Raw genomic sequence first — 72,089 nt, forward strand, 5'->3', positions numbered from 1 at the left:
GGAGGACGTTACAGGCCAGAAAGACCAGTCTCTTATGAAAAGAGAGTGAATTTGTGTTTTAAGTGGATATTTTAGTATTGTTTTCTAGAGACAGGATCCTGCTGTGCTGTGTACAGTTATGATTATATAATAATCTGTTGCTTCTGAACATATGGCAGTATCCTTAGCAGCATCAGGCTGCGGAGTGAAATATGTTGGAGTCATCTGAGAAGAGTTATGAAACTGAATAAGAATCAGGCAGGGGAAGAACTGTTGCTGGTGGTGAGGAGATATAATGAAGTAAGGGTGAGAGGAATCACATTAAAGCTATTGTTTTGGGGTTTGAAGAAAATAAAATATCTGTCTAACCTTAGTCTTCTGCTGTAAATATGTTCTTCTCTTTAGAGAAGCATAATCTCCTTGAAGTCCAGTCCCACACTAAGGTAATTTCTATAGTTAGCTTCTTCCCGCCACAATGTTTAAAGCTTAGAATGCTTCCTATTTTAAAATCACAAAAAACAAAGGGCTTGTTTTCCACCTAGGCTGTTTTCCTAACCAAATTTCTCCGAGTTTAATGAATGCTGATTCAATTTATAGATGCTGCTATTACTTCAATAGCCCCCAAGCCTATAAAACCATGAGAGAAAAATACTCTTCTAGGTGGTAAAATATAAATGTACCTCTCCATCCCACCTGTTTTCATTTAATCTCGAATTGTTTGCCTCATTTTGTTCTTCCCACGTGAAATGGAAATGCTTGGTGCTACTGAGAGAAGCCAACCGAATTATAACATTTCAACTTTTAAATCTCTCCTGAGTTGGTTAGGAAATAAACTCAAACTTATTTATTTTTTTTCCTATTTGGAATTAGATCCGTCTCTCCACTCCCACTCCCATCAGGGTATATGCCAAATATATTTTGAATCTCAAATTTTGAAGTTTCCGACCTCATCTTTGGCTAGGAAAAGGCAATGTAGAATATTATTTATATGATAATTTTTCTTTCCCTAAGCTTTTCGAATTCTAGCCTAAAGGTTGCATGTTTCCCCCAAGGTGCCAAGAGTTTCAAAACTCTAAACGAAACAGTGAGAGGAAAAAAAAATGGTGGTGATCATTTAGAAACAGAACTCAGAATATCCTGAAGCTGCTGGGTTTTCCTGGCCCTGTCAATCTAGTCCATTTTTTATTGAGCAGACAAGCCTTTTCAAAGAAATGAGCAAGAATTCCATATCCGGAAGACACTGACATAATCTCAGAATTGATGAGGAGCAGATCAAATAGGAGGAGGAAAGGAAAAGAACAGTAAGTAAAAGCAAAATGAGAAAGGAAAGTAGAAGGCAGCTACTCGACAACCTTTCTTTCCCCAGGTGTTTTTGTTTGTTTGTTTTGTTTGTTTGTTTGTTTGTTTTTTAACGACAGGCATACTGGGAAGTTCTTTTTACACCATCTCTTGTAAGAGTTTTAATTTAACATTCTTTCCATTATGTAGTGAAGTTCAGAAATTAAAGTTCAGAAAAGTTGAGTAACTTGCCCCAAATCATGCTCATTAGGAAGTAGATAGACTTCAACCCAGATTGCCGTTTCTACGGTGATCTCCTCATTCTTAGGTAGCATTAAAAATAGCTAAAAAGATAAAGGAGAAAAAAGACTCAAAAAATTAAATTCTATCAGATAATTACTAAATTTGAGATATTATTTAATACTTTAAAAAATGTGTGTGTATGTACAGGATTAAGAAATTGGAAAATTCAGTAAGGTATAAAAGAAGAAATAAAAATGATCTGTAACTATAGTACCCCAAAATAATCGCCATTAATTTTTGGTACATTTCCAAGGTTTTATATATTGGAAGGAGGGAGGGTAATTCAGCTATGTATTTACATACACAGATACTTACAAAATTGAGGCCATTCATTTATAATCTGCTTTTTTCACTTCATATATCATGAATATTTCTCTTTGTCTGCACACATTCTTCTACAGTATTATTTTTAAATAATTTATTAATTTAATCAAAAAAGCTTTATTGAATATATTCTATACCCTAGGCACCATGCTAAAAGTAAGGATTTCCAATGGGAAAAAAAAAAGTTAATGATGCCCTAGCCCTCAGGAAGTTTATATTCAATGGGAGGAGGCAGATAATAAATAATGAACAAGTAAAATAAATACAGAATTTGGTCTATAAAACATTATAAAGAAAAATACATATGGGGACATAATAGAAAATTATTTTAGTTAGGAAGTCAGAGAGAATTTTTCTGAGAATGTGACATTGGAGTTGAGAATTAATGAATACAAAGGAAGTTAAAAAAATAATAAGTTGCATTCCAAGCAGAAGAGCTGCCGTTCAGACAAAGAGCCCTGGAAGTAAGAAGACTTCAGACAAGAGAACTTGCTCTGTTCAAGGAGAAGAAAGGTCTGTGCTGCTGGAATATCATGGATAGAAGGGAGAGAGAGAAGAGATGAGTTAAGGGATGTAAACTGGAAGAAGACTATATGGGGTCTTGCGGGCCATGAGTTTGGATTTCATTTGAAATACAACAGGGAAGCTATCAATGGTTGCCAAGCAAGAACACAACTGATTCGTTTAAAGTATAATAGGCACGGGTTTCTCAGTCACAGACTCAGGAATGTAAAAGTAGAATTTATTCCTTAACCCAGGTTTTAATTTCTGACTTTTAACCTCAAGCTTGCCTAGCAGCAGACAATCAAATCTATCCACGTGCAAGTTTCTCTCTGTTCAAACCAGTGGTTTTTCAGTAAATCCAGAAGTATAATTCAGTCATATTCTATCCTTATCTCTTCTATATCCAGAAAAAATGGGCTTACGAATATCATGTTCAGATGTATGTGTGTACATGTGTCGTGTGTGTACCATGTTGTATGCGGTAGCCCTGGTATTGCCGGATTATTGCTTCTTTGCTGGCTTTTCACTACTGATGTAACTTGTACAGTTCTCAAGCACGTACCCCATCCATGTAGATGCCTGTGAATTGTCCAGGTGTCTTATGCTAGATGCCAGACTCCAGTCACTCGGTCCATGCAGGTTGCTCCTCTCAGCAGTCAGACATGGTCCACTCAGCTGGGCCTTCTGTGTGCTATAGAAAAGGGTCCATGGTTCTCCCGTGCCTTTGTGAGGCCAGGGATGTGAAGCTGCTCTCAGACCCTCACGAGGCCCCTAATTCTTCTCAGTCTCTTTGCCAGGCTTCTAGTGACATGAGGTTCCAACAAGCAAAGGTACAAGTTCACTAAATGTAAAGAAAGATTTCGCCGGACACAGGACACAGGACTAGAGATGACTAGAAGTCAGTGGAATCTTCCCACCCCGCATCACACAGACCCCCATGTCTATTTCTCTGGAGCACTTTTGTCCAATCTAGAAGATGGCAATGTGGCAATGTGATGGCAGGAGCTGAATTCAGAAGCCATGACTGTGGTGGCACTTGATTTCACTGTGGACCTTCATATTGCATTGAGAACTCCATGCAGCTACCAAGGGAACAGGGCTGGCAGGTACACGCCATGGACATTTTTGCAAGTTTTTCAAGGCTGCCCCATAGTTCTTACTCCAAGCTTAGAGAAGTACTTGGATTTCTTAGCTATATCCTCCAATTACTCCTTAGGTGACTTCGCTTACTAGGAAATAAGAATTTTGTTGCCCTTCCGATAATCTATTATCATGTAGCTTAAAAGTTTTTGATGTATGGTTGTACATTTTTCTTGTTTCTAGCAGTGATATGTTGCTTTTATTTTTAACTATTTTATTTTTATATATTTTTGACCATTTCTGTTAGAATTTACAAGAGAAATGTTTAAATATCTACTCTTTGAACACCATCTCATGTTTAGGCTTTGTTTTAAAATATTTTATCTGTTTAATACATCTGGAATCCAGATATATTTTGGTATTTTGTATGAGGAAGGCATCAAATTTTTATTTTTCTCCCCAAATAGTTAACAAGTGGTCCAATTACTATTTATTGGTGTAAAATGTTGCCTTTGAAAGTCTTCTGTTATATAAAAAGTTTTATTTTCTGGCATTTAAATTATTTTCTTTTGATATGCTTATTTCCACTTTAATACCACAGCTTTAATTATAATCTCTTTATGTGTATTTTCATATTTGGTTAAGAAATTGCTTTTTAATATTCCTTATTTATTCAAAATATTCTTGGCAAGTGTCATCCTTACATTTTTTAAAATGAAATTTTATCATCAATTTGCCCAAAGCAAACACCTTGAGATTTTTTTTTTTATGGACATTGTATTCATTTTTAAATTTGCCTGGCGAGAATTTATTTTCATTCCAGAATGTTGTACATATTGACAAATTTTATGTCTCTTATAAAATATTTTCGCCCACGTTTTTCTGCTGAGCATATTTCTAGGTATTAAATACTTTGTTTTCATTGTGAAAGTAATCATTTTCCACTGCAGCTATTGGTTTTTACATATTTACTTTGTCTCTGGGCATTTTTATTAGTTGTATAAGATTTTTTAGCTGATTCTTTTCACTTTTTTAGTCAAATGATAGCAACTATGAATAATAATTGTATCTCCTTCTTTGCAATTGTTAAACATTATACTTACACTTTTTGTTTTATGCTATTGATTGAATCTTTCAAAACAGGTTTTAAGAAAAGGTAGTAGCAATAGTTCAAATTTTTGTCTCTTTCCTTATTTTAATGATAATGTTTCTGGTATTTATTCTTATGCTAAGTTAGGCTTAGATAAATGTTCCTTCTATTGCTAGTTCAAGATTTTGTGTGTAATGTATTGATATTCACCAACTGACTTTTTAACTTATTAGATGGTTTTTCATTTGATGTGATAAATTATATTTTTTACTAAGAAATCATAATGCAAGGATATTATTTTAAATAATGTCCTACTTGCTCATGGTGTATCATTTTTTAATAAACTACTGGATTCAATTATTATTTAAAAGCTTAGATTTTATATCAATAAGTGAGATTTATATTTTATATGTTATATTTTTATTGAGGTATTGCATTTATACTGAAAAAGTTCACATTATAAATATATTATGAAACAATCACATGAAATTTGTTTTTATTTTATACTTTATTTTAGAATTTTATATTTTGATCTTCTCTGTTGTGGTCTTAGGATTTGGCTTATTGCATAAAATGAGCTTGAAGCTTTTCATCGTTTTCAATGATGGAAAAAGTTTATATAATATGAGAATTTTCTGTTTCTTAATACTTTGAAATAACTAATCTGTAAAACCATACCTGAGCCTACATCTTTTTTTATGAAACTTATTCTTTGGTAATCTTTTACATTTCTTCAATAGTTATTTGTTTCATATTTTATCTGTGTACAATTTTGTGTAAGAATTAGAAACATGTGTTATTTTCTTGTACTTTGAAAATGATACCCATTTCTCTGGTTAAATTATATTTTCAAATTTAATTTTGTGAAATTTTGTTTTCCAATTTCTTTTTGAGATTATATTTGTCAGAAAAATTTATTATTTTCCTTCAAGAACTTGCTCTTTGATTTATGCAGTCTATTTCTTTTAATTATTTATCTTCTGCTTTTAACTTTATTAATTCCCTGTACTTCATTAGATTTGTTTTATTATTCTTCACGTAACTTCTTAAATCGATTTATTTTCTTATTTGTGTTATTTTTCTTGTTTAATAATAAAAGCATTTATAGCAATGAAATAACTCTGAGAACATGCCACATGTTCTTATGAGTTTCTAGTTTCTTATCTTTCTAAACACCCTGCAATTGCTCTTAATATTCTCTCTGAATTGAGGGTTCAGAAAGCTTTAAAGTATCCAAGTTAAGTTTTAGTTGTTTCTAAACTTAAAAAAAATTACATATAATGAAAGTTCTAAGATGGTCTATAGCCAGTAAGGTGGTTCCTCATATGGAGATGGTCTATAGCCAGTAAGGTGGTTCCTCATATGGTTGTTTAAGGTCCTAAGATTCTTCTACAGCTTTGTACCAATATCCCTTGGTTATTACCTTTGTCCATGTAAGTCCTCATACGTCATGTGCCTGTCTCAGGGTATCACACCTGGAGGCACATGATGTCCATTTGACATTAGCTGTGATCACCTGGTCAAGGTATTATCCAATTTATCCACTGTATATTTAGGATTTCTTTTTTTCCTCTTGCAACTAATAAGTCATCTATGGGGAGACACATTAAGACCAGGCAAATATCTTGCTTTCCATCAGAAATTTCCTTCTAGATTTAGTATTCATTGATGATTCTCTCCTGAGAGCCAATCTTTACTACAATCATAGCAGGTTAGTTGATTTTTAAACCTGTACATTACAAATAGCATATGGGCCATTTGTTTAGGCTTCAATGTCTTTGCTTCTGAAAGAGTCTTATAATCTGACTTTTCCAATCCCTTTGCCCCAACCCAACATGACATAAATTCCTTTTTCTTTATACTCTTTCCTTTTAATTATTAGTTTAAAATTTCATTAGGATCAGTCTCAAAATTAGAGAAGGTAACATAATGAATTCCCATTTGCTTGTCACTTCATCTCAACGGTTACTGATATTTTGCCACTTTTGCCTCATTTATACTTCTATTTGTTTGTTTGTTTTTACATAGCTGAAGTATTTTAATACAGATTTTAGACTTTCTTTCACTTTCTACATACTTTAATATATATTATTTGAAAATATGGATATTTTCTTAAATGAGAAAAATAAAAAATTACCCGATAGAAAGAACCAGCAAAGCCCCTTAGTTTCCTGATAAAAATCTTCCTTCAGTCTTTTACAGAGTCCTTGCCAGACTCATCAAAATGAGTGGTATATATTGCCTTGTCCTCAAGGAAGATGCTTGACCAAATAGCAATTCCCCTCACCTTGTCTTTGGCTCAGATTCTTTTGGCAGAGAAAAACCAACTGTATTTTAAATACGTTTTGCTTAATAGAGAGATAGAGATGCAGAAATATGGCTCACAGATTCATATAAATTTCAGAAATATAGCTCACAGATTCATATAAATTTCAGAAATATAGCTCACAGATTCATATAAATTTCTGTAATTTTTTATAGTAAAACACTTATCTCAGTGAAATTTTAAAAATTCATTCTATGCACACATGTGCAGACACCTATCAACAGATAATTTAAGAATTACATGCATTGGCATTAGAATATGAATTCTTATAAATCTATCAGTGGAGTCCATAGCCAAACTACTTAGCTACTTTAAAAATTCATGCAGTTCAGATATGAACTAGAAGCTTCAGTGCTGAACTATCTGCCATCTGAAGCTCGTCAAAAACACTGCCAAGGAGATAAGAGCTTTTCAAGAGGGATCGTTGAAGTGATATTTCCCTAACATCAGGCCTCAGAATAGAGTGGGGGACCAGCATGGAGTTTTCAACAGTCCAGGGATGTCAACCTGGAGGAAAATAAGGACCATATTGATCAGTTCTTATAAACTAATATATCGTCATTTAGAAGGGGATATTCAAATGTTCTGCTCTTTTAAATAGTGGCACTAATAAGTGGCATTTGTTTGCTGGTTGGTTTTTCTTAATGTCTTCACTTGGTAAAATTAAAAAGTTGCAAGTCTTATGCCATATCACTAATTTTTTAATTGTTAATTTTACCTCTCTTAGATTCCTAAATTCTGGTAGCCTTAGTGTAAGGGATATGGTAGTTTTTAATGTCCAGATTCTGTAAGCTCTAGCTCTGTGTCATCAATCTGCAAATGTCTCTGGCATATCACTCTATTATTTTTTCCTCTCTGAGGACATCTCTTCAAAGAAATAATAACTGATCCCTGACCTCATCAAGGGTCATATGCAAATGAAAGTGCAGGTTCCTCCCACCACCCCTGAGCTTGTCTGAACTTGGGGCGGGGGAGCATGAATCCTTGTACTGTTCCCCTTCCATGTGCAGGGACTAGGGCCTGGAAAATTAACATTACATCAGCAGCTACGTCAAGGACAACAGGACAGACAGAAGGGAAGACACATAGGATACAGAGAGGTGAAAATATAAGACGGTTGAAATATTACATGAAAAATCTGAGAAAATTTTTTCTTTGAAGGCAAAAGTATGTGTCTTTTTATTAGAAAATAAGATTAATGCTCTCCAATTTTATTATAGCTACATTTTGGGCTTATATTCAGTGATCAGAGTTAAATTAATGGATTTCAAAACATTTTATAACGAACTCCTGGTTTCTGGACAGCATTTAATAGGAATTTTTCACTCTTGCTCTTGTTTTCTTTTAAAAAAAATTTTTATATTTATTTTTCTCTGAAGAGAAGAAAATATTTTATACTGTAAGAGGTAAATTTAGCTGTATTTTACACTGTCCTATAAAATATATGATACTAAATCATAGGCTATCACACTTACTAACTTCAAAGTATTTCAAGTAGTAAAATGACTGGTATCAAACTGGCTCCTTGGAGGGTAGTTTATTATTGTGTGTGTGTGTGTGTTGTGTGTGTGTGTGTGTGTGTGTGTATTGAGAGAAAAGTGGGGTAGAGAGAGAAAGAAGGAGAGGGAGATAGAATTTAGAGAGGTAATTTTTTAGGCTTTTTATTTTGTTTGTCAAAAAAAAGAAAACTGAATTATTATGTCTCTGCTTTAGTATGTATGTGTGCATATGTGTATAGATGTGAGGCTTGTTTCATGCAGGATAGCACTGACAAGATTTTGTAGACAAGATATGCTTTGTGTTACGAGAGGCGAGGGAGAGTCGCAGAAAAGGATTTGGGTGCACCTGCTCTCAGCCTCCCCACGTGGTACAGACAGCTCAGTACTGTGGGCAGGGAGCATATGTGCCTATAAAGGGAATTCTTGTGTAAACATCCTGAGGTCCTATGAAGGGCAGGGTGGTAAAGTCTGTTTAGAGTAAATGACCGCTCTTGCTTCCTGTGGTCCAGAAGTGGAAGAAAATAATCTATTGCAGAGTCCTTATCCCTTCTGGGAAACAATGTTTCTGGTCTGACCCAGAGATGAACAGATTTGAGGACAGAAGCATGGAAAAGGTGGGTGGATCCATTCTTATGATGGAATTTCTGGCAGAGACTGCTAATTACTACCCAAAGCCATTCTTCTCTTTGTGGCAGATTGTATCATTGCTCTAAATATTTTCTGTCTTTTCATTTTAGTTCAGGTTCCCAGAAGGAGACCCTGAAGCAAGGATGCAAGTGCAAGTAGTTTGCTTGGGAAGTGATCACAGAAAATACTAAGATGGGAATGAAAAGCAAGTCCAGTCCTACCCTAGCATAGACCTTCATCTTCAGAGTTACCCTATCTGAGGGATGAGGGAGCTGGAGTGTTGACAGGTTGAGAACAGTGGGAGAAGGCATTAATCCCCTGGCATTAGGGGCCTGTTCTAAACATGGACAGGGAAGGCTGCATGCTGGCATCTGGATGTGAGGCTGATGTATGCTGAAATAGCAAACGCCAAGAGAATAGTCACAGCAAGCTTACTGTATCTGCTTTACCTTCCATGTGAAAGGATCATGCATTCTGCCCCGTTGACTTTAAGCTTAGATATGTAATGCATGGTCTTCTTCCTTATGGGAAGATTGTATTTCTCTACTCCATTGACATGAGGATTTGGCCAATGAAATGTGAGCAGAAATGATGTGTTCAACTATTTAGCAAAAGCTTTAAGAGCCATCACGTTTGTTATTTTTTCTTCCGCCTTGTACCCAGTAATATCCTGGATAGGAACTGCTCTTTTAGTCTGCGGCCTGAGATGAAGAACAAGTGTAGCTGAGCCTCAGCATGGTTAGGCTGAGAAAAAAGTAAAGTTTGTGATTATAAGACTCAGCATCTTTGAGGTCATTTATAACGGCGGCATAGCTAGCCCATTTGTATCTGAAAGCAAGTTGTTGAGAGGAAAAAAGAAACAATATATGTGATATTGACTTTGTGACTGGGTAGAGAATGGCAAGGAAAGTGTTATTGAGGCCAAAAAGATAGCATCCAATTTATGCATCAATGAGACATTTGATAAAACTGTCAGCAATAATTTGGAAGGCAGATAATAAGCTAAACGAGCATGTGGCCTTAGGGGAAGAAGCTGGCAAACAGAATATTTGTACCTTGATATGGTGCCTATTGGCTAAATTTCATAATAATGAGGTGAGCTCAGAAAAATCATTGTCTGGTTTGCAAGTCAGAGTTAAAGGGAAAAGAGAAACTCCAGAAATTCTAGGACTTGCAGTGCTGAAAAACCTTGGTTTATAATGACAAAGATAGAAGAACCCTGTTCTTCTAGTGGTACTCTGAAGTTGCCATAGCTGTCCTTCCTAATTCAGAGTTATTTTACTTGGAAAAGAAAAGCACACTTTTATTTTTGTAAAGCCAGTGGAATTTCTGCTCTCTATTACTAGAAACTGAATGCAAATTTGAGCTGATATGATATAATCAGAAGATTCAGAAGAATGTTTGCTCTAGGAGACGTTAACCGACGACTCTGGTGAGTGAGAATAGTCTGGGTTTGATCAATGTGCTTTCGCCTGGGATGGCGCTGGGCGAGAGGAGGAGCATGTGACACCTTGCCAGTAGATGCCACACCATGGTTTGTGGATGTGCTGGTGAAGGAGCAGGAACAATGAGCTGCCAGTTTAGCTGACGATGGCCTGAAACATCTGCCATTAGTTGTTTTTGGGTTTACCTGAGAATGTCACACAGTGGGGCTATTTGCCAAACTGGGAGAGAAAGTTTATATTGTCTGCCAATCAGCATGAGAGATCCTTCCGGACTAAGGATTCATTTTCCTCATTACTTGCATAGCAATCCTCTCTAAAATTATTTGTGGCAAAGTGTGAGATAAGAGCTATTTAGCTCACTTTTGTCACGATCCACTTCATCCTCCTGGTCTTCTCCTGTATCAATGGAGGCATCTTGAGTACATTCGACAAAATCTGAAGAAAAATGTGGAATCCTATGACATGGAGAACTTGGTGACAATTAGCTTCAGGGTCTTGACAAACAGAGGAATGCTTGTGCAGCACACAGATGGTGCTGATTTAGGGCAGGTACGGGCTCCTTTATTGATGCTGAAGTTCACCTTTTCCTTTGCTCACACATCCTACAGATGTTGGGCTGATAGAAGTATAAAAGCATTAATGTGGTTGTCCAAATATTAAAAAACAAAACAAAACAAAAAACCTTTCCCCAGGTCCATTAATCATCTACAAAAAAATGACCATGTTTGGTTAGTAAAGAAAACCTCAATAACTTCTGAAATGAAAAAATTACAAAATCAATCTTGTCTGACTATTCATTAGTCAGGCTTTAAAATGTTTGTATTCAATTTTTACAACAAGTTAATGTCATGAAAAACAGTAAAAATGCAAGGGGGGCTACTTCTCTAAACAAAAAAGACAAGTGACTTAATAATCAATTATAAAGTATTGATTTTGTTTAGATTCTGATTCAAACAAACAGACTGTAAAAAATGTTTTTGAGACAGTTGGGTCAAATTAATTATGGACTACGAATTAGATGACACCGAGGAATTATTGTTGATTTTGCCAGGATGATAATGTCACTAATTCTTCCTTCCTTAACTTAAATACTCCTGATAAAAAAAAAGCTAATTGAATGGTGTCAGAGGATTGGGCCACCATTAGCAAGCCATCACAGCCTGGCTCTACCACGTCTCCAGTGCCATGTGTAACCATCATAACAGTATATGCTCAGCCAGCCTGTTTGCTGTACTTGAAACTCCTCACTTTTATAACTTACTGCCTTTGCAAAAGTTGTTCCCAGGGGACTGTATTTATTTCTTGGAACATCTGTCTTTCTCACTGTGACCTGCATGTCTCTCCAGCTGTCACCTCACTCTGTCCATTTCCTTCAAAAGAGAGTGGTCACCACTTAACGCCTACATTTTGTTACCTTCTTTTACTTCATAATCTCTTTTCCTATTGCTTTCCCACCCACCTCTCCAGGAGACTGAGTAGCAGTAGTCTCTAAACTTCCTAATCTCTCCTGACCTCTACGTCATATTTGAGAGTGTTGTTCACCAACCCTTTCTTGATTATTTGTGGGTTTATTTTTTATTGATTGTCTCATTTTGACATGTCTTAACATAGCCTCCTCCTATTTAAAAAATTATAAAACAAGGGCTCTTGTGCCAAGAGTTCATTTCAGGAAGTGATTCCAGGGAACGTGAGTGGGTGAGTAAGAAGAGTAGAACGGAGAAGAAGAAAAAGCTGATCCATGGGTGCAGTCTTAACGAAGATAATCACAATTGTAGGCCGTGGGACACCAGCATGCTGAGAACTAAGAATCTACGAAAATGCACTTGAGAATATTCCTCTTGAGTTTCGTGGGAGGGGAGCTTTTATCCACTGTATCCCATCCCCCACGGATCAAGGATTGCTCCTGGATTGTTAAAAATCGTGCACTTCTGCATTTCCGTGGGTGGGAGAATAGCTGACTGGATTCCGGCAGGTGCCCTTCTTGCTGATGGCAGCAAATCCCCACAGTAAAAATCCCCAGTTATGTGGTACAGCTGTGACAAGATGCTTCCAAATTACATTTGAGTTCAGCCGATTACTCCAAAAATGACAAGATTAAGAAAGTGGACCAGTAGGAGGTAAAGTAGAGCCCAAGAGCTATTCAACACTCCATTTAAATTTTTCCAGGTTCCTTTTTCTCTTCCAGGCACTTAAATATGGGTATTCTACAAAGCTAGTTCTCAGCCAAATTCTATGTATTCACTCGTTTATTTAAGAAATATTATTTGAGCACCTATTATTTTCCAGGCTCATGGAATTCATCAATAAACAACAGATAAAATCTCTGTCCCTATGAGACCAACATTATAGGGTTACATAATAAAGTAATTAACTAGTATGTTAGAAATTATATAGAAAAAAATTAAAGGAAGATAAATCAGGAGCTCTGGGGACAGGTGTAGGTTTTTTGGTATTTTTGTCGTAAGCATGTTTGCTGTAAAAATTTCGGCCACAAGCATTTTCACTGCAAATATTTTGACTGTACAACTAATTGACCCTAAGGCAATTTCGCCATAAAAGATAAAATAACAAAAAATAAAAGAAGTACATTAAAAAGGGCACAATTAAATATGAAAAATTAATAACAAAACTAAAAAGATTTGCAGAAATGAAAACACACTGTCTTCATAGTCTTTTATTTATACTATTTTCTTTCCTTATTAATTTGTCTACTCATTCAGTATTACACTTTTTAATTTTCCACTACAGTTCCTTCATTAAGAGATTTCTCAGATTCCAACTAAAGAATCAATGATTAATGCTTTTGAAAACTGTTGTGAATTAATAGCTGCCTCTTTTATATTTGCTATAGTGTCATAAGTTTTTTTGGTTTTGATGGGTGGGAAGGATGACGGTACTCACTGATGATTTGCAAACATATGTTATTATTTTCTTGGATATTATGCAATTTGGCTTTATATGTAGTTTTACAATCCAGCTTTATAGGTAGTTATTCTTATTCACTATTTTTAGATGACTACATCTACTTGTCACTGTATAGACCATTATGAAGGCTGAGATTTGTATGATAGAAAAATGGGAGCACTGTGAAAACTTCATTAATGGAGAAATGAAACCAAATTAAAAACTAGCTTAAATAAATTAAGGTTGCTAAAAGTAAACCAAACACTCAACCAATGATTTTATTTTTTATGGTGAAATGCCTTATGAGAAATTAGTTGTGTTGCAAACATGCTCTTGGCAGAAATGCTGGTGATAAAGATGATAAGGCAAAAGATGCTTACAGTGAAAATACCTAGAATCAGGTTTTCCAGGTTTTTCTGCATTAATGAGGTGATATTTGAACAAAGTCTTAGAGGAGGCTAGTGCATCAGAACTACAGAAGTTTGGAGGAACAACTTCCTGACAGAGGAGATAGCCAGTTCAAAGGCCCTGAGGCAGCAGCATGTCAACACCAACATGTCTGAAGAATAGCCAGGAGGCTAGCGTGGGTGGGACAGGTTGAGCAATGGAGAAAGTGGCAGGAGACAAAATGAGAGACGTAACAGGGGCTGGATTTTATAGAACATGGAAAGTCATTGTAAAGACTTTTGCTGTTACTCAGAGTAAAATGGGAGCCATCGCAGGATTTTAAAGAAAGAAGCGACCTGCTCTGACTTGCAAAGAATCACTCTGGCTGCTGTGTTGAAAATGTGGCTATAGATTAATTAGAGAGGAGGCCAGGTTAGATTATAAAAGATGGTGGCTCTGCTTTGCTCACACATTCTCTCTGGTTCTTCTCACTTCCTTGATCTGATAAAGCAGCTGGCATATTGCGAGCTTCCCTATATGGAGGTTCATGTGACAAGGAACTGAGAGAGGCCTCTGCTCAATAGCCAGCGAGGAGCTGAGGTAGAGTCCTGTAACCTACAGGAACTAACTCCTGGCAACTTCACGAATGAGCTTGGAAGTAGATCTTTCCACAGCTGAACCATGATATGCAGCCCCAGCTGACACCTTAAAACCTGTGAAAGACTCAAAAGTAGAGGAGCCAGCTAAGCCACACCTTAATTCCTGACCTACAGAAACTGTGAGATAATAAATGTTGCTATTTCAAGATACTAAGGTTTGGGAGAAATCTGTTATATAGCAATAAATAACCAATACAGGCATTATTACTATATTCCAAGTAAGAGGTGATTGTGGCTGGGACCAAGGTAGCAGTGGAGGTGATGAGAAGTGGTCAGCTATGGCTGTGAAGGAAGAGTCAGAAGAATATGAGATAAGAGAAGGAAAAAGAGTCAAGGGTGGTATGCAAAGAGCTCGAGTGACATTAGTGACTGAAGGCCATTAAGTGTACAGGGTCCCTGTTCCTAGGTTGTCTGTGAAGGGATATGCTTGGGCTGGGGAGCAGTTTCTGTTGCTATCCCTTGTCAATGAGGATAAACAGATCCCTTGGGCACCAATAGTCTGAGCCTGGGTCGTAGGTGTTTACAAAACTTGCTAGGAAGGCCAGTTGCTAACTCCTGATAATGTTAAGGGAAGCTGAGTTTGGAGCAATCTCTCTCACTCTAAGAAAGTGGATCAAATCAAGTTATTTTTAGGATGAAAGAAATAACAACAGATTTCTATGCCAGTGGCCATGGTCCAATAGAGGGGGAAAGTCTGGCGAGAAAGGGAGAGTTGCTTGGAACAAGGTCCATGAGTAGGGAATGGGCACGGGATTTGCACATGAGTCTGGTTTAGATAGGTACACACAATGTCTCATCATTCTTAGTCTATATGTTCTCTCCTAGTAATAAAATCAAACTAAATGCCTCCTTTAGACTCTGGCTTTCAGGAAAGCTCTCACTTTGTCCAAAAAATAAAAAATGAAATCACTTTTTTGACAGCCCAAGCTCTCATCAATTGTCAACAGCTCAGGAATGTGGTCCCAGCATTGCCAAGTCTTCTTATTTTCAAAAGAAGCCTACAACTCTGATATAATGGGAGAGTTTCCAATTTGTAAATGCTTACAAAGAATTCAGAATTAAATAATAATCTAAAAAAGCATTCTGCAGGCCAGAGCACATTAGCAGGTTGAATCGAACTGTGGTCTTTGCCCTGAGTAACCACATCCAGATTCACTGTTGTAATTAACATCTTATTCTCCACACAGTAGCTGGAGTGAGATTTTAAAATACAAATCTGATTGTATCACTACCCTACTAAAAATCAAAAGTCATTAAGTGGCTTTCTCTTGCGTACTGGAGAAAGTTTAAACTCTATAAAACAGACTTTCCACGATCATGCCTGAGCTAACTTTCCCAGCTTCAGCTCTTGCCATTGTCCTCTCAGACTTGACATTCCATCCAATGGAACGTCTCATAATTCCTCAGGAGTGCCATGTTGTCTTGCTTCCTGGTCACTACACATGCTGCTTCCACTGTTTGGAAAATTATCCTCTTCATCTTTTCTACTAACTCTTTAATTTTTAATAACACTTCAAGTCTCATCTTCATTTCATTATTTTTGTAGGCTGTCTGTCCCCCTCTCCTCCCCTCATGCCTCCTCAAGACCAAGTCTTTGTTACAAACCCTCTCTATGTTCTTATCACACCTTGCATTTCTTCAAAGGGCACTGAGTATCCTTTACTTCATTTGCCTTCTTTGAAAATTCCCTAGACTCAAATACCTGTGGGGCTAGGGACATTTCTCATCTTGTCCATTGAGTCTAGTTTGCTGACTATTATATGGCAGGTATCGAGTAAATATAAAATTTGGTGCTGTCCACAGCTTGACACCAATTGCCTCTCTTAAGCTCTTTAGAGCTATTCTCTCAATTATCTCCAGATATCTGGATGTCTACTGGCCTCTCGAATTCAACATTCTCTGCTTATTATTTTTTTTCTCAAGTGATGACACCAAATCCACTAACTTAATGGGTCAGAGAATGGAAGTCATGCTTACCCCTCACACCAGGCATCACCAGATTCTACTGTTTCTTGACTATGTCTTAAATTAGGCTGCTGTTTTCTTTTTCATTACTACTCTCTTAGATAAGACTCTATTTCTCACCTTTGCCATTTCTATATACTCAAAAACATCTCCTTGTATCTTTCATTCACTCATGTCTGCCTTCTAATCTACTCACAACTCTGCTGGCAAAAACCCAGTCATGTTTTTCTACCTCAAATGCTTCATGACCCCTCATGGGCATTTAGGTCTAGTTCAAATACTGTAAGAGATTCCTACCAGTCAATTTCTACCCACTTATGATATACTCTAGCTTAGGTTTCTTCTGGCTTCCTACTATGCCATTCCCACCTTACACATCATGCTCTAAAAATATCAAGCCTCTTACAGTATTCTAAACATAGCTTCTTTACCATATTAGAAATGTATTCACAACTGCAATTTCTGTCAAAATACTGTTGAATATCTCCAGAGGAACTGTTATTCATCTTTTGATTTTAGCTCCATATTCCTTTATCCAGGAATTGGTTCTTTACTATTTCCCTCCAAGTGTTACTCATTTCTTATGAGCTACCTTTGATTCTTGTTTATATTTCTATTGCGCTTACTTACACTTTGATTTCTTCCTCTAGATTCCAAGGTCTTTAAGAACAGAGACTGAACTTTACTTATCTCTGTTGGCCACTGATGAGCACAGCACCTGATGCACAGTAGTTGCTTATAGACACTCTTCAAATGAATGAATGAGTAGTGGCCATTCTTTGCCACACGTAGCTCAAATATATCACTGATTCTGAGAGCATGAAATACCCCCATTTGTTTTTAAAGCATTTACCAAAGCATTTAGTTTTTAACTTACAAGGAAATAACTAAACATAAAGGATCCCATAGCCCTAATCTTGAAGTCAACATGCATTTATCTCCTCATGTCTACTGCAAAGCAGCCAAAGGAAGTCTAAGTAAATAGTGAGGAAATCGAAGTTGCCTTTGGGACATTTCCAATTTCTTTTTCAGAGGTCATTTCTTTCCTTCTGAAATGTTTTGTCTTCTAACCTCCCTTATACCCAAATACTTCTCTGTTTCTTATTCCCAAGGTACTTCATTTGCTGGTCTCTAACAGAATCATAAAAATTTTGGTCAGCCATAACCTTTAAAGTAAATTGAGATTCTTTTTTGAACTCTTGGTCTACAATGAATCTGCTTATGAGAACAAAGGAATAGAATGTTAAAATTGAGTCTATTCCAGAATGTGTATCATATATGTTCCATGTAACTGGAGGTGACTTTGCTTTACACTTTTTTTTTTTAATAGATAAGAAAGGCAAAACCACTGCCCAAGGCTCCACTGCTAAGCAATTCTAGCCCAATCTTTTATGCTACCACTCACAAATTCCCATAAGGTGTTAGGCAGGTAAAAGCAAATAGTTTTTCCACCACATTTCCAGAGGGAATTCTTGACATTGGAATACCATATATGACTTAAAACTCTAATGGCAAAATGCTGAATACAGTTGAGGGAAAATTTAAATGGTATTTAATTACAAGCACATTACTGAATCAAGAATGCCATATGACATGTAGGAAAAAATGAAGTCAGGCCAACTTTCCATAATTTTTCTGTTCAGAATCTCAGAAGTACTAAAAGAGTGAGAGCACACAGAACCAATTCTCATTTTCATGTGACTTAATTTGTAATGGCACGTTAAAGGAAATAATTATTGTCACCGGGATAGATCTGAAAGGTTTCCTTGTCCATTTAGGTGAACAATACCTATTGTGGTTACCCTTTGGAAGAGATAGCAAGGTCTAACACAGCTGATGCCTAATATACTGCAGATGAAGACATTTGCAAGAACCTGGAGACATGGCTAATCAATGGACCTGGACTTGCTGATTGTAGTAAGCGTCAAACTGTAAATTTTCCCCATCTGAGAACTGTACACCCAGTCTCACAATCAGCCTAACAGTGTTAATAACCTTCTGACAAACACCTTCCTCCAGTTCTTTGTTTTCTTTTCAATTTCTGTAGCTATTTTTTCCCATGTTTTCTTTTAAGGAAACTAAGTGATAACCACTGAGTACTAATTAGATGCTAGATACTGTGAAACATACATTACTTCATATCGTTATTAAATAAGCTAAAATAAAGCTCACACTTCCATCTACAGGTATGGAGACTGAGGCAAAGAGAGTTTAAATAATTTGCCAGAGGTCATAACAGCTAGTAAGTATGTTCCAATGGACCAAACTGCCACATCGTTGACAAGTTTTTTTGTTTTTTTTTTTGTTTTGTTTTGTTTGTTTTTTTAATTGGGAGATATATGTGTGTAGTGGGTAGAAACTTCATTTCACAAACTCAGGTGTGCAGGAAACCTAATTTCAGTTTTCCATACAGAATATTCACTATAAACTCTCCATCTGGCCAGTTGGTGAAAACTTTAGTTCAGTCATTTATGGATTTCTTTCTCATGCCCTTTCCTCAGAATGGTAGAAATTTATTTTGGTCACTTCCTCTCTCTTGTCCTTTTCTTGGAGCGGTGTCTAAGCGCTGCTGGTCTTCTATAATAACATCAAAGCCCCAAGGGATGCATGCATCCTGGACCATCAGCTATCTTTGCAGGCACACATTGATATGTCCTCATCTCTGCCTGTCTTTAAGTGCTGATCCAGGTGGGTCCTCTCTGAGTTGGCCCAATAACCAGACTCCAATTCAACCGCCAGGGTCCTTTGGGTCCAGCTCTCTCCCACTTAACTCTCCAGCCTCTCTTGAGATTTAGAATTGTTCTCCAAATCTGAGCCACACTATCAGTGGGAAACTTGGTTTGACCACCTGTGGCCCTCTATTTATCATTCTCATGCTCGTTTGGATGCAGGCACAGTTCTACTGCTCTTACGGGACAATGTGACACTGGGGCAGTGGAGCAATGTACCAGTGAGGCTGTTTAAATACTGTCCCCCTAAACATACCTCACAGTCATTTCTATTTGGACATCTTGCCATTCTCCTGGGGTTTACCTGAGAAAGGGAATGTAGGTTCCTCTGTACTGAAATCTCCAAACTTATCTAAGGTTCTTGTTATATCTTTGTACCCCAAACGAATCCCAGAAGAGAGGCAGGTCTGTTTGGGGTATGAAGTCATATAACACAAAGTAAACCTAGAGAAGTAGGAGTGGGGAAACAAGGTCCACAAATGCAATGAAGCTCAAGTAGGTGCCCATCTACTGTCACTTAAACACCTACTTTAGGTCAGGCTCAGTGCCGTGAGCTTTTTAAAATCCACTTCTTGTTCTCTCCATGAATCTACCAGAGAGATCCTATTATCTTCATTTTGCAGATGAGGAAATTCGAAGCTATAAAATAAAATGATTTTTTCCAACTCACTCCCATAATATGTTCCATAGCTAGGAAAGTTTAGAGGAGCAGATAGCTGTCACATACAGATTTTTCCAAAAGATAAAAATGACAGGGAAATTATCCTTTTACGTTAAGAATGTAGAATTCCAAAACTGGATGAGGACTGTAAAAGAAAAAAATTATCAGCTGACTTAACTTATGATAATAGATGCAAACTTTTTAAAGAAAATATTAAATAACTAAATCAAGTGAAGTATTAAAAATACATTATGATCATTTATAGCTTATTTAAGGCATCGAAAGAAAGTTTAACATCAGAAGATCTATGTTAATCACCTCCAGGGTTGGGGAGTAGGATGAGGAGAGGGAGGTGCCTAGGGTAGAGTATTTCAGGAGATGTTCCCTCTCAGGGCTGAGTGCCTCCTTACATTTTGTGCCCTAAGCACCTCACTTGCCTTGCCTTAGTCCTGGCTCTGATGAGCACATTAGGAATTGAAGAAAAACAATCACATGACTGTCTCATCTGCTATATAAACAACATCATACTTCAATATCTATTTACATGAAACTTTCAGAAAATGATGATCAAAGAAAGAAGTATCATTCATTTCTAAAAGCTAGCCACCTAAAACTTAAACATCAAACATAATTGAGAAACTTTAGAAGTATTTTCTTTCAGAATCCAGAAAAAGACACTTTTATCTTCATTACTATACAACATGATTGTGGAGACTCTGATTGAAGTACTAAATGTTACAAAAGTATAAGAAGGAAAAGACAAAAATATATTATTTGCATATGACTTCATCATCTACACAGGACACTACACAATCAAGAAATTATTATTATTAATAATAGAGCTAGCAAGGTTGCAGAAGACATAGAAAAAGTCAAAAACTAATAGTGTTTCTTTCATAGTAATCATCAATAAGAAATTATAAACAAAAGATAAGATCCTATTCTCAATACTAACAAAAGAGCTACAATATTTATGAACTAACTTAACAAAGATAACAAAAGAACCATGGGAAGAAATGTGTTAGGTCAATTGTAAGACATTAATGAAGAATTTGAATAAATGGAGAGCTACTCATTGTTTATATCTGCAATGACCTAACACTATAAAGACGTCAATTTTCCCACAATTGGTCTAGAAATTCAATAAAATTCCAGCAAGATTTTTTGAAGGAAATGATAAGCTTATTTTAAAATTCATATAGAAGAATTGCTCTAGCTAGTTTGATAAATATGTACGAAGGACAGGGGCACCGAGGCTTTTGCGATGGTATGGAGGGAAGAATTTTATAAATAAACACTGCTCCCCCTTTCACAAATCATAAAGGAAAAATTAGTCAACTAGAGTATGTCAGAATTAAAAGTTATGTTCAATGAGGGACACAAGAAACAAAGCTGATGGACAGATGACATACTGGGAGATGATATTTGCAAAAAATGGCAGTCAGTACCCAGAATATATCAAGGAAATTTTAATCAACAGAAGGAAGAAATGCTAATAGAGATGTGAGCAAAAGATTAGAATCAGCAATTGCCCAAAGGGTCAATAAAGATAGAATATTGGAAGAGAGCATTGCATTTGGAAGAAAAGCCAAGGATAGTAGAATCCAGAGGCATTAATTTAATTTATCTTGAGACTCTGACATGTGGTTGGTGTGTAGATGTTTTAATGATTAATGTTTGCAGCTGTTTCCTCATGGCATGTGCTACTGAGACAGGAAAGCAACTCCTACCACGACAGGAGGGTCTGATTTGAAATGCATTAAGACTGAACAGCACAGCATCCAGTGCTCCCTCCCACCACAAGGCGTCCATTTATATTTTACTTACATATGTGCCTTATATTTATTTAGTTTCCAGAGCTGTGTAAGAGCATGTTAATATTATCATGGACTAGTTTAAATAAAAATCTAGGAAAGATACACATACATTTAAAATAGTTTTATACTCTTTTTATTTTATCAAGTTTATTTATAGATTATAAGCCACCTGAAGATACACTATCACATAAATATGTACATATGTAAACATATTACATATGATAAATTATTAAATTGTAATTATTATATTTAATAATATATTGTTATATATTTTAAAATATATAAACATACATTTTTTTTTTTCCTTTAGCTTCCAATATAGCAATGAACTTGGATTTGGTGAATATATTGACTGATTTCTCTAGGGAAACACTAACCAAGTAGCACTAACCAACTCCTTTCAAGGTCTAAGTCTTCTATTTTTATTTATTAGGATTAAGTGCCTAATACTTTCTGCCCATCAAACTGTAGAATGTCTAGCATAAAGGGTGAAGCCATGCTCATAGTTCATATTTTATAAGTCTAAGCAAATTTATGTAATTAACAATGTGCGAGGGACATAATTAACATTCTTGGTCTAGTGTCGAGGCCTGACTCTTTGTCCAGGGAAGAAAGAAAGTATAAGTGGCAAGGTCTTTATGAAAATACTATGAAAAGTTAAAAACACTTAGAAGTAAAACCAAAAGGAGGGGAAAAGCAATATTTTGGTGGTTAGCATGGTTTAAAAAATGAACTTGCAATTCAGTGGTCACATGTGACTTGCTGAATACTGAACATATGGAGAACAGTATTAACATGTATTCCACTTTTCCATACATATTAACTGAATAACCTAACAAATGCAAAGTTACAACTAAATAGCTAAAGCCACACTAATGTGTGAAGCAAACAAACATCTCATTTTGTCATTGCAATGCAAAAGGGCTGGAAAACTCCAGGTGTGGCTTATTCCCTTCCGTATGAAAGGAAATAAAAACTTGAAAAATAATCTTAAATAAGTAGACCATCTTTTCTCCTCACATGTAATTTATCAACTTCATTTTATTATATTTACAAATAGTTTCACTTTTCTTCAAAGACGAGATGCATTTAATGTCTGTTTGGGACATAAAGTAAGAAGCATATCCTAGCAATTCTATCCTTTTTGTTTTCCAAATAATTTTTTTCATGTTTTTTTACTTTGTCAGAGAAGGAATGTTTTCAGATAAAATGGGTGTAAACCTGGATGGTATGGTTGAAATCATTTTAAGACTTCTATCTGAAAAACTACAGTGCTGATAAGCATTTGGAAAGCTTGGTACAATCCAAACCAAAACAGCCTGACCCAAACTCTCCACATATTCTTTCCACTACATGACATTTGTCACTTGTTAGCCACACATAATTTTAAACTAAGTCCCTTTATGGTCATTGAATTATCTAAGATAAGGTGATTGGCTTATTTGCTGTGTCTTTATAATGAATATTTTTGCCAAAATAATCATGAGGAATCCAATACTGGATAATAGTTCTATTTGTAGTACAGGATTTCCAAGTAATTTCCAAAAATAAGTTTCTTAGCAGATAATGCAGATATTTCTTCTAACTCTACTCCCTCATCTGTAAGTAAAAACGTAATTTGACTGGAACTCTGAGTATCAGTGCTAGGAAATGAGGCTTTACTCATTGGGGAAAAGACTAGTAATCTAGATGATTAGACTTGAATTTTACTCTGGCTTAGCCCCTTATTAGCTGTATGAACTCGACCAACACACTTCACCTCTGTGAGCCTCAGTTTCCTTCTCTGTACAATGCTCACCTCACAGGGCATTTGTGAGTAGTGATTAAAATCACACTTGTGATTTAAACTAGCAATATGTGAGCTGAATTCTGCCCATAGGTATGGTTTGCTTGGCTTATACAAAGTTTTTCATTATTAAAATTTGTTGACAACATTTAAAAATTAGCAATTCAGATTTCTGACCTTTTGTTTTTAAATGTAAACACTGAAAAACTTACAACTGGCTGAAACTATTGGCATAAACACATTTCTACCACTGACTTTTGTCTTCACTCATCCTGCCCAGTAGATGTTTCCCCATTAGACAAAAAAAAAAAAAAAGTTTAATTGATTACCCTGGTGACACCCTGTTGAATAGGATTTTCTCAAAGTGATCTTGATCACAAATCAAAATTCAGTGCACATTAAAGGGAACTAGTGAATGTTCAAAAAGAGAGAGAAATAGACGTGTACCTAGGTGATAGAATGTTTATGTGAGGAATTGGACAGTTAAACACAGATATTGGTTTATTTCACAAAAATGTAAATCCGCCATCACTACTTTTATAATTGCCATAGATTAATGTTTAAGACGTGTGGTTTGGAGCCATCCACAGATAAAAATGAACCATTCATCAGAAAAAAGCAAGTCATTTACTTGAGAAGCAATGATAACGAAATTGATCTGTAACTAGTAATTAATAATGAGCAATGAGGATTTATCCCTAATACAGTTAGGCACCAAATGGTGTTAAATAAAGCTCAGCTGACAAAAGCATATAGCATCCTGTTTCATCTCAACCAGCTATCAAAGTGTGCTTCAGCTTTAGATGCTAAGCACAGTTTGTTTAATTCTCAGTTCAGATTCAAATGTATTTTTTCAACATCTCCTGTCACTCCAGAGATCTTTTTCTATTAAAAAATATATTAAAGTATAAAATTATACAGAAAATTGCACAAATAAGTATACAATTTATTGTATTTCTGCAAATTGAATCCACCTTTGTAACTGACACCCAGATCAAAAACTGAGTTAGTTACTTGTACTCCAGAAGCACTGCCACCTTGGTGACCCCCTTAAGACACTACCCACCTTTCTCTTCAAGGGTAACAACTATTATGACTTTAAATACTTCTGATTGCTTTTGCTTGATTTTGAACTTCATATACATGGAATCATAAAATGAGTGCTTTTTATGTTTCTCTCACATATCAATATATAAGATTCAACCATATTTTCAAGGGCAGTTTTAAGTCTTCTATTCACATTGCTAAATAGTATTTCATTGTGTAAAAATGCCATGATTTATTTTTGCATTCTACTGTTAATGGACATTTAGGTAGTTTCCAGTATAGAGCTATTATAAATAGAGTTTCTATAAATATTCTTGTACTTTGTTTTTTGGTGCATGCATGGATGTATATCTGTTGAGATCTCTGTATTCCTAAGATCTACTCTGCTTAGAGTTATGGAATCCAATCATAGGGACTGTCCTCATCATCCTGTTTGAGGCAGAGGTTACCTTGGGCTTCAAGTGTTCTTGAGCTCTGCTCGTAATTATGCTCCTGCTCTTCAGACAATTATTGCTTCTAAAGCTTGTTAACAAGAATAATATCTGTCTTATGAACAGTAATATACCATACTATGCACTGTTCAATTTAAGGCATGTTGGCTATTTGTTTCCTGTTGCTGTTGTAATAAATTGCCACAAACATAGTGGCTTAAAACTACATAAATGCATTATCTTACAGTTCTGGAGGTAAGAAGTTCAAAATAGGTCTCATGGGCCTAAAATCAAGATGTCAGCAGAAGCACATTCCTTCTGGAATCTCTCTGGATGAATCTGTTTCCTTGCCTTTTCCAGCTTGCAGAGGCATCCTGAATTCCTTGGCTTGTGGCCCCTTCATTCATCTTCAAAGCTCATCACTCCATCCTCTGCTTCTGTCATTACATCTCCTGTCTCTGATCCTCATGACTCCCTCTTATAGGGACCCTGTACCTCTGGCAGGTAAACATTAGGAGATTGGGGGTTATGTTCTAGGCTCGGCTGTGCCTACCACTTGAATAATACCAACTAGTGCTCATATGGTAAAGACAGGTACCAACAAGCACCTAATTACATCTGTAATAAATTCAGCATGTAGAATTCATTATCTACATAAGGATTACCTCGTAATGGACCTAATAGCCTTTATTTAGTTAGCTCTGAACAAATCCCCAGGGCTAAATGAGCCTGTGTCTTTTTGCTCCAACTCGTTTACTATATATAGTCATAATTCTTAGGAACATTGTTGTTTTAGGAAACTTGATTGCCCTAGGAGACCCAGGATAAGATAATCTTAATACATTTTCCCATTTGTGATATCTACTTCTTTTTTATTTTAAAGCATCTTTTGACTGACACAACAAAAAAAAAAATATAATTAATTCCTTCCTAAATTCATCTCTGCTTCATTTCTACTGTGTAATAAAGCTCCAAAAGGTCTCTTACATCACTAATCTGATCCATTTATTAGCTGTATATCTGACTTCCAGGGAATTTAGCATCACAGATAAAGTGTCTAACAAATTAATTTTAAGTTATTGAAATATGGGCTGTGGACACAGTAACCTCTTGCTCATTTTTACTCCTTGGGACCTATATGTTGCCCCAGCAGAATACTTTTCTCTGAATTTGTGGAGACACATTTTTTTTTTCCAGATCCTTACATAGAAAGCCAACTGCATGGATATTGTGCCAGGTTATGAATAATAACCTGATTTTGAGGATGGGATTTGAAATAAGCAATTGGGACATAAGAGAACAGCAAGAAATGACAGTTATTGGGAATGATGTGAGCCTTGTTTATGACAGGGACTGACATTCTGACCCATGACTTAGGTATGAAACAAGTTCAAGGAGGTCATAGCAATACCTTATTTGAGTTAAAGGGTTTTTTTTTTAAACTAAAGAAGTCAGAGAAGCAATAAAATACCCCTTTAGCTTATCTACACAGACAACAGTAAATAGAAGATTTCAAAAATTAATAAGAGAATTCAATTGCAAAATATGAAAATCGAACATAATATTTTTAAAAAACCTAACTCATTCATACAGAGAACAGATTGGTAGTTGTCACAGGTAAGGCATGGGGCGGGGGGCATGGAATGCACAAAAGTAGTCAAAAGGTATAAACTTCTAGTTATAAAATAAATAAATCATGAGATGTAATGTACAGCATGGTGGTTTTAGTTAATAAAACTGCAGTGTGTATTTGAAAGTTGTTAAGAGCGTACATCCTAAAAGTTCTCACCACAAGAAAAAAGATTGTAACTATGTGCAGTGATGGATATTAACTAGACTTACTGTGGTGATCATTTCACAATATACACAAATATCAAATCATTATGTTGTACACCTGAAACTAATATAATGTTTTATGTCAATTTCTAGCTCAATTAAAAGCAAATAAACATAATTTTTATATTTATTTTCTAGCCTTTTGTATTCAGAACAATTATCCTCAAGTTTGATGTCCGGGCAGAACCATGATAAGAATGATACAGGGTGTTTGTTAAAAATTCAGATTCCTGGCTTGTGACACACCTATATATCTGGAGGTAGTTTCTGAGAATCTTAGGTTATTTTGATACAAATTGAAATATGAGGCTCGATGGTTTAGGGGAAGGTGTGTGGTTGTGAAGGGAAGACAATTGAGTTTGAATTTTTTATTAAATGATAATTTCCTCATTTGTAGTTTCAATTAAATATTTGTGAAACTCCTACAACAAAAACAGCTGTTAAATAATGGTATTCTTTATATTTCAGATAAAATCTTAATGACCACAATTTGTGTCAGCACTGAAGATTATTTTCCCAGTTTGAAATGATCTCACTAATTCTCTGTGAACATATCAAATCAATCTGCTTGTGTCTACTGAATGTGCACCCTGTAAAAGTTATAATTATAAAAAATGTAAGATAATCTTAAAAGCATTTTATCATAATTCATTATTGTTTATGTAGTACTACCAATATCATTAATGATGAAATTAATAATGATATCTATTTATTTATACACTAATCATCTTCTAACTTTATCTTATTTAGTTCTTACAAACTCAAGAGGTAAATACTATCCACATCAACATTTTATGAAGAAATTAAATATAAATAATTATAACTAAATTTATAAATCTCATATAACTAGTAATTCATGGAGCTGATATTTAAAATCCCAGTATATTTGACTGTAGATTTCAGTCTTAACCAGTGTATTATACTGTTTCCAGACCCTGAAATGCAGACTTTCAGGATCTGCATGACACATATTAAGGCTCTACCCTTGGTGGGGGCAGACTTAGAAACAGCAGTTCTGGAAGTCAGGTAATGAGTACTCTAAGTAGCCCAAGGCCACGTGATTTGGAGCTGAGAACTACAAATTTGATAGTGATTAAGCCGGATCTGTAGCTATGATAACATAGTATATCAAGTTGAAAGCTTGAGGTAAGGACAAAATAGGAACAAAAAATGAGATCAGAAGTCAGGAGGATAAAAATAAAAATTAGGGTGAGAATAAGACGTAAGGAATGGGTTGGAGCTCACACTCAGATCAAAAGCTGTGATCTGTGAAGATCTGTGGCCTGGCGTGGAAAGAACAGCACTGGGCTAAACCATGTGGCCCAAATAATTGATGAAAAATCTAGAGCTTCATTGTTATCACAGAAGGAGGATGTTTCTGTTTGGGTGGTTACTGATTCTTGCTCTACTCGTTGGGCTGATGAAAGAAAATGAGTGGTCTGTTTTGAAAGCCCTGATTATTATTTTGAGAGTCCAACTATCTTTTCTTTCATTTTAAATGTTCCTTCTTTTATAATGATCCATGGAGCATTGCTGGCCCGCAATTTGGAGGGCCGTCTCTATATAACTGAAATTAGAAACGAGCCACCTTGGAGCATTTTATTAAGTAAGGCAAAAAGCTAGAGTATCATTTTTCTGTATGGAAGTGATTGAGCTGTGCGGGAAAATAAAGCCCAGTTCAATAAGGCAGTGTTTGAAAAGTGAAGACAGCGAACTTGCCATTGTTTACATTACTAACAAATGTGTGATTCAGTAGATTTTTCAGAGATGAAAACTAAAACAGCTTTGTGGGTTTTGTCCCCCCTACAAATGCACATTAAGTTGTTAGAAGTGATGGATAACTAGAACTGTTTAGGGCACAAAATCTGCTTCAAGGGGCTTGGTTAAAGGCACATCTTAGATCGCTGGTGAGTGTTAGGCTGATTTTAAATAAAAAGCATCACTGGAAATGAAGAGAAATGAAACAAAAATTTCCCGGGTTGTATAAATAGTACAAAACAAGTAAAAAGGACATAATATTGAAATAACACATATTCACATGCAGAAAAATAAAGATTTATAGAGCTAATGCCCAAATTACTTGCCACTTTTGTAGAAAGATTTAAGAATTAGTCTCTATCATCTTAAGTCCACATACAGGCAGATAGAGAATCCAATAACAACCCGCCCCCACATCCCACCACCACCACCAACAACAACAAACAAAAGCAATGTTGAAACTGCAAAGGGGACTTCAGCCACTCTGTTTTCTTGGCTTGGAAAACTCCCATTCACACTTCGCCCCAACTATTTTTTTTATCTAATTCTCACTCTGAATTTAGATGCCACTGACTCCAAGATTTCTGGACTCTAAGAATAGACAGGTTCTTCCCTCACTTACAATCTTTATTATATATATATATATATTGATATATTATATATATATGTATACACACACATATATAATATATATGCAATGTAAATATCAGTTCGGCTTATCTCCTACGTGGGGGCAGGTGACCTCAGGATTTCTATCAACTAGTTTGGGGTCTGCCGTTCACTATTACACTGTTTATATTCAGTACAGAACCTAAAATATAAAAGCTCCTTCAGAAATGAAACCAGATTATTTCCCTCTTTTACTAACTGAAGAAAATGAGATAAGAAATCAGGTGTTTTATCGAAGACAGTAGGAAAGGCTGTTAGAACAAATACAGGAATATAAGAACCCATTTTTAGAAAAGAGTAAAAGAAAAACAATTAAGAAGAAAAGTTTTTGGTGCCATTAGCTTTCGTAAAATTCTTTTTCCCGTTATATAAAACCAGTCAGCTTGTTCCATGACATCATTGTCCCCAACTGCCATCACTACACATGTTACCCGTTTTAGGGAACAGTCTTGAGACAGGCTCTAGCCTTGCAGAGTCGGCCATTCCTCAGTGTGAAGAGACTGAGGGAGAAAACTTTCCACAGCTCCCTGGGCTTGCTGAAGTCAGAGAGACCGCTCCTGTGGGCACAGAGCATCCGCCTTGTCATCCAGCAATGCTGTTTATTTTCCTATCCTGGAGCTCTGGGGCTTAAAAATGTACCCGAGACTTCGGGCAGGTCAGTTTGAAAATGATATTTAAATATAATCACACTAACATCTAAAAATAACATTCATCTAAAATTAACATTGGAGTGAGTGAAAAGAAGTAGAAACGTTGAGTATCAAGAGCAAATAATGGCTTGGGGACATCAAATTATAACACCAATATATGAGCCCAGGCTTTCCTGTTCAGCTGTGTGACTTGCTCTAGGAATTTATATTTACATTTACATTTGCATGGTTTTGAAACCCTTACAGCTTTCTTCTCTCTCAATTTTATAATTCACCTCCTATGGATTGGTTTACTAGAAGACTTGTTCTTGGAATTAGAAAAAAAAGTAAATTCATGACTTCATGGTACTTTTTAAAATTCTCCATGAATTTTTTTTTACTCTCCTCTCATTAAGAATTAGGGTCCATGTTACTTCTCCTTAAATCTTCAGGCTGTGGGTGCCACAATCAATCTTTAACTTCAGTGACGCTGATGTTTGGGTCATTAATTCTTTGCCGTGATGGGGGTGAGGGCTGTTCTGTGAATTGAATATTTAGCAGCATCCCTGGTCTCAAGCCACTAGATGCCTGTATAACCCTGTCCCCAGTTGTGCAAACCAAAAGTGTATTCAGACGTTGCCAAACATTCTATGTGGGGCAAAATTGCCCCTGTTTGAATAGAGTATGGTGGAAATGAGGTCACAGGACTTCTGAAGCGAGGTCATAAAAGCTCAGCATGCTCCTGGTTCTCTTGGGACATTCATTCTGGAAGAAACCAATTGCTATGAAAGTCCAACTACCCTGAAACTGCCATACTTGGAGAGGCGATATTCTGGGTGACAATCCCAGCTGAACTCAGATGACAGCCCTGGCTGAGTCTTACCTAAATCTTTGACCTGAAAAATCTGTGAGATAATAAAACTGTTGTTGTTTAACCCTGCTTAGGTTGGGGTGGTACCTTAATACAGCATGGTCATCGAAATGGAATCACTGGAAAATGGGAAGAATGTAATCTACTTAAGAATCAGGTTTTTCTTGAATTGTATATAGCTTATCAAATGCGTAGCAGATACACGGGTGCCCACAAGCACGAATTCTCCACACTCAGTTATTTGGGTGTGTACTTGTGGTATGCTGAGAAAATAAGAACTGGTATCCTAAACTTGTTCTAATCCTTTTGGTTTTTTTTTCCCCCACAAGAGAAAATATTTTAAAGATGTAAGAGTTAAAGAAAACATCTGGTTTATGGGAAAATTATAAGAACATGCGTTTCCCTCGCCTGCTTCCTATCACTCCCACAGTGGAGCCTTAGCAGATTCTCAGCCTTAGCAACAAAATCAATAACAGGCTAACGTAATTACTCTGCAGAGAGGGCAGACTGTGTCAGCTATTACTTTATTAAGGGAGAAGAACACGTGTGAAAGGACAGCATCCTGCAAGGACGGAAGAATTGGGAGAATGCAGGAAAGAGGGCAAGGCAGATCATAAATATGCTGAATTGAAGGAATTAGGATCACACCCTGAAATGGCAGGAAAATGAATGTTTGCTTTTTCTGGTTTATTATTTGCTCAGTGATACTTTAGCATTTCAAAATGACAAACACCTTGGCTGTGGTTCTATCAGTCTCTTTGCTTTATTTAATTTTATAAAGAAGAATGCTCAGATGTTAAAATATTTGTTCTCTTTTCACTCGCAATTTTCTTCATTTTCTTCACAAAATGGAATGACCCTCCAAGGTAAGATTTGAAGCACAGAAATTATTCAGTGTTCATCTGGCACTAGTTCTGTGATAAGTTCTAGGCGTATTTTCATTATTTTACAAAACACCCCTGGGAGGTGTTTTGAAACGAAATGATTTGTCCTCCTTTATCTTCCTCAAGAAGGTCACGATAAAATATTTAGAACTTTAAACCTTCCACACCAGCACTTTTCCTCTCAGTTTTCCACAATGGAAAGTAAAGAAGCATCTCATGCTGGGAACGGGTCAATTGCCTGTTTGGCCTCAGATCCATTTCCTGGCCTTCCTCTGCTTTACCCGGCACTGCAGGGGATGGTCCTGCCACACTGCAGTTCCCAGGCTCCTTTGCCACCTGCTTCCTGCTATATTGGGTCAACAGGAGGAACTGGAGAGATTGAAGGGCGGGAGAGGGAGAAGCAGCCAGGGAATCTTTCTGCTCTGTGCTTCAGTAGCATCTCCAGACAACTCCAACCGTGGATGGAGTTTCAGTCCAGCTCTGCTATAACTGCCTCCTCCTATTGTCCTTCCAGCTTAGGGCTCGTAGCGGCTAACATTCCCAATATTAAATTTCATCTAATGTTTTTCTCCCTGGACCCTGACTAATTCGGGGAGACTCTAGTTCCAAATGAAGCCCAGCTTGACATCTGGATATTATGTTACGTTTTGATAGAACTATAAAAAGCAGAAAAACTTTGGTATTATTTCTCTGGTGTTTGTTGACTGACTTTACAGTTTAGGTTAGAAAGCTTCTAGAGTAATATGTTATAAAATTCTAGGAAAAGCAAAACTAATTTATAGTGACAGTGGTTGTCTTGGCGGGGATGGGAGAGATTAATTGCAAAGGAGTGTGCAGGGAATTTTTCACATGATAGAAATATTCCAAAGCATTTTTGTGATGATTACATAAATGTATATAAATTTGCCAAAAGTCATTGAACTGTATATATAAAATGGGGCATTTTATTGTATGCAAATTATACTAGGGCTAGTAGCAGCTAATATTTCCAAGATCATGTCTGCATCATTTATTTTATGGTGTTTTGCTAATGATGATTCTTTCCTTCCACATTTATGAATTTGAATACTACTGGGAGGAAGAACTATCTCTTCTCTCATGTTTATTTATTTATTCCATTATTTATCTATATCATTATGGACTAGTGGATGTTTATTTATGGCTTAACATCCAATTTTGTTGCTAAAATTTTGTTGTTCATGTTTTTCCAGTTTGGGCCAAGAAGAGCTCCTTCGGGTGGGCTCTTGTATTCTTTTATCAAGACCACCTCCCCGCTTCCACCCCCCAAACTTTTTGAGCATTTCACTTTCTGGCACCACGTGATGTTCCTGTCTCACTTTATGTTGCGGTGTTCCATCCCTGGAATGAATTCCTTCTCCGAGAAGCTCTGGTTCCTTTTATTTGCATAGAGTGTTTAGAGACCAGTAACTGATGTAACGTAGCCTCATTATTATTAGGGTGTCATTGCTCTGACCCTCGAAACAGGTAGAGCTAGTTATTTTATGTATGTATACTAATCCATGCATGTACACATATCTATATTTTTGTATTTATATGGACAGACATTAAAAACCATGAGTTAATACTGCTATCTCTGATTCAAATCCAATAGCATGCATTGATTTTAGGCTTTCCTTTTTCCTTATTTGTATATTCTTTCTCTAACGCCAAGAAATCATAGCTCTCATTATCTACAATCTATTCACTTTTTTGTTCAAGTCTAATATAAACATAAACTAGTTTAAGAATTGCTAGACATTACCCCTGATGAAAATCAAAAACAAATCTCTTAGTAACTAGATTACAGTTTTTATGTAGTTATTTTTGTTTTTAGCCTTGCAGTATCCAGTTGAGGTACTGTTTTCCAAAGTGACTTTGGGTAGTTCTTGTCTTCCCTTTACACTTCAGTGTGGTTATGTTACTCATTTGTAATGCAGTTAGGTTCATTTCTAGTGTTTATATTCCATTTGGAGTCACCTCCATGTCCTGGTTGCTTTAGTGGTTGCTTTAAATTACTCGTTTAATTTTGGGGTATGTGAAGGATACGTAAAATATTGCTGTGGTTCTAAAAGTCAGTTATATTAAAAGGAAGTGCTCCTTTTTCATCCCTGCTACCCTAACTCCTTATCTCCTATTCTCACCCCTTTCCCCCAGACCCCTGTAGCCAACCAATCTCTTCAGTTTCTAATTCACCTTTCCTGACTTCCTTCTTCAGGAATGAAAGAAATAGAGAATCATCATTAGGCAAATAAGCAGACACTGGCATATTATCCAATATTCCTTTCTTCTGTTAAGTGAAATATGCTATAGATAATTTTTGTGGGCTTTGTATTTTTTCCCTTACAAGTATGTCCTAGAAATCATTCCATATTAGTTCAAAGAGATCTTCCTTATCTTTGAATTTTTTTTTCAGCTTCATAGTACTCCATTACATTAGGCCTGAGAATTTCTTATTGACTTTCAGATGCTATAAAATTTACCTTGTTAGAACTGAATATTTATGTGTTCCTATAATATTCTTAAGCTTTGTACTAGGGTACATTAAGTTACTTGCAAACAGTTTGATCTTTTAGAGTTTTCCTTTCAAATTTTGTTAGGCGAGATGACTGAGGCACTACCAGAGCAAGACATTGGGCACCTACCTACTGCCCTGGGAATTGTGGGGTTTTCTACTTTGGCAGATGGGAACTGGCACAATTTCCAGATTTTTATGAGTGCTGGGGGCTATCACCTCTAATTTTTCTGTGGTTCTTTCCTGAGTTCCGGTCGTATTTTCACATGCATGCACTGACGGGCTTTTGACCTTATATTCAAGCAAGACCCTCTGCAGAAACTCCATGTTCTCTCTGTGTACATCTATTTCTTCTCCAGTATGTTGTCTTGCGAATTCTGTCTGCCTTGGTTTTCCTAGGTTCCTAACACCATTTCCTCCACTCAGGGAGTCCACCAGCTTTTGCCTGGCTTCTCTCTCCTTTTGCCATAGCCTGGAAATTCTCTCATGGCAGTACGAGGAAGTGATTGTAGGGCTCAGCTCATTTGTTTTCCTTCACTCAGGAATCACTGTCCCTCTTTACGTGATGTCTAGTATCTTCAAAACTTTCATTTCATATATTTTGTCCATTTTATTAGTGTTTCAGGAATAAGGTAAGTCTGGTTCCTATTATTTCATCTGGGCTAAAAGTGGATGTCTCTGCTATTGTAAATGGACTTGTTTTATTTTTCAATTTCAGTTTCCAGGTGTTCATTGTAAATTTACCTTGTAGTTTGCAAAATTGCTAAACTCACTTATTAGTTGGATAGAGTTTATTTTTTTTAGTAGATTTTTTTTTAGGGCTTTTAATGCAGACCATTATGTTATCTTTGAAAAAAGACAGTTTTGCTTCTTCCTTTTATTTATTTTTCTTGCCTTATCTACGATCTCTAGTACAATAATGAATAGAAATGGTGAGAGTGGATATCCTTGTCTTGTTGATCTTAAAGACAAAGCAGTCAGCATTTCACCTTCAAGTATGATGCTATCTGTAGTTTCCTTTCTTAGATTTTCTTTAGCAAGTTGACTTGTAATTGTAGTTTTCTGTGAGTTTTTACCACGAATGGAACATGAATTTTATTAAATGCTTCTATTCATCTTTTAAGATAGACACATGTGTTTTATTTCTTTTTCTGTTAATTTGGTGATTTATACTAATCTATACTTATAGTAGTTTTATTGAGGTATAATTCACATACCATAAAGTTTGTCATTTTGAAGACTACAATTCAGTGGCTTTTAATATATTCACTAGGTGGTGCAATCATCACCACAACCTAATTCCACAACATTTTCCATTACTTAATTTTTGAATGTTAATTCAAAATTGCATTTCTGAGAAAAATTCTTTTGGTCATGCTGTATTATTCTATTTATTAATTGACTCAACTTCTTAAAATATTCTTAAGAATATTTGAATTTATGTTCATGAGGGCTATCCGTAGCTTCCTTTTCTTTTACTATCTTTCCTGAATGTGGTATCTGAGTTATGCTGGCCTTGTAAAATGAGTTTGGAAGTGTTTTCCGTCTATTTTCTGAAAGAGTTTGTGTAGAATTGGTATAATATTTTCTTTCCTTTAAAACTTTGATAGAATTCACTGGTGAACTAAGTCATCAGAGCCTGGAATTTCTTTGTAAGATCATTTTAATTACGAATTTAATTTCTTTAATAGATATCAGAGTATTCAGATATTTTATTTCTTCTTGTATCAGTGGTAATTATTTGTATCTTTTAAAGAATTTGCATTTTTAAATTCAGGTCGTTGAACTTATTGGGATAAAATAATTCCAGATTGTGTTAGTTAACTAATACTGTGTTTTCTTTTTCTTTTTTAATTACCTTGAAACATAGTGGTTTTAAACACCAGTAATACATTACTTATGCTCTAATGGTTTCTGTGGGCGAGGAATTCAGGAATGATTTGATTGCATGGTTCTGGTTTAGGCTTTTTCATGAGGTTGTGATGACTTTTGGTGTTGCTGATGTGTAACTAGGGTTGGAGGGCCTGTTTCTAATATAGCTCATCCATTCATGTGACTAGCAAGTTGGTGCTGGGTTTTTGGTGGGAGGACTCAACTACTTTCTTGGTTTTTTTTTTTTTTACAGGAGTATTTGAGAGTTTCCCCAACATTGCAGTTGGCTTCTCTTAGAGAGAAAGTTTCAAGAGACTAAGGTGGAAGATTAAGGTGCCAATGCCTTTAGGATCCAGCTTTAGAGGTCAAACACTGTCATTTCCACAGTCTGCTATTTGTCACATAGGTAAAACATGATTTTATATGAAAAAGAATTCTATTGTCTTTTTTAAAAAGAGTATTAGACTTTACTCTCAGAGGCAGTTAAGTTACTTTAGAATCAGCTTGGTCCTTTCGAAGCTTGTTTTAAAGATTTTTTAAAATGTTGCTGTGGTGAGTCTATAGCTGTGGCTATTTAAATTTAAGTTAGTATTAAATACAATTAAAAATTAATTCCTCAGTCACAACAGCCACATTTTGAGCACTCAAAGCCACATGTGGTTTGTGGCTATTGTAGGGCACAATACAAATGCAAAACATATTTGTAACTGCAGTAAGTTTTATTGGAAAGGGCTGGTCTAGAGTAGTGTTAATCTAGGACTAGTTTAGTCCTACTACTATATACTTCTTGGGTCTCTACTGGATGCCCTGCATTCACTAAGGCCTCACTCTTCCCATTGGCTCACCAGAACTCAAACTTCTAGCTCTTTGAGATCTCTGGGAATTGGTCAGTTTACAAATCTCCATTTTTTTTTTTTTTGCCCAGCCTCATGGATTTTCACCCTACACATCTATGGCTTGGAATTCAGCAACAGACTCAAGACCCTAATATAAATCTCTGAAGCTATTTCTCTGCCTAGCCTCCTCCTTTCTAGAATTCTGCTCCACAAATTCCACCTGCTTCAGCCTTCCTGAACTCTGATCTCTGTTTCCTTAACTCAGTCTGAAGCTATGATATACTTGGGTTTCTCTCCTTACACTGTGGTCTGGAATGTGCTTCTGGGCAGAAAGCTGTGGTGATTCTAGGGTTTCCTCCATTAGTTTTCTTATCTTGAAAATCATATTCTACTTTTTTCCTGTTGTCCAGTGTTTGAAAAATGTTTCATGTATTTTTTTCTACTTTTCTAGTTTTTATAGTGGGCAGACCAGTCCAGTCCCACTTACTCCATCATGGTGAGCAGCAAGAGTTTGTTCTCTTCATTTTGAAGATCATGATAAAAGTATATATAAGCATATAATTATATACATAAGTATATAATTATATATATTTACTCTACTTTTAGATTGTACCTGGTTTATTTCTCAACTCATTATTGTTACTATATAAAAATATGCAACATAAAAATAGATAGTTTTATGATAATTGTTTTGGTTTTATTGGAGTAGAGGTGTTTTCATTTTGAGGACATTTTAAGTATGATATTTTTTTGGTTTGTTTAAGTTTTTGAATTTGTAACATGTTAACCTGTGTCAAACCCAATAACTTTAAAAATAAATTTAATAAAATCTTTCTCCCTTATCTGTTCTCCATTCAGGCAGTTACAACCCTCAAATAGATAATCGCCATTACTTACATATCTCTCTAGAGTTACTTTATGTTTATTTAAGGCAATAAAAATATAAAGTCTTATTTTTCCTACTTCTTAAAAAAGAATATCTCTGAGATCTTTCTGTATTAAACAATAATATGGAAAGACAGGCAGAAAAAACATTTCTAGGAAAAATGCTTTATAGCAGTTTTTCTCCTAAGTTATTCAAGTCATTTGTAAAAAGAAAAAAATGGAATTTTAAAACTTGAATATTGTAATAAATTTAGAAAATAATTATGGCACCTTTAAACTCAAAAGACCATGGTATATTTGACAAATAGACCATGGCTTCTCCATTTCTCACTTTTGGATCCTGATAAAAATGGTGGTGCTTCTTAATCATAAGAGCATTCAGTAACCAAATCAATAATAGAAGCAATTCATCTCTTAGTGTCTGTATACTCTATCTTATTCCTTGTTCCAGACATTGTTTCAGGTAACAATGTCACACAATATTGGAGACTAAAAATAGGGCAAAAGAAGAGACAAAAAATAAAATTGGGATTAGGGTATAGGCAGGGTAAGATGAAAAATACATCCTTAAAAGTCATCTGCGTGGGTCACAAATCTGGCTTTGAATATTCTGAAAACCATATGTGAACATATTTTTTTATCTCCTTAGGATACAAACAGAACAATTGCTCAAGAGAAGTACAGCTGATTTTGGAATAAGATTCTGACAGGGATTTCTCCTCAGGATGCCTTATAAAGAAGACACTATGAAATCATAACTAACTTATTTGTCAATGGATATCACAGATCCACTCCTGTGACTTTGGTAGGCATGGCTTTTAATGCCCATCCTGTGTTTGATTATTAGCCAATTGAGGTTGACACTGTTTCGTCTTCTGCTGAGTGCTGACCAGGCAAATAGCCATCTAACAAAAGCTGATCTGTGGACGATAACATTATGAAAAGACAGCACATATGTAAGATTAATGATCAGCCACTCGATGAGAGCAGGAGGTCTCTAAAAGGGAATATGAGAATACATGATGTTTGGAAACCACAAATTGGACCTTTTTGCATGTGGAAACATATATCAATCTGAACTGTTTACTGTGACATGGGAAGATACTTTTAAGAAGGGCAGTATGAGGTGATGACGAGACAGTAGTTAAAATAAAGATACGCACACAATACTTTCATTAATTCAGCCTAAGCACAGAGGCATAATTGACACATCAGAGTCAAGAGGCTCATCTCTTTGATTGACATAATCAGGAAACCAGAATATATTAAAATAATGAAAACTGGTCTTCCTTCATGTAGATATTGAGTTCAAAGGAGGAATTCTATATGATCAGTATTAGGGTGAAGCAGAACATTTCATTGAGAGTAGAATAGTGTCAACATAAGAACATTCAAACCTGTAGAGAACTTTTATAAGAGTATGAGCAAAACAGGATAATGCTGGGAAACAAGATCTCAAATGCTCTGGAGAATGACAAATTTGAAGTTTATTTTATTCCTTTGGAATTGAAAGTGGAATGTGAGGAAGATTCTGTAACAAGTTGGTTAGCAAGATGATGTGCTCCCTTAAGTGTGGTTACATCTTCCACAGATCTGGAAAAGAGGATTACTTCTAGCATTTCACAGGTGAATTAACTGAGATGCACAAAAACAATTGACAGAGCTTGGTTAAATCTTTTACTAGAAGAGTTATAGGTATGGGGCATGACTACCCACCATGACCTGCTCAGTTAGGAATTTATGTTCAGGTTACCCTGTGAGTTACTTGCAGCCACTGGACTTGTCAGTTTAATTACAGAAACTCCCTTCTTATCCATAATAGATAAACCAATGGTGGTATATTCATATGATGTCATACCATACAGTCACCCACTACAGTATGGACAGATCTCACAAGCACCATGTTGAGTGAAAGAAAGAAGCCAGACGTGAAAGAACACCAATTTTAAAATTCCATTTATTTGAAGTTTCGAACTAAGTAAAGCTTAGCAAGTGTATTAGAAATTAGGATCGTGGTTAACTTTGGGGAGAAATGTGGGTGTTTTGACTGATAAAAGATAAAAGGAATATTTCTGGGGATATGGGTGCTATTTTCTCTTGAGATCTGGGTGGTGATAACATTGTGTGATTTACTGAACTGCATCATTATGATTTGTGTACTTTTCTGTATCTGTGTCATTAAAAAACTAACAAAAAAACTTTATGTTAGGTATTGGCCAAAAATATTTAAAACTCATTTTTTAAAAATCAGAACATTTTTTAAAAATTAGAAATAATTTATACAATTATCCTACAGACAATGGGAAGCAAATGTTAACTATTTAACCAGAACTGTTAACTAGAACTGTTTCTTAAAAAAAAAAATTATAAACAGAATGTCAACTACAGATAATTTCTGGCCATTAATTGAGTAATTTCAGATTAATTGTGTAATTTAATGTACTTTTAAGTGTTTTAATGGGAAACCAGATACATTTCTCATAGTAAAACAGTAAGAGATTTAAGACCCTTTATGAGAGAAAATGTTTTAGTTTTTATTTTCGTCTGTTCTCCAAGCTTAGAACAATACCTAGCACATGACAGATGTTTTGTAAATATCTGTTGATGACTGGCTGAGAGAAAAAGTAAGTGTATTCAACTGAAGTAAATGCATATTTGGAGAGAAGATGATGATCTTAGTAGGGTGTGGCCAACACTTTAACTTACTGTCTATTAAATGGAGTACTGCAATTGTAAATAAGTCTTACTGGATATTTGTCACTCTAGTTGCCTTGAAAACTGAGATGAGGCAGAAAAAACAACACAAGCAAAGGCAAGGCTATAGGACAGCTAGATGTATGTGGGGAAGAGTGGACAAGGAGTTCCTTTTTGGCTAAAGGATGGAGGCAGCAGGGAGATAATGATGGATGATGGTGGAAATCACGGAATTTGGAGAAGACAAATAGGTGATATTGAACATCAAAATATGACTATGGTTTTGTTTGAACTCACCCATCCTTGCCTTCATAGTTCCACTTCCCAATACCACGGTGAAGGCCAGTAGAGGCCAATGAAATGACCTGGTTCAACGGAAGTGTCTGCACAATTTTTCTCAAACTGGAAAGGTTTTCTCTGAAATGTATTTGAGTATCTAGAGAACATCAAGATAGCTGAAAAATAAAAAGTATCTGATTGCTGTTATATGCTACCCAATGCTTGAAAGTATGATTCAGTTTTTTTATTGGGTGAATGTCTGAAGGTTGTGGGCACCTTGGAGACTCAGCCTGGTCACCACTCTAAATTTCAAAGCTTTTGAGTCAGCCTGGCCATAGTTTTGTGGGTTTGGCACAGTCTTCTCCATGAGTCTAAGCAACTAAAACAACACACAACCATAGAGTCCTCCTGGGATGCCTTGATTTTATGCATTGTGATGAAATAAATCATATACACTTAAGCAAAAAATTTAAAAATATAAAGCAAGCAGTATAAACCCAAATGGTCCCACTTCCATTGAGCAGTGCTGAGTATGCAATTATATTTTGAACAATAGATATTCATAAGTCAAGCAAAATGCTCATGAGAAAACAGCTCTCTAATTAAATAAAAGGAAAATCAGTGTTTCTTGTTGCAGGGATTGTTGGTGGGATTAAAGGATTGTTCTTGAGCCCAGCACACATAATGAGACCTGGCTGCCTGCCTTAGAGTTCTGCAGCCCCCCACCGCGGAGACAACCCTAACTCTGAGAACAGCTCAGCTTCACAAAGTGGGAGGATTAAGACAGACCTTGACCATCACTCCCGGGTCTGTGCAGATCTCATCATCAGGGCCACTGTGTAGTTTTGCATAGTTTGAACACTATGCAGAGGTGCTGGGCTGAGAGAGCAAGTGGGGCAGGAATCCAGTCTACAGGCTGGTGCCAAGCCATGCCCCTTGGTGCAGGGCTTTCTGCCCAAGGAGCGCTTTGTTCTAATTCATTTAAAGATCCTCTATGGACCCATAGGGGCTTGCCCATCTCTCATACCAGCAGGAGAGACTCTAACCCCAGAGGACTGGGGTTAGAGTCTCTCCTGCTCTACCCCAGGCTCAGTGTCACAGCTTCTAGGACCCAGTGCCAGGATTCTCTGTGGTAGTAATTTGTACTCTCTTGAGGTATGAGCCCAGCACCCATCCCTGATTATTTCCTGCCTGAAGACTCCCCTTTTCCCTTTTGGAACCAATCGCACTGTGAGGTCTCTGCTCACTCTCAGGGTCCTCCTGGATGTATTTCCTTCCGGTTGATGCTGTGTACTGATCGTGGTTAAGCTGGCATCTGGGTTTCCTGTACAGGGGAGTGCCACAATGTGAATATTTAACACAAAGTCCAACTATTGGAGGTCAGCAAAGAAAAAAAAAAAAGAAAATGAGGAGAATACCTTATTTTTCATTTGCTATTTCACAGACTAAGTGTAAGACCTAGGATGAACATGCTTCCTAGAGTGTGAATATCTTATTGTGCCAATTATGATTCTCGTTTCAAAAATAATATACATATTTATATCTAACATGACCCTTACGTGCAAGCTGATTATATCCTTTGGCACTCAACTAAAGAAGGCATGATTTCTTCAGTGCTGGGAAAGAAAGAGTTGGGTTTCTCTAGGACTTACACCATACCAGAGCTATGAGAAGTTTGGGGTATTTTCTAATGTTAATTTTGACTCCACGTGATTTTTTGTCTTATGGTTTAGAGGCTACTACCACTTAGCATAAAATATAAATCTATGTTTAAATGTTTTTAGGTTTTTACTTACCCATTCTTCCTAAAGTTTCCTTTAAAGAAAACGGCATATGCCCCTCATTCTTCTCTCGGGATCCTCTTTGTTGCTAGTAGTTTGTGTGATAGAAGCTCCACTCGGCAGCATGTGGAATGTGTCTGGATTCCCTGTTAAAAATAAGGAGATGTTTTCTTCAAGATACTTTCTTTGGGCTTAAGACTATGGCCTCATCTGAAATTCCATGCCTGGAATGGGTCAGAGGCCTGTTGAGCTGAGACTATAGTAAATCACAGAAAGGCAGGTCGGAGAAGCAGACGAGAATAAAGTACTATAGGCCATGCACAGTAGTCAACTAAAACATCAAGCTAGCTTTACCTAAATTGTTCTGGACATAAATAAATGACCAATCAGAAAATTAGAGCTGGATTAAGTTCAGATTAAAACAATAATTTAAATTTAATAACGAGTGCCAGTTGTATATTAGGCACTCTTCTAGCTTTCAGAAATTCATAGACAAATAGCCTTGTCCAATCTTGTCATTTTAGAAATATGGGCACCAATAGGAGACCCCCACACAAAAAGCTGGGACACCCTCAAATAAGAAATAAGCAAAAAGGGAAAACAAGGAAACATGTGTGTTGTATTTTGATGCTAGGTGAAGGGATGAAAAATCCTCCCCTGAGAATAGGAGCCCCAGGTAGTTGGTCCTCATGCAGGTTTGCTTTCTGAATTTGCACAATCAGCGTGACCCAAAAGAACCTCAAGAAGAGAATCTAATGTCAAATGGTCTGAGGCTGGGTGGTCCCTGATGGCTGGCATAAGCAGTGTGGTCATCTCCTGACTGACAATAATGGTATAATGCCATTGATTGAGAGGTAAGTCCGATTTATGTGCATCTTGGAATCAATGGAAGATGGCAAAACTCTGCTATGTTCTGTCTGGGTGAATTGGTGCAAAAAAAAATTATATATATATATCGTCAAAGCCCAAGGTGGCTATATGTCTTTTTTGTTAAGATATAATGCTTTCAGTGTTTTGAAGCATATTCAAGTGACAGAATTCTTACTCCAGTTCATCCAGAAATAGTGTTCCTGCACCTTTAGAGCAGAAGCACATAAATAAGGATTCATGTTTAATAGTCAAAAATGGTGGGAGCATTTATGTTTGTTCTACTACACCATACTGCCTCATATAGAACTACTTTGAAAAACACTGTTCCTTAGGAGTCAGTCTTGTGAACACTATTGATGGCAGAGTATCATCAAGTGGCTGTTTTAAAGAGAACCCTCCACATACCTAGTCAGTCCTATCAGAAAGGTAAACCCTTGCTGTGCATAAAGCACATAAATAAATCAAGCTCCAGCTTTTTATCCCAAGATCCTCTAAGACTCCCAAGGAAAATCCACTTTTGGACAGATCAGAAGGCTTGATCTCACAAAGTAGGTCAGCTGCTGAGAGGCAGACTAGTGCCTCCATAGCAGTGCAGAGAGGGCATCCTAGAGCTCTGGGAGCCAGGGCTGAGTCCTCTCTTGAAAAAAGCAGACCTTGCACATGCTTGGCTCAGGGGCACACATCCTGGGAGAGGCTTGCATGACTCCAGCAGCTCATGTTATCCAGCTGCCATGAAAGGTCAGGCTCGCCTTGGGAAGTAGAGCCAAGAATAGTTAGATACTGTTCCGCCGGGAGCCCAGGTCCCCAGAGAGGGCTATTCTGGGAGGTAATGCGTAGTTTACAGCATCCAGGCAATGGGGGCTGGAGTGCTGGTTGATAATATCCCAAGTCCTACTTATGTAAGTCTCCTTAGCATCTCACCCAGCACCTGGGGCATAATAGGGTCTCAGTAGATGCTTTATGAGTGAATGAATAAACAGAACTTAGTTCATCCCCAAATAAAAGATACCCTTTAACTGCTCAAAATCTTTCTTTGCTCATTTCTTAATATAGTCAGTCACTGAGACTGCTTCTCTGTTCTAGCTGTCAGCAAAATGGGGCCTATTATTAGTGTGGCTGTGTATTGTTTCACCTGGCACAGAGCTGGCACACTCTGGGCCTTTAACTCATCTGGAACAATAACCACAGGAACTAGTGTGCCTGCTAGTGCACATGGAGGACATGCTCAGGGCTGTGGCTTCTCTGTATGTGCACAGTTTTTTTCCTAAGCAGGATTTTTAAATTAAAAACATGTGACTTGAATTAGAAATTTAATAAGCAAATAATGTTAGCTCTCTTATTTGCTCTGTTGTATATAAGGATAGTGTTCTGGGATTCTATTCACCTGGGAATAGAGTTATTATATTTCTGTCAGGGTTAAAGCCATAAAAGTTATTTTCTCTTTCTGTAGGTGACTGCTTTAATAGATCACCGGACATTAACCATGGAAGTTTCTTCAGATTGTACATGAGAGTGCAATTATATTCACAATTTTGAGGACATAAGTGTGTAAATTGTAGTAGTTTGTAACATAATTTTTGAGTGGTTATAGCCCATTGCATTTTGCTGGGAATGTTTTATTTTGCTTCTTGATTCAGATACACTAAATGGGCTTCCTTATGTGCTTTATGTACAGCAAGAACCTTTTCTGTAAAGGTCCTGGTGGTAAGTATTTTAAGCTTTACAGTCTATGCAGTTTCTACCACAACTACTCGACTCTGTTGCATGAGACCAACAGTACATAATGAATGAGCATGGCTGTGTTCCAATAAAACTTTATTTATAGACATTGATATTAGGATTTCATATAATTTGTATGTGTCATGAAATATTATTCTTCCTTTTTTTTTTTTACCATTTAAAAGTGTAAAACCATTTTTAGTTCATAAGCTATACAAAAACAGGTGGCAGGCCAGATTGGGCTTGCAGGTAGCAGTTGGCTGACCCCTGCCTTTGATGCCCTCCACATCACCACCGAGGACTTTCACCCACTCGATTTTCCTCAGTAGCTGACTGAGTACAATTAGAAGTGTCCATGGCAAGTTTCATCATCTGGGGCCTGCAACAATTTGCACTGCCCTTGGTTGCACAGGTAGCCCCAGCAGTCATACACTCAGAATTTGTCTCCTCCTATTTTTAGAATATAGAAAAAAACCAAACAAACCCTGCATTGTAGGGCATGAATCTGGCATCATAGACACCATCAAAGGGACCAAATTATACAACCCAGAAGCACAGAGAGATTAACCTCCAGTGATGTAAACCTGGACCAGTGGGAAATGGTAGATGGGAGGGAGCTAATCCCCCTCTCTTTCTCCAGTCCATGGTAAAAACGTTTCTTGTACAAACTTTTCTGAGATTTCCCACTTAGTTGAGTATTTGCACCTGCTAAGTAGAGTGCTCTGCCCAGCAACATTATATATCTGCTGGCAATTGCTTGCCATAATTTCCTGTCTTACTTTCCTCTCTCTTACTCTGGTTGCCCTAGATCTGCATCTCCCAAATAAAGCATCGACATTTAATTCTTGCTTCAGGCTCTATTCTTTAAGGAATCCAGCTAAGACAGTCTTAAGGACACATACAGACATTCACTAAAATTTTCCAAGTCCAAAAAAAAACCATGTCTACTAGTTAGAATACTCAAAATACATGGCGGCGATTCCAGATTCAGCCAGGGCCAGATGGCTAATGTAAATGCATGAGGAGTGATGGCAAACTGGAGTCCCAGGTTTCATATAAAGAGAGGAGACAAAATTCACCTTCGTCAATGTTAATGCCATGCAGGAGAGAGGGCTCAGTAGTCCCTAATCTTTCTATTTTTCAAGAATAGTTGTCAATCTGGAATTTTGTGAGAATTTTTCTTATTTTTACATGCTAGAAACTAATTTTAAAACTTTAAACTCTATATAGGTTAGACATTTCTACCTGTGGGCTAGAACTGATTTATGTAACCTCTGGCTCATAATCTAGGGGAAGGGGCAGATATAAGAAAGATTATAAAATATAGAAGAAATCAAGGAGATCTTGGGAGGATGTCACCGAGTAATAGGTGTATCTCAGGTATGGCTATTTTTCTCTTGTCAGTTTCCCAAGAAAATGAGCAAAGTGCTCAACTGTTCACATTTTAGGGCTCTGTCCTGTATCCCAAACTACAAAGATTTGGCCTTTTATTTTTGGAAAAAGCATGTATCACCAGCCCTTGGACAGTGTTTATGATATGGATCAAGACAGGAAACGCCATTGACATCATCTTTTTCCAGTCTCAAAACCAGTATTTGCCTCTTCCCTGTGACGTACCCAACAGGGAAGAGCCTTGAAACTTCTGCTCAAAACCACTCAAAGCATTTTATTGCATGTTTATATTTATATGGATATGTATATTACATTCAGCATACATTTATTTCCTCTACCTTTAAATCTCTGACTTTATATTGATCTCCAGGTAATACATTTCAGATTTGCCCTATTCTACTTAGGAGTTCTTAATATTGAAAAGTTATTTTTCCCTCATAAAACATTCCTTCTTTTAGGTTAAAACCTCAGCTCCTTCAACCATTCTTCCTAAGGCATTATTTCAAGATGTTTTTTTCCCACTATTTGGTTAATCTTGACTAAACATGTTTCTAATTGTCTAAATCTTTTAAAACCTGGAACCATAAATTGAATAAACGTTGTGGGAAAGACCTGATTAGTATAGAGTAAAATTAAATGATCGATTTCCATATACAGAATACTAAACATTGATTTAGTATAATACTGCATTAGTTTTTCAGATCTGCAAGTACACTGCTGATACCTATTATCCTCCACTGCATTCTTTTGAATTTGTATATTTTTCTGAATTCACTTCATACCTGCTCTGTTTTATATTTCTAGCCATATTTTTACTTTACTCCACTTACATCATCTACTTATTTTATATTATTTTAGTATATATATTTTACAAGCTGCCTCAAATACTTTTAGAAATTAGATGAGGTATAAAGAAGTAATATGTGAAACACTATAACCAATCACTTTTATTTCTTGAAGTTACAGAGAGCAATGTTATTTTCCCCAAACCAGAATAGGTTAAAGATTCACATTTCAGTATTCCTTTGGCAGCCTATCAGTTCGTATTTGTTTACAGAAATGAGTCCCATGGAGACATCTGCTAGGTGACATGTTGTTTGCTGAACTATATATATAATATATATACACTCATATATGTATATATAAACATATATAGGTTTATATATATAAAATGAGCATGCTTTCCTTGAAATATTATGTAATCCAAAATTCTCAAGGTTTCCAATTCTCATTTCATTGCTTTAGAATGGACGTTTATTGCCATCTGCTCCAGTCCCATTCTTCAAGTCTGCAGTTATATTTTCATGCCTTAATTTTATCAGAAATCTCAAGTGCTCCATCTTGCCTATATCAGAGCATCTGGTCAAAACCAGCACCAGGAACATTGACAGTTTCTCTTCTAGAATTTAGATGGTATCAGGCAGGATTTGACCAGGGAAACAACCACTAGGAGTGATATAGAAAAAACTATTTTTAAAAAATGTTTTTATAGAAGAAGCTTTTTTTTATTATTATTATTTTTTTTTTTATGGGAGCTGGTTAAGCAGTTTATGTATGGCTGTTTTTCTAACTCTAGCTCTGGAGTCTAAAGTCAGCAGGGCAGACAGTCAAGGAGACAGACATGAATTGGGAGTTAAAAAAGAGAAACAAATCCAGGAGGATGGGCTGGAACTCATAAGGACAAGCTGGAATGTTTCTGTCTTAACCTCCAACTTTGAAGGTGAGAGTGACCTGCAGGAGGAATTGGTGTCCCTTATGACATTGCTAAGCCTGAATCTGGCTTGGGAGCTGAGCACCAGCAGGAAGTAATCTGAGGAAAGCTGAGGGAGGTGCACGCCTGGCTTCTGCCCACGTCTGCAAGGTGAACTGCAGCCGTGCTTGTGCTCTGTACATGTGCAGACACTGATCTTCAGAGTTTCAAGTAATGTGTTCTTTAAAAGAACAAGCAAAACAAAACAAACATAGATACAGACAGCAGACAGGCAGTTGCCAGAGGGGAACGGGTTTGGGGGAGCGTGAAATGGGAAAAGAGGATCAAATATATGGGGATGGATGGAAAATAGACTTTCAGTGGTAAGCACACAATAGTGTATAAAGATATCGAATTATAATGTTGTACACTTAAAATTTATATAACGTTATTAACCAATGTTACTTCAATAATAATTTTAAAAATGTGGTTTATGCCTAATTTCCAAATCCCACCATATATGTTTCTGTGGCTCATGCTAACCCGGAATTATGCAGTGGAAGATCCTGGTACATATAGTTCCTGCTTAGCTAAATTGACACAACAACAATCTGCCACATGGATTATCTACTCAAACTCATTTTTCCTAGAGACCATCTGATTAAGAGTTTTTTAGTGTTTCTTCCTGTCTTAAATCCTTGTCAGTTTCCTCCGGCCCACTTCCCAGTTCTGTCCTGGGACATGATGCTTTATTCTTCGGCATAGCTGTCTAAGGTTCAGAAACAGATCAAGCTGTGGGAGATGGGGCAAGAATGTCATGTTAGAACTACAGCCTTTCCCAGATTTGGCTGTTTCCTCCCTCCACCCAACACTTCAGATTGGGGCCATAGCGTGGTTCTCATGGTCGTTCCCAAGTAAACAGCCCTTACTTCCTGGCTTTCTCTTATTAGGGTGGCAGGGGGATGTGTCCACCTCTGCAGCAGTCTTCCTGTGTTGACAACACGGTTTGTTCTTCCCATCTCCCTAGGGAAAAGGTGCCTTATCTTTTCTGTGCAACATATTCGGGAAAAACACATTTTTCTCTCTTAAAGGAATTGATATTGTGCTTCTTGAGAATAAAAAGAAAAATCTCTCTGGGTCCAAACACTGATTTAAAAAAAAAAATCTAAATTCCTTTTACAATAGCAGGCGAAAGGACTATTTTAGTGGTGATAGGTGGTACATTTTGAATCACTCTGTGCACTCAAAATATAGTGTGTGCGTGTGTGTGCGTGTGTGTGTGTGCTAGCAGGTATGCAGGTAAAAGGCAGGTAAAGGAAAAAGGGTGTGTGTGTAAGAGAGAGATGGGGAGGGAGGGAGAGAGAGAATGAGAATTTGAAATATTTTCAAGCACTTGACATAAATTTCTTGTTTTAAATGGCCTAGGAATTTGTAAGTATCGGTTAAGGTTCTCAGGCTTTTGATGATAAACTTCAAGGGCTACTTAAGTGCAATTTAATTAAAAATTATCTCTGCACAGGGATTATTTGTATGAAGGGCTCTCAGGCTCTGGCTCTGGTTTGTGACAATGACATTTGTGAGAAAAAAGGTTTTAAAAATATATAATTGCAATTGCAAGGAAATTTATCATTAATTCTGTGTTCCAACTGCCTTTTTCAGGTGGATTCCCATCTTCCCTTTCATTCGTAAGAGAGGGCAACACAGGAATATCCTCTCAGTAATACAATTATATGTGCAGGAGGATGATTGCTCTCTTTTCCTTCCTTGATTTTTTCTGTGAGTTTAATTAAGACTACCAAACTGAGACGGTGAAGCAGGCTCTGGGTCTTTCACTGTTTAGAAAAATGTATGGTTTTCCTCCAAAAACTGAATCGTAAAGTGTTTGCGTGTGTGTGTATATATGTTCAGTGTCTTAAATCTCAATATTAATTAAATAGGAATTTACAGAATCCTTTGCTATGTTGACGGCATTAAGCTCTATTTGGAATCAGAGATAAGTCCTCAAGAATTTACTAAATTAGCTGGTGAGGGAATCATGCAATCAACCAAAGTACCAGGCAGAAAGAACTAACTGTCTGCTGCAAGAGCGGTAAACACAACATGTTTCGGGAATTTAGGGAAAGGAGAAATTAATTTTCTGATTGGAGGAAGCTTAGCAAGGTCAGGTTGAGTTGAATTGAGCCTTGAAGGATAAACAGATAAGAGATGAATAAATTGGTTGAAAGAAACACGTATTAGCATTGGCTGGACCAAGAACTCTTATTTCATAGATATTTCTTCATCATTTTTTTCTTCTTTTGGAACATGTTGGAACACTGTGTAAGGGTATTTTTGAAAGTCAAACTATAAGCCGGAACAAGGATAATAGTGATGTCCAAGATCTACTACTTAGAGCAAAAAAATATTGAGAACTTACTCTGTGCCAAGCACTTTGGATGGATTTTCCCAATTAACCTTTGCAATCAAACTTCAAGGGAGATACTGGGATTTGTCCATGGAAGGCTTCAGGAAATCAAGTAACTTGAAAAAGACATGGTCAGTAGGTGATGTAACAAAGATTTAAATCCTGGCAGTCTAAATTTGGAGACTAAATTCTTAAATATGTCACTATACTACCTCAACAGAGCACCTGATGGTCAATTCTCACGTAGGTAGATCTGAGATTTGCTTTGGCCCAATCTTTGCCTGCTCACTTGTCTTCTAGAACACTCATTTCCTAGGTGTGACTGTGGGCTAGATGAGTCACTTTTTCCTCTCTCCTCCCCTCCATCCTCTTCATTACCCGCTCTTGCTATTGTGCCATAAGAACTTAATTCGTGACCAGCTCTTCCCATCAAAACTTCCAGCTTTTTTTCCTTCTGATTTATATTAGGAATCACCTGAGATTAGTATTACAGTGATTTTTATTTCAAGTTTTATTTTTCAACTAACAGAAACATACACCTTAAAAAATTCACAAATCATAATAAACATGGTTTATGTTGTGCTCGACAGTCATGTCTTTCAGAAAGATCTTCTAAGATATTATTTCAAAATAACATAAACTGCCTCTAAACTTGTTTTCTAAAAGTTTTAACCAACTCTCCAAAGCCTCGATTATTAATTTCCTAGGGCATGATAATCATTTCTTTTATTTCGTGTCCTGGATCTTAAATATATTAAGAAAAAGCATGAGACTAGCATTGGACAATTCATGTCAAATCTTGACTCTGCTATGCATCTGTGGGCTAACATTGTCAAGATGTCATCAGAATGTAGGTCAGTCTTATTTCAAAGCCTATGCTTCTTTCAACAAAATGAAGAAAATTTACTTTGGAAAGACTATTCACTGTATTCTTCAAAAGTTCCAAGCAGGATAGGGTTTCTCTTTCTGTTGAGAAAAATCTTTGTTAATGAGCCCAGGATGATTCAACTCCATCTAAACATAATGGACCAAGGCTTGAATATTTCTCTTTACAAAATAGCGTTGGCTACACAGCCTAGGCACCTGGCCATATATTTCACTTCCTTTGGCATAAGCTATCAATTTTTTCTTGCAGGTGGAAAATTACTAGTATTAATAGTTCTGGACCAGATAACGAGGTGCACTTGAGCCCCCCCAGTGGGAGCAAGGCCTAATTGGATTTGCAAGCAGCCACCTGCAGGCATAAATTATCAGTTCAACACTGTACATGGAGGGGGACAGCAAAACTTCTAATACTGTTCAATTGTCCCTATAGATGAACAGGTTGATGCAGAACTTGAATATGTGTGGATGTGTGTGAGCACTTGATTTGTGTGTTCAAGAGGGAGAACGTGTAAGACGAGGCAAAGAAAGGCAGAGAAAGGCGACCACCCTCATTTTAACCTAGCCATAAAATACAAACCCTTTGAAAATGTGTCTTTAAACTGTGACAAATATATGCTCTCACTGTAATATCCTAGTTGTCCTAGTTATAATTTCTTCCTTAGAGAAGTCTGGAACCAAGTTATACACCGAAAGATGGCCATTGGCTCACACAGGATTGAACATGACAGGAGTGGTCTAAGCAGTGTGCTTGCCTGTTTAGTTTCTTAGGAAGCCATTCAAAATAAAACTATTTTTGTAAATATGAAGTGAGGATAAAGAAAATGGTGAGATCGTTTCTTCTTTTAAAAATATTTTACCTGATCTAAAAAAAAAAAAGTGAGTCTCCCTTGATTTTATTTTTATTAACTGAATTGCAATACAAACTGAAGGTTTTAAGAGTATTTTTGGGAAAAATATCTTGGGAAAGAACAAAACTGGAATTACAAAGGATCAGGGTAAAATAATGGTGGCTCAATTAGCTGAACACATTAGATGCAATCTATAATTCTAAGAATGGAAACCTGTCTCCTATCAGAGGTGAATTCCATCATCATCATCATCATCATCATCATCATCATCAAATTCTCTAGAAATTCCAAAATGGCAAGAGAGGTTATTCATTAGAATGTAGAAAAAAAGAGAAACAATTTCACAATTTTAGTTTTGGGTTTGACAGTGATTAAATTCTGGGCACCCATGGAAACGAATGCATTTGATAAGGATCAGTCACAGGAAATCAATATTCTTTCCTACTTTTGCCCTTCACTTCATCTCTTGGTCTACTTTTTAATAACCTTCCACTATCTGATAGTTTCTTCTTCTTGCTTTTGGCAGCACAGGAGTCATGCAGAGCTCTGATGATGGTATCAGGAAACCTGCGGTTTAAGCTGGAAAACTCTGGAGTTAAACAAGGACCCACCCTGCCATCTGCTAGGCTGTGACAATGGGCAAAACACAAAACCCTTCAGGCATCAATTTCATCACTGATAAAATAGGAATAATGATAAATCCAACTTCATAAGCTGTTGAGAAAACTCAGTGATCTTTACATATGAGGTGATTAGGTAGTACAGTGCCTGGCACATTGGAACTGCTTATTAAGAGACAGGAATTATTGTTATTATTTTCAAGAGACCAAATGAGTACCTTTTTCTGTCATAAAATGTAACCTCTTAGTTATCAAGAAGCTTTACTTGAGGGAATAGATGTGTGTTATATAGTTTGCAATTGTTTTTATTGAGATATAATTACATTTTGTTAAATACACTTATGTTCAGTATGATTAGTATATATATTATATGTATATGTATACATACATGTGTGTGCATATGTGTGCATATACACATTGCTATGGTCTGAATGTTTGTATATCCCCCAAATTCATGTGTTGAAATCCTACCCCACAGAGACGATATTAGTAAGTGAGGCCTTTGGGAGGTGATTAGGTCATATAGGTAGAGCGCTCATGAATGAGATGAGGGCTAAAGAGACCTCACAGAGCTCCACCCATCATTGAGAATACAGCAAGAAGTTTGAAACTGAGAAGAAGGCCCTCACCTAACCAACTTCACTCTGATCTCAGACTTCTAGCCTCCAGAACAATGAGGCAAACATTTCTTTTGTTTATAAGCTAACCAGTCTGTGGCATTTTGTTATAGCAGCCTGAGTGAATATCCATATGTATGTAGATAGATATATAGGTAAGTTAGATAGGTAAGTAGGTAGGTAGATAGATAGGTAGACACATACGTACATATGGACATACTTACATACATACATACATATGTATTTATGTAACCAACACCCCAATCAAATACAGACCATTGCCATCACTATAGAAAGTCACTTGTATTTCTTTCTAGTCTATGACTCTCCCCTCCAGAGTTGATGACTCTTCTGATTTTTATCCCCAGGGACTATTTTGCCTAGTCTTGAACTTCCATATAAATGAAACCATATAGTAAGCACTCTTTAAAAAAAAACAAAAAACTGGCTTTTTTAGTTCTATATAGTGTTTGTGAGATTCATCCATGTTATTGAAAGTAGTGGTTGTGCGTTTCTTTTCATTCTCAGGTTATTCCACTATATGAATATACCACATTTGATCTGTTCTCTTATTGATGAACATTTGGGTCATTCCTAGTGGTGTTTGTACTTTAATTTGAAGTCCTTCAATAGTGATGGTACTTTTGCATTAATGGTCTTTATTCTACATATATGGCACTTTATTGGCATTCTCAGTCTTATATAAATAGGGCACAAGAATTTAATGCCTCTAGTTATCTGCTTTCAAATGGAACTTTATATTCTAAAAGATGGACAGATAGATGATAGATTAAAAAATGGCCTGTCTGCAGTCACAGATTCCTAGGATTCTTTGTTGCCTGACTCTCACCAGTAAAATATTGTGTAACTGTCTTGATGGACCTTTCCTGCAATGTACTGTCAGAGCACTTAAAGAGCAGAGTGCTGGCACTTGAGTTTACTCTCCGGGTTATAAACTGTTGTTATGCCTGTCTAGTTAAAAAAAAAAAAAAATGTTTGTATGTGTGAAAGGATTTGATCTTAGTCTTGTTTTTATTTCAATCTGGTCATTATAATAGGGAATAAGACAACAGCCTTCAGTACCATCAACAACTGGAAGTAACTAATATTTATTCACAAAGGTATGATAATGGTGAATGACACAATTAGCTTAATAAAAAAAGGTATATTTCAGGAATTGTAATTATAAAACGGAATGATTATAAAGCAAATGACATTTTCCCATTTATCTAATCATTTTCCAATGTCTCCATGTGAGAGTTTTTCTTTAGCAAGTGTTTATGGTTAATACTAACAAATGCACATTAAAACTTAATTTTCCATTTCCAATTCTAAGGAATCCAGTTGAGTCACAATCAGTATGTACCCAGAGAGGCTCACACCTTGCTGATGCTCCTATAGATCTGATCCTGTAGGTGTCATGCCTCTTACCTGCTACCATGCACTTATTTCTCTATTTCCAGACTGAATAGTATCTTGAGAGTTATTTCGATCTGCTATATGTTACAATTATGCCATTTCATGGTTTTGTTTTGGGATATTTTACTTGCTTATTTTTACTTTGTTTGTTTATTTACTTATTGATTGATTGATTGATTGATTTTGAACAACTGGAATTGTTGGTTGAATTATATGGGGCTGCATTCACCCATCTAATCACTACCTTTCTTTTAAATGAAAGTTTGCTATTCATATACCCTCATTTCCCAATGATCTCATTCATACCAAAATTGGAACTTGGAATCAGAGGCCTGGATTTTCCTCTGACTCAGTTTCCTGTGTTTGCAAAGAAACTCTTTTTCCCTATATTAATTGTCATTCTTCTTTTGTTAAGACTTAAGTAGTGTTAAGGTAAATTCTCATGTTTTCCTCGAATGTCAGCTCGAGCCTTTTAAAATATTGGAAGCACTCCCACGAAAGAATTGTGTTCCCACAATTTCCTAGCATCACTCATTGCTCTCATTTCACAGATGCAAACACAAAAACACATCCTTTTGTACATAACAATCATAAGTACTTGGCCAAGGTCAGGAATATTTGTGTCAGGAAAGCCTTATTTTACCAAAGAACAGGATGTTCTGATAAACTCAATATTCTGAGAATTATCATATGTACCTATCAAGGTTCCCATTGGAAGCCTTCGATTCTCTCTCCACAGAGAAAGAGATAAATCTTTAGTTTGTCTTCACTGCCTTCAAAACTATCCTCACCCAAAGGATCTAAGTATTGGCTCAACGATTCACACATTGTGAGAAACAGAGATTTATATTATAAGGGAAAAGTTGGAAACTTTTATGACAAGATTTTTAATATTGTTCCAATGTGTTATTCCTAGAGCTATTTCTGTTTTGACCCTAGTTTTACCCTGTCAGCTCTAGAATTTCTGGTTTTCATCACTGGCTGAACTCCTGTGCTGGTCAGTTTTTGGTTGGCCTTACTACTATTATTTTTTGTTGGGGTGCAGGGCGTAATTTCTTGATTCAGCCAAAAGCTGATCCTGACCATTTGCAATGACATGGATGGACCTAGAGGTTTTTATGCTGAATGAAGTAAGTCAGATGGAGAAAGATAAATATCATATGATTTTACTTATATATGGAATCTAAAGAACAAAAAGAACAAACTAATCAAAAACAGACTCACAAATATAGAGGACAATTTGGTGATGGACAGAAGGGAACAGAGTTGGGGAGCTGGGAAAAAGGGGTGAAGGGTTAAAGAAGTACAAATTAGTAGCTGATGGATGGTCATTGGGTTGGGGAGCATGGCATAGAGAATGCAGTTAGCACTAATGTAATGGCTAGGTGTAGAGCCAGAGGAGAGAAAGAGCAATTAGGGAGATCATTTTATAAACTATATAAATGTCTAACCAATGTACTGTATATTTGAAACTAATAAAATTAAATTAAAAAAAAACCCACTCCTATTGTAGTTAGGAATAAAAACTAATTTTGAGAAAGAAAATAAAAACCATGCTGGTTTAATTCAAAAAAAAAAAAGCTGATTCTGACAGAAAAATTTTATCTCCAGAGGCTAGGTCACTTTATTAGCATATCTCCTATGTTTAGCTGAGTGCTCTTACTTTGTAAGAAGTTAATAGATATTTTAGGAACAAAAAACAATGCCCTTTTGTTCTCCTACAAAAATTATATGTATGAAAAACATTAGACACATATATAGGGTTCTTGTTATTACACAATAATTTGCCCTGTAAAATGATAAGAAAACCAGGAAGTTACAAGCAATTAATGCAATTATAACATCATTGCTCCACTATGCCCAGGAGAGATTGCCTGACAAAGTGAATCTACCTGGCTCAGATCCCTGGTCTTGTCGCCTCCCCAAAGTGCCTAGTTAGTGACTATTAGATTCAGAAGACTGTAGCATGCATGGATTGAGTCCCACAGACTTTGGGGTCAAATTGATCTAAGGTTTTCATCCAACTGCATATTTAAGATTTGGTTATTTCCTTTATAAATGAAGATCCAAATATCTCTTTCATAACTTAGTTGTAAAGACAAAATAGTCTAATGTCTACACACACACAAGTATGGTGAGTAAGATGGAGGAAGAATGGTAGCTATGATTATCTTGAACAGAATTTATAGACAGAGACATGTTTGCTAAGATATTCAAATACTTGTAACTCATATATGCCAAATGTACATAGAAACTTCATTGTGCAAACATAGAAGAGGAGCAGAAGCAATCAAATCTAGTATGTAAATTTTAAATGTCATATTATGATAACCTAATGTTCCCATCTCACCAGCTGAATATACCTGCCGCCAGAACCACACAGGTAGAGACAGTGATAAGGAGCATCCTTGATCTGAGATAAACATTGCCTATGTTGCTAGTGTTTCTTTTCATATCTCTCAACACTCCTCTCACTGACACATTTTTTAGCTATATTAAGACCTTCAGTCTGGACATGTCTTGCTGGTTTCTGAGTTATGCTCTCTCATTAAGGCGGTGGTGTACTTATTTTCTAATCTATTTTTGGGGAAGAACACTTCTGTTTACATTTATGGCCTAATATATTTGGGAGACTCAGGATGACAATTAGATTTCCTATTACTCACATACCAAAAAGTGCAATGACTGAGGTGTGTGTAAGAAGATTCTCAAATCACATCCACTTAAACAGGAAGTTGCTTCATGGTTGATAGGTGATGGCTGGGTGAGGAGGTAGGCAGGACTCAGGGTTGTGGCTGAGGACCAAATATTTGTAGACGCTGCTTTAGATCCTACACTATAGCCTGGGCATTTAAAAAAATAGTACATATATGATAATTCTTTGCCTAAACATTTTTCTTATTAAAGTAGAAGGCAAAATATGCAACATTATCTTTAGTTTTTTGGGCTTCCATCTTAACTCATCCATTATTAGTTTTCTTTGCACATCCAGAAGCAAGCCAGCTCTTAGAAGCCAATTCACTGAATGCCCATTTTGCCAAAGGCAAATGTCTTCAATGACTAGTCACCAAACTTCTGTTTTCAAAATTATTTTTAATGAACTTTTCATTTTTGCCTTCATAACAGCATGAATCTTTAATACATTTCTGCCCCTCCTTCTGTTTCTTCCAGCTGGAAAATAAGAGAACAAGAGGCAGAGACTGAGACATAAAGAAGATATATCACATGGGTAATTATTGAATATGAAAATGTCTATGAATATGTATTATGCATGAGAAGATTATATTGACAAGAATTCTTCACATATTCAATCAATATGCATTCTGGAATATTTTCCAGAATATCAGAAATTATTATAATTATCTTGCATGATTAATGATATATTCTTGAAAAAATATATTAATAAGAACGTTCCTTATTTGGGAATATAGTCATAATTATATCCATCTTATCCTCCGCAGTATCTCTCCCTTCTGCCTCACAATTTCTCTTCTCAATTCTCATTTCTCTGCTGTCTCTCTTTCTTCAGCCTCTTTCTCTCTTTGCCCCTTAGTTCCATCTGGAACAGTGGGGACTGTAAAAGAAATATATTAAACATTCCTTGAAATGCACTAATGAGGACAAAATCAAAACTCATGAACCACAGCTAAATAGTTGAAAGGTATAAGTAAATTTGATGAATCAGTCATTTGGCAAAGTGGCCTTTCCACTAATTGGCTTTAGGCAAATTGCCCACTCAGCAAATTGACTTCTGGTGAATTCACCCAGACCCTCTGTGTTCTGGGCAGAGGCAGACTGGTAAAACCCTGGAGCTCGGAAAAGATTAGTATTTTGTACATAAATTGTCATGGGGACCCACAGTAAAATGTAGTTCTGTGAAAGCAACAGTGACCTGACTCAGCTGATTATTAGCCTGGAAGTGTAGGTACTATTGTTATGTCCAGAATCGATCACTGAACATGGCTTCGTATCTGTGTTCACTGGGTACCTCATCAATTTTACTGAATTTAGAAAACAAGGAGAATGAGCCTGACAAAATTTATGTAATGTGGATGACCAAAATCACTTTTAAAGTAATTGGCACCAAAAATCATTAAAGTACCTAATTACTATGTTTGGCATATTTTTAAAATATGAAGCATCAAATGGTTTTTGTTTGTTTAGTAGTCCTTGTTGAAATCTCAATGTTATAGCTCAACTTCAAAGAATTACAGTAATGTGTTAAATGCTTTATTTGGTTCTCTTATTTAATGATAAGAACGACACTAGAAAGCAAACATTACTATTACTCCCCGTTTACAAGGGAAAGCTGAACTTAGTAAAGTTGATTTGCTCATAGTCTTTTGGCTAATAAATGGGGATTCAGAATTTGAACTAAGTAGTATCACTCAATCTAGACCAGAACTGTCCAATAAATGTGTAATGTGAGCCACAGATGTAATTTTACATTTTTGTAAAGTTAGTCATGTTTAAAAATAAAAAATAAATGAAATTAATTTAATTTTAATAGCATATCTTATTTAATTTAATGTAACCCAAACACTATAATCTCAATATGAAATCTATATAAAATAATGAGTTATTTTTTATTCTTTTTCATACAAAATCTTTTAAATCTACTGTGTACTTTATACTTACTGCATAGTATATCTCAATTCAGGCTAACCACATTTCAAGTGCTCAGTAACCACATATGGTAAGTTACTATTGTATTGGGTAATACAAGTCTAAACCCTTGCTTCTCAAAGAGTGGTCCATGGACCAGCAGCACAGCTATTACCTGCAGGCTCTTTTGAACTTCAGGTAGGCTCTCAGACCCTCTCCATTTCTATCAAATCAGAATCTTCTTTTTAATTAGATACGCAGAGGAATCACGTGCACAGTAAAGTTGGAGAATCACTGCTCAAGAGCCCGTGCTTTTATTGCAGCTAATCTAGAGTGCTCATTTGTTCCCTCATTGCACAAACATGCATTGAATGTCTAGTATGAGGTAACTCTCTGCGCAGTAACAGGGATGGCAGTGTTACATTGCAGAAAAGAGCACTGGCTTTGGGATGAGGTAGATCACTAGCTATAATATCTTGTGATCGTGCACAATTATTAAACTACAATGAGCCTTAATGTCTGCATCTATAACATGGAGATGACATGGATATCAGTTGCCTATTATATATCATTCTCCCCTTTCTTGGCGACAGACTGTCATTCTTCAGGTGAGAACATTGTCTCCAGAAATAAATGTGTTTCTCGGTCTTCTTACGACTAAGTTCTTGCCGATGAGAGGTCAGTGTAAGTTTTCTTTTTAATTTCTAGAAGGGTTCTTTAAAGTTTCTGATGCAGTTGAGAGTGTTATCCCCTTTCCCTTCTTTGTTTCTCTTTCCACCTGGGATGTGAACATGATATCTGGAACTCTAGCAGCCATACTGAACCATGAGGTGATCTTGAGAATGGAGTTACATACTAAGGTGGTAAAACAGAAACATAGAATGCTTCCAGATGCCTAGCTAGCTACAGTGGAGCCTCCATATAAGCCTAATTGCCTTTTTTGCCTATCTTTTCTGTGTTGTACAAGTGAAATAGTTAATATATGTATAGAGCCTTAGTAGATACTAGATAAATGTTGTGTTCTTTAAACTAGATATGAGAGACATGATACTAGCCCTCAAGAACTCAAAATGGAAGGTAGACAATAAAGTAAATAAAAATTTGCCTGGCATTCCATAAATTATTTCTTGCCTAGGGCATACAGGTATAAGTGTATATCTTCTGACCTACTTAAATTCATAATAGCAAAACGGCATACTAAAGTTTAATATATTTAAAGCTAGGTAAGACTTCTTCCTTGAATCATAATGAGATATTGCCTGTGGCAACGATACTTCTTAGTTAAATCTGTCTCTATTGAATTGCTTTAAAGTTTTTGTGTAGTGTCTTCTACCTTAACAAAATCTTAAGACTTTGGACTCACCCACTCTGAATTGCTTCTGGTCCTTTAGGAGGAAATGTATCTATTTTTAAAAAATGATCTTTGGTCATAGAACAAGAAAGCAGAGAGTTTATTTAGGTATTCATACCGTATAGTTGTTTATTTTGAGACAAAGGATAGAACTGGGAGAGGATGAACACTTGAATTTACAGAAACATTAGGAAAAGTTTTAGGTCCTTAAGGAACGTGATAAAACATGTTGAGCAACCCAGAAGGCTTTGATGTGTCTCTTCTCAACCAATATCACCCCTCCCCGCCACACCTCTCCACACCTCTGCCAAAATAGCTACTCCCCTGACTCTTACCATAGGGCCGATTTTTTACCTATATATATATTTTTGTTCATATTTTCAAATTTTCTGCAGTGAACATAGATTGTTTCTATGATTACAAAGTCAAGCAAAATAGATAAAAAGGTGGCTTTATCCAACAGTCCGGGCGTATCCTATTAATGAGGAAAGTAATTTTCAGAAATTCTAAAGTAGAGGCCAATAGCAAGGAGGCACATAGTACAGTAGGAGATACTTGCCACCGGGGTAAAAAGAACAGAAGGAGGTTCATGGACAGAGGGATCCTTGTGTTGAGTGGAAGCCTGAATTTCAGCTCTAGAGCTTTTTATTATGAAGAGAGGTCTCAGGGCTGCAGACTGTGGTTTCATTGCTTTTATCATCCTTTTGCTTTCTAGGTGGTAAAATAGGATTACAGGTTTCCAGAATCTGATTCTCTCTGATCTGTTTCAGACCCATGTATTTCAAGGCCATCATTATTCAATTGAAGAGTTTGATGTTTCTGGGGAGAGGCAAATTATTGCCTTCGAAGAACTTTGCTGGTGGAAAGGAAAGTATCAATGCTAATTATTTTCGAGACTGTGCTAGAGTCTGAAATAGCAAGATTGAGAGAAACTTTATTATATCCCTCAAACCCTTCATTTTGGAAGGGGGTCTGGTGAAAGGGAAGTAACAATCTTGCCACAATTGAAGATAATTGTTATTCTTCAAAGCACCTTCTCCTGAAGTTTTCGAAATTGTGGAGAATTTCTTAGACTGTGAGATAAGATTTTAAAAGAACTACATTTTCCTGCCTGCCACCAACTTCGAAGTCTCTGATAATTCCTCAATAGCAGTTTTTGTGCTGATTTGTGGAGACATTTAACATTAACCTTGTTCCCAAATTTTAGAGGCAGGAGAGGAAAAGTGTGGTTTTTCTAGTATAACAAGAAAAACAATTTCATAAATTTCATGTTGGCCTTGGAAATTGTATATCCTTGCTTCAAACTTAAGAGACCCCACTATATAAGATGATGTGAAACAATATTTAATAATGAGAATAAAGAAATTTAGATTCAAATAGGACCCAGTTCAAATCACACGGAAAATTCTTTTGGATAAATCACATTTTTACCTATAAGTTAGAAATGATACCATGTTCTTACAAGATTATTTTGGGAGTTAAATTTTAAAACAAGAAAATGATCTAAAGCGTTGAATGAATACTCTAGAAAAGTTGGTTTTAGCTCTCGCTACCTTTAGTTTAAGATATCCTAAGGAAAGTATATCAAGGAGACTAGTAGAGTGATGAAGTTAAGAACACATATTTTGAAATTAGACACAAATAGTTTCAAATCATGGATCTTTTGCACATTGGCTGTGCAACCTCAGACAGGTTACATAACATCTCTGATCTATGGTATCCTCATTTTAAATATAGGATTAATATTAATTACTGATGCATAGGTTTTCATGATAATTAAATAGTATAAATATTTATAAAGTTTTTATCACGATACCTCACACTTAGAAAAGAACAATGAAAAGGAGTTTTATTATTTAGATTAGACCTTAACTGCTACCATATTATTCACATAAATGGAGAGGTGACACTAATATTTTTATGTTACATTAATTATATAGAAATGCCATGATTTCTCTAAATCTAAGAAAAATTTGTTAGGGATGGTACTAGAACCTGAGCCACAGTATTCAAATCTTTGTCCAATGTTTTCCCCACTGACTCGTGGGATTTAAAGTTCTTTCTTAATTTAGGGGTTGTTTTATTAAGAATCTATTATTTAGGTAAGGACATAGAATTCTTAACATTATCTGGACTAAGTAATAGATATTCAAGTCTCTAGGAGAGGAAACCCTTGTATGGCTAAACCATAGAGGGAAATTAAAGGTCCAGCAATGAAGACAATGCTGATAACATCCATTTCCAAAAACATGGCCAACTCTGTGCCCTTTGCCCTCTTGAAAGCCTTTATTTAAAGGAGAAATCGGTCTTACATCCGAGCAAGATTGGCTCCTTGCACTTAGTAATATGCCTTTAGGTTTCCTCCATGTCTTTTCATGGCTTGATAGCTCATTTCTTTTTAGTGCTGAATAGTATTTTATTGTCTGGATATACCACAGTTTATTTATCAACCAACCTACTAAGTGATACCTTGGTTGCTTCCAAATTTTGGCAATTATGAATAAAGCTTTCATAAGTGTCCAGGTGTAGGTTTTTGTGTAGACATAAGTTCTCAGTTCATTTGGGTAAATACCAGGAAGCAAATCTGTTGGATTGTCATATAAGAGTTTCTTTAATTTTTTACAAACTGGCAAACTGTCTTCTAAAGTGACCATGCCATTTTGCATTTCCACCAGCAATGAATGAGATTTCTAGTTGCTCCGCAAACTCACCAGCATTTGGTGCTGTCAGTGCGTGTCTGGAACATGTCTTCATGTCAATTGCTTATATCAATTTCCCTTTTGATTTGCTTATTTAGTTTTCAATTCATTTCAGGAATATATTCTATTATGACATTGATAAAGTTGTTCCTTGCATTTGTTGGTTTTTCTTCTTTAAGGGAACCCATTATCTTTTTGGTGAATACCTTTGTCTATCATGAAATCTATTTCTTTTCTATAATTATGTTAATATATTTATCTTTTTTTTCTCTCTGCATTCTAAAATGCATCCTACATTCTATTTTTAGCTTTTTCTCCTCAGAAATATGGTTGTCATTCATGCTTCTTTATTTATACATGTGTTTGTCTAAAAATATTCTTAAAATTTAGTTGTAATTGTAGATATTTATCCTCAATTTATTTCTGTAACACTAAAATCTCCATTTTCATCTCATTTCATTGATTCTTCTTACTCTATATTTTTTATCTTATCTTTGAGTCCTTATTTCTTAAATTAATGGATTTAAGTTTAGTTTATTGATACCCCAACACACTGCTAGGAACTTTTTCTTTTTTGTGAAGGCTTATATTTTCTTCCAGAATATTTGTCATCTATTTTTGCTATACTCTAGGACTTTTCCTTATTATTTTACTGCACATGCTTGGAGAGATGAATTATACCTCTCCCTCTCTTTTTCGCTCCCTCTTTTATACTGGGTGCACTTAATAGGGCAGTGGTGTCTGGGTTTAATGCAGAGTGGATGAATTCTCATGACTCCCTCTTTAATCTAGTTGAGAACTGTGTCTTCTTTTATAATTTAAAACTTAAAGGTATCATTTATGTAGCCCGAGGGGTGGAATAGAGTGAGAAGCAGCAGGGTGCTGGAGCCTGCTCATAGCAGCTCATGATAGCAGGTTATTAAATTTTCGGTATTTTTTTGCGTCAGTTAAAAAATATATAGCCATTACTAAAAATTAAACTATATTAATTTATGAATAAATATATTATATTAAAAACTTATCTTTCCTGATGACTTTATTGTATTTTGCTATTATCCATGCTCTTGAAGTCATTTAGGCCAGTTTTTGTGCATTTAGTGACATCACATTCGTGGCTTGAAATTGGCCATGGTAAGAGTTTTGACATCATGAAAATTGGCAAGTGCTGTAAATCAGGCCTTGATTTGTTGTTATCTTGATAATCTAGACTTAATGAAGCGATGGAGAGAATGCTAATAATGCAGATTAAACTTAAACATGTGCCTTTTGCTATTACATTGTGATTGACACAGCTAATTGAAAAAATCGGTTTTTAGTAATTGGAAACTACTACCCAATTCAGAAGGAAGTTGTTCAATTTATTTACAAAGAACAAACATCTTCATGGTTCCACTTTGTTCTTATTAATAAAATAAAGAAGAATATCATGAACGTTTATGTTGGAACTACACTCGTTTATCAATTACAGTCATAGTTTGGCCATGAGTATGAGAGTTCAGGAAAAATCAACAACAATATACTAGGAAAGTTAATCAACTCTATGAAATGCATTGCATAGTTTAGTACTTGTAAATAATATTTGTAAGTTTATTATTTTTACGTGTATGCTTTTCATCCTTCACATCAAAATTATATATATATATATATAATTTATGCGTTATGCCCCAAATTTAAAATTACCTAAAATTATATATATATTTACATATTATACACACACACACACACACACACACACACACACACACACACTATATACACTTTTTTTATACCCTAGGGTGCTATTCAAAATATTTAACAACCTAAAAGACCCACACCCACTAATCAAAACAGAACCACTGGATATTAGCCATGTATCCTACTCCCGTGAAAGACTGAAGTGACTTTTCCAATTTACCTTGAGGAACTGGAGCTTCCCATTTAGCCAGGTTATTCTTTTATGTCCTTTTCAATCCTTTGTCCTCAGTAATCATTACCACTTTCTCCCTTTGACCACTCTCCCCAGGATATAAGAAGACCTTCCAGAGTGTCTTTTCCTTTATTTGCTGCCTGCTTTTCTAAAAATCTTTTTCTTCCTTCCTTCCTTCCTTCCTTCCTNCTCTCTCTCTCTCTCTCTTTCTTTCTTTCTTTATTTTTGGTCATCTCTTTGTCTAAGTCCCTACTTATTGCTAGAGACGATTAGATTGGGAAGTTAATAACCCTTTTGCCTTTCCTCTCTCTTTTCCTCCCTTTCCTCTAAATTTAAGAATTCAAAAGCTTTTGCTTGTCTCTGTTTGGACTCAGGGGTGGTCAGGGTGGAGTTTGCTGTGGAAACTGTTACTGTTCTTTCTGGAACTGACTGCAGTACCCTTCCTTCTACCCCGGACACGTGTCTCGTGTCATAAGAGTTCTGTTTGTTTGTGTGACTATGGATGTGTGTGGGGGGTGGGGGGGGAGGTGATGGTTACTTTTCTCACCTGGCCTCTTAACATTGCCTCTGCAGAAGGCAGGATTTGGAACTGTTTGGATGTTCGCCAAGTCCAGTATATTAGTATTCTATTATCAAGTAACAAATTACTACAAACTTAGTGCTCAAACAACACATGGATTTACTAACTTACAGGGGCCATGGGTCAGGACATAGCTTTGCTGGATCCTCTGTTCACCACTGGTGAGCTGGTAAAAAGTTGTTCACTTTATTAATAAGTTGCCAGATTTAGTTCGTTTGTGGTTGTGCGGCTGAGCTCTCCATTTATTATCAGTTCCCAGGCAAGGACCATTCTTAGCAACTAGAGACCCCCTGCAAACCCTTGCCCACTGAGCCCCACATCGTAGTGGTTTACAGCATAGCTGTTTGCTTTCTCCAGAGTTTCTCCAGAGTGGCAGGAAATCTTCTCTGAGCTTTGCTTTCCTCCACTTGATTAAGTCAGGCCCATTCAGGATATCTCTTGTGATGAACTCCAAGTCAACGGTTAGTAATCTAATCACAAATATGATATTCCATCACATTTACAGGTTTGGGGGAGGGGATTAAAGAAAGCATGTATGTATACAAGGGAATGAGATTTGGGGAGAGGAGTCTTTTAGAAATCTTCCTACCACACTTAGCCTTATTAATTTTTAATATTTTCAATCTTTCTTACTTGCAACCAACCTTTTCTATAGTCTTAGGTTTGCTGCTAGTATATGTTAGCTGATTTTTCTGCATTTGATTTTTCCTATTAGGTTATAAGAAAAGGAGGATTTTGAAGTTTAGTTTCATTCTGCTATTTTAATCTTGAATCAATAATTGCTTTTATTTATTTTTTGCTATATTTTAATGTGCTAAATACCTTTTACATATCATGAGGTAATATTTATGCAATGCCTCCTAATGGATTTTGGTAATCCTTTTGTTTCTTTCTCCTGCAGTTCTTTCCAAATTCTTACCTAAGTCATGAGTATAATCTAGCAGGGGGGAAAAAAAAAAGATAAAAAAGGAAAGAGGGTTAAGCCTAGAATAAAAAACTTCAAGGAAGGTGTAATGTAGGGAGAGTTCCCACTGGAAAGGAAAGGCAAGTAGAAAACTTTCATATGGGAGGAGACAAAAGATTCGGAAGTATCAATACTGAAGTAAAGAGGTAGCTGGAGACTCTCAGTAAGCCAGTATTCCCTCGAGTGGGCTCCAGATGTAATGAGAGGGCAGCCAAGGACAAGATGGGCAGTGGCTGAGAGTGTCTGTGGTGAGGAATGAGGTGACTGCTAAGTCCCTGACAGTTTATATTATAAGGAAGAATTGAACTGGTGCCAAGGCAGTAATGTGGGCAAACCAAGACTTTACTGTGCCAAGAGGCCAGCCCATGAGTTATAGGATCTGTGAACACTTTAGAAGTGGATATAAGGAGGGCAGAGCCTGATGATTGGAGAACAGGCAAAATGAGCTACATCTCACCTATGGGTCAACAGAAGCCATGAAGAAAGTTAGCATGGAGATAGAGAACTCCCTGAGGTCATATGACCTCCCCCTTGTGTCCAGATGCCATCTTGGGGAGAAAGTTGGGGTGGGAAAGGTCTTTCAGAAAGAAATACGAACTTCATTTTACCCTCAGATGAGACTGTTTATAATAGGAGAGACTTTTTCACTTGTACTTGGAAAGCTTGAAATTATTTCTGCCATCAGAGGAAATAGAAGTGGCAAAAAAGTTTGTATATGTTATAAAAATAGAGAAACTAAACCATATATAAACCAGGTTGTATTGCTTTAAATTTTGACCCTACTCTTTATGTATTATCTCATTTAATCATTCCATAAATTCTATTATTATTCTCATTTTAAAGCAAACAATACTGAGACTAAAACAATCTAGATAATTTGGGCAACATCCCCGAACTAATAAGTCATACATGTGAAATTCTATTTGAATTTTCCCAAAGCTGTCTATTTCGATCATCTAGCTTTATAATATAGGATGTATATTATTTCAGTGACAATTTCAGTAACACCAACATGAGCTTTGAGTGGCATCAGTGTATGAATTTGTCACTGGGAATCCTAGATATGCACGAATGTTAATTTTATAGTTTAAAGGAGAATATTGACTACTATGTGGTTTTCTTTTTATCCATGTCTACATCAGCTTAACTATTAGTCCTGACTACAGACAATAAAATCAGACTACAATAAAGATGCTTTCCTTAGAATCCCTCTAACTCCTCACATCAGTATTACATGCTGCTTCTTTGTATTTCTAAACTATTTGGTACCATAAAGTGCCCCTTATCTAGACCTACCACTGTATAAGAACTCAAGTCCAAGGAGGCAGAGTTGGGGTTAAAGTCATTTTATGAGCCAGTGTTGGCCCTGACAGTATCTACATTTGTAAATACCTGATTGTCTAAACTCCTCTAGATTCTAGATCCCAAAAGACAGGAACTGTCTTGGCCTCTGTTTAACTATTTTATCCTGTCCTTAATTATCTCATTTCTGGTGGTTTTTCATGCTCTTTTTACATTATCGTTTTCATTCTTTCTCTGAATCTCAGTTATTTTGCCCAGAGGCAAAAGTGCTTGACTTACTAGGCTAAACCATGATAGGTGTATGCTAACTACTGCTTTTAAATTGGTTGGAGAAAGTGGGAAGTGATTCTGATGTCTCTATTTGAACTATATACAAATGCAATATTGAAATCCAAATGTTCTGAGAAAACATATCTTTTCATGTCTTAAAACTTATCTATCTCCCAACAGAATCTATTTAGGGCTATATCAGTATTTAGCTCTAGCCTAGATATTTGGCCAAAAAGTCCTCTGTAGCTTCAGCCTCAGCACTAGCCTTGAAAGTTTCGGGCTGAAGATTCATGTGCAATTTCGTACATTTTCTGATATCTTTAAGCATGAGGTAGTCAGAATCACGTGATTACATAGGTTACCATGACATCTAAATGGCATAACCGAGTCAATAAGATGAGTGAGGTATTTCATTCTGATCTGATTACATTCATATGTAAGTATACATCCTAGGTGTATCTTGAAGTGGAAAATTTTCTTAGGTGCTTTATATATTATAAAACACTACCAGTCATTTGAGTATAAATGTACATTTATTGTTCCAAGCATAAAATACTACAATTATTAACATTGATTTTGGAAATTGTTAATATTGTATACCAGATATTGTCTAGTTGTTAAGAACTTTTAAATAGTTAAATAAATGGGGTAGTAATTGACAGAAAATGCTAAAACTACAAGAGAGAGTGGTGGCTAGATAACTTTGGAAGAATCTTATTTTTTTTTTGGATCAAAATATATTTATAAAAGTTAAACGATAATACAAGGCAGAAAAATAAAGTTTAAATTATATCATGCTTCTAATTCCTATAATATTATTTGGTGTACTAATATTCACAATATTAAATGAGATAGTTTCTAAGAACCATATTTAATTTTCACTTATTTAACTATACTTAGGCCATGAGTCTGTTAAAAACAGTCCTATTGAGAAATTCTTCCCATTTTGTGAAAATGATTCAAAAGAAGAATGTCAGTTTTCCCAACTTTATATAGAATGGAAAATCAGAAAAAAAAAATGCAATTGTCATTGACAATGGAACAAACATGAAGTCTCTGAATGTTTCAAGATCACAAGCATTGAATTTTTTTCACACTTTCAGCTGCGTGTTTGGAAAGTAATCATAGCAATATGTAATGTAACAGATTTACTGGCTGTGAGCAAAACAATAATAGCAGCTTTTCTTATTCTCTTTAACCATAGAACAGCTCCATGACATACTAGAAATGTTGAACTTCTTGTCTGCACTTTTACGGAATGTTCAAACAAGATGGAAGAGCAATGATTGCAAGTTTAAAACAAAAGCTGCTTAAAATAAAAAAAGCTTTAGTATTGAACTTTGCAAATAAAAACAAACAAGTTAACAACAGATGACTACTTAAAGAGAGCATAGTTTATTCGTTGGAATCTACTAAAGAATAAAACCAATCCATGTTTCTTGAGAGTGAAAGCATTTCTTACCTGTATCATACAAGAATAAAAAATAATCGTTCCATTATTCTATTCCAGGAAAGGTATATGATTGAGGACAACTTCATGGAGAACACATGTGGTTAGCACCACGTGAGATACCAAGCTTTATGCCATTATCCCTAAGAAATTACAGCAACTTCCCAGCTACGCTTCAGTCTTCCATTCTTACAAAGCCATCTCTGAGGATCATGTATATATTGACCTGTCCAATTAGTTATTCATCTTAAGAATGAACTTATTTCTTGTTGAGTGACAGGATCCATCAATTACATTGAACTCATTAGGAAGGAACACTGGAAAATTTTAGAGCAGGCAACAGTGTTATTTGCATAAACAAGTTATGACCATAAAAAACGTTTCCATAAAGGTTCAGAAATGCCTTGTGTCTATTTTTTCATTCACACTTGCTTCAGAGAGTCTTCACAAGACAGCAGAAATCCCTAGAAAAGTCAGTTACCTGCCTCATTTTGAGTCATCTTAAAAAGAACAGCCTGGATTTTAGCAAATTTCAATTCCTTATAATCGAAACCTTCTCTTTCTAAATGAATAAGAACAGAAGAGCAAGGAGAAGGGTGTCTACAGTGATACAAGGTAAAACAATGTCAGATTTTAAGTTGTTAGACATTAGGTTTGGAATCCTAGTTTTGGTACTTCATAACTGTGTGACCTTAAATTTTTCTAAATCTCAGTTTTCTCTTCTGTAAAATAGGCATAGTAATAGAATCTACTCTGTAAGATTATTATGAGGACTAAATAAACTAATCTTTATAAAATATTTACCTACTAGTTATAGTTGTATGATAAACACTCCAATACTCATGGCTTAAAGTAAAAAACAGCTTTATTTCTCCTAAGTTTGTGGGTCGTTTGAAATTTCTGCTCCCTGGGCCAGACTCGGTTGATGCCATTTGGTTCACTCATATATCTGTGATCAGCTGGGAGCTGGCTGATCTAAGAGAGTCTCCCTTGAAGGCCTAGAGATTGACCAGATGTTGGCTGGTTATTAAGGAGATTCCGGTAACTGGGCTCTATATCTCTCATTTTCCAGGTATCTAGCTCAGACTTATTCTCATAGCAGAGACAGAGTTCCAAGAGATAAAGCAAATATATTCAAGGCTTCTTGAAGCCGAGGCTTGGAAGTGGCACATCATTACTTACACTGTATTCTATTGGCCAAAGCAAATCACATAACCAAACCCAACTTCAGTGGAGCAGGAAGTATATTCTGCTTCTATGAGAAGAACTGCAAAGTCACATGGCAAAGAGCTGGAGATGTAAACAATTTGACTGTTTATACAACCTACCACAGTGTGTAGCACAATAGTCAGCACGTGGTAAGCATTCAATAAGAGAAGACTCTTATATTTTTATTGTGGAGTAGGTGGGAGGGGAGGTGGGGAGAGGGAAGTAGTCAGCAGGGGTGAGGGGATGAGGAACAAAGTGCAGCTGAGAAACCATCATGTCTTTTAGGGTGAAACCTGAACTTTGAGTGTGTGCTGGACACCAGCTTCCCCTGTATCTCTAACTGATCAAAGTTACCAAATAAGATGTTTGTATCATTCTTTTCAATTACAGGGAACTTTTGAAATATTAAGAAATTCTCAAATTCTTACTCTGTAGCTGAGCAGAGAATGCATAATCCTGTATTCCCTGAGGAGACTTCTTTGTCACAATGGCAAAGTGATTCATCCACCCAAGGTCACAGGTAAATTGAAATCCGAGCCAGGACTTTGAGGGAATTACTATCTCACGGCTGTGTTTTGACGAGGTGGGATGATCCAGGTTAATAAAAAAAAAAAGCCACTTATAAAAGGGATATTTTTTATCCACACATTTTGCTGGTAACTTTAACATGAAGATTGATAGTAAGCTGGAAAAATTGCAGGGGAAAAAGAGAAAGGATTTACTGAAAGTAAGGAGTCTAATTTGGTTTTAAAACACCTCCTGAGCTACCAGTGGGAGCTACTTTAAAGGCCAGAGGGCTTCAGAGTAGAGCAAATGGAAGAGTTATTTATTTTAGGAAAAGAGAAACAAAGACCAACGTTTGGGCTAAGAAAATTCATTACAAACATGTCACTCATTATAAATGAAGAGAAACATTGCATCCCTCTGCCAGCCAAGCCCAAA

The 72,089-nt window shown here is 36.2% G+C and overlaps 2 long non-coding RNA genes across 4 annotated transcripts in view; both read left to right on the top strand.

The window, feature by feature from the left end:
* Positions 1-30,973: 30,973 nt before the first annotated feature.
* LOC120586806 (uncharacterized) lies at positions 30,974-40,780 on the top strand. Of its 3 annotated transcripts, XR_005648813.1 has the most exons (4): positions 30,974-31,470; positions 36,126-36,278; positions 37,160-37,204; positions 38,243-40,780. It is a non-coding gene; the product is annotated as an uncharacterized LOC120586806 (long non-coding RNA). The 3 variants fall into 3 exon arrangements; XR_005648812.1 differs by lacking the exon at positions 37,160-37,204 and having other exon boundaries at positions 30,980-31,470; XR_005648811.1 differs by lacking the exons at positions 36,126-36,278; positions 37,160-37,204 and having other exon boundaries at positions 30,984-31,470.
* Positions 40,781-71,355: 30,575 nt separating this feature from the next.
* The window catches only part of LOC120586807 (uncharacterized), a 3,590-nt gene continuing 2,856 nt past the window's right edge, over positions 71,356-72,089 (top strand). The window contains exon 1 of the long non-coding RNA XR_005648814.1: positions 71,356-71,667. This is a non-coding gene — a long non-coding RNA (uncharacterized LOC120586807). The remainder of the gene's footprint in view (positions 71,668-72,089) is intronic.

This window comes from Pteropus medius, unplaced genomic scaffold (genome assembly GCF_902729225.1).
Source record: "Pteropus medius unplaced genomic scaffold, Ma_sr-lr_union100, whole genome shotgun sequence".
Classification (NCBI taxonomy): domain Eukaryota; kingdom Metazoa; phylum Chordata; class Mammalia; order Chiroptera; family Pteropodidae; genus Pteropus; species Pteropus medius.